Raw genomic sequence first — 72,089 nt, forward strand, 5'->3', positions numbered from 1 at the left:
TAATTATGTATATATCTCGGTATTGCTCAAATTTAGAGATATGAAAGTTGTTATTTCGACTTCACATTTCAAATGTTAAACCAGTGTATCATGGTTTAACGTTTTCTGATACTTAACCTAAAATGTAAGAAAGGGGGTTCACTAAAATGCTCACGAAATTCGCGATTTTGGATTTTGGATTAATTCTTTATTAAAGACTCAGGATGAAGACAAAATATTGCGCACAGTTGCACGTTGGACCATGTGCTAATCCTAAGATAATAATAATAATAATAATAATAATAATAATAATAATAATAATAATAATAATAATAATAATAATAATAATAATAATAATAATAATATAGTAGAAGCAATTAACTTTGAAAGTACTGGTTAGTGGAACATTAAAAAATGTGTCATATACTATGGAGTATTTACTAACAAGACATGGGATGCAAATACAGGGGATATAGAAAAAGAGTGGAAACACCTGGTATAAAAGATTGAGCCATTTCAAACACGATTTGAGCCTGAACATGATGGTGTCGCTGTGGTCACCGGCACATCGCTTGAGGTAAACAGCATGGCCAATCGAACAGAAGAGCCAATTACAGTTCAACGACCAGTCCGTGCAGGTTATCGTGAATCATATCTGAACTGATTGAGTTTCAAAGAGGGGAAATTATTTGTGTACGTATTGTGGGAATTTCCGTAACGAAAGTAGCGGAAATTTTTAGTGTATCAAGAGGTACAGTCTCGAAGATCATGTTTGCCTACGAATGTTTCAGAAAAACTGTTTCAGCGAAGCACCAGCGTGGGTGCAAGTGTGCGTTGCGCGACAGAGACACGCACATTGGGTAGGATTGTGACGAAGCAGATCACCATGGCGCGAAAAGTCAATGCTGAGCTGAATACTGTGCTTACAAAGCCTGTTAGTGTTAAAACAGTCAGAAGAGAACTCCACAAGTAAGGAATTTATGGCAGATTTTGCATTTCCAAACCACTCGTTACTATTGACTATGCTGCTATACGGAGACAGTGGTGCAACGCCCATAAAAACTGGACAATGAAGAGGTGGAAGACTGGCATCTGGTCGGATGAGTCTTCCTTTACATTGTTTCCAAGTGCTGGTCAGCTTCTACTCTTTCCAATATTCAGCGTACAATACAGAATTCTGTTACCAATAGTGATGATTTCGGCAGTTTTGGTGGTCCAGTGATGATTTGGGCAGCCATATGCTGGTATTCTGCCAGACTCATTATCACCTTGCATGAACATGTCACTGCCAAGGACCAAGTCACCATTTTGAGTAACCAGCTGCATTCCACGATGCAAATCTTATTTCCAGATGGTAATGCCATGTTCCAAGATGACAGAGTCCCTGCTCATACAGCTCACATCGTCCAGAACTGGTTCGATGAGCACAAATATGAAGTGTCGCAACTTCCATGGCCCCCAGAATCGCCACACCTCAATATCATCGGGTCCTTGTGGTCAGTTTTGGATACCCGCTACCCACCACCGTCCTCTCTATAACAACGTTCCGCTACTTTGGCGGAAGAATGGTATAACGTCTCTTTGACAACCATACGCGACCTGTATTTCTCCATTCCCCATCGACTACAGGGCGTTCTGCACACGGTCCTACTTGCTCTTAGTGAAGGTAATGTGCATGAAGGGAATCCATATTTTTGTTCATCCCCTGTAACTTTTATTCTTGAATTTGAAATTTAGTAAAAATGATAACAAGGTATAATGTGAAGAAAAATATACGGAACTGTAGGAAAATATATGGAAATAATATTCAATTGAATAATTGTTGCTTCAAACTTATTGTAACTTAAAAGAATGTCTTAGTGAATTTTTGCTCCATGTTCGATTAAATGAATGTACTACATTCATAGATGTACAATATGAACACAATTTAATAAATAGATAGAAATTGATATGGATAAGCAATGACGTAAATATTAAGAATAATTTTTAGCTCTCGCCGTATGAATATGGCAGCTTATAGATTCCTACCAGATGTTTTGTAGGTTTGTCCATCTCTCTCTTTCTCTCTGTGTGAATGTGATGTTTTATTTCTCCGTAAATATGATCGGATCTGAACTAAATTTCGTGAGCAAGTCAATAGAATATAGCTATATTTGGTACTTCCTCTGACCCTTCTATGGGTGCTGATATTTGTGTATGTGATACTCTATACTCAGATCTAAATCAAATTTGGTGATTAGGTAATCTATCGTCTAATTAATAAAGAGCGCTATATTCTGCGAACCCTCTCTGACCTCCGAGGAGTGATGGGGGTTACATGTAAAAGTAATGTGTCGGATCCATAGTTCAGAGGGTCTGAAAAGAATAGTGATACTTCTGATGTTATTTAAATACCATTTTAGCCCCCACCGTCATGGGGGTTCAGAGGGAGGAATAATCGAAAACAGACGATATTAGTGTCGAAGGAACAGATTCCAGAATGACTGAGATGAATAGTGACAGATTCAATGCCGTTTTAAGTTCAAGTTCAGCCGTTATCGACATAGAGTGGCATACAGAAATAATCAAATTAATGTTTAAATGGGAATAATAAGGACCAACACAGTTTGTGTTTCACGCTTTGCAAATCGAGAGCTTTTGAGTTCGGTTCACAGACTGTCCCTCAGCTTCTACTCTTTCCAACTACGGTATTTTTAAAGTCCGTACGTGTTTCACCCACTCCACTTAATACATTTACAGTATATTGACGATTATCGGAATAGGAGATAGCGAGAACTGGTGTTTTGCAATCTAGCGTTCTAATAATAGGTACCATTTTCAATCTCAGCAATCGTTATTCAACCGGTTAACGTTGATCGCTAAACTGCAAAAACAGTAATACACAGCTGTAGCCCAATCCCCTTTCTTACTTTCTAGGCTAAATATCAAAAAACGTTAAAACACGATACACTGGTTTAACATTTGAAATGAGAAGTCGAAATAACAACTTTCATATCTCTAACTTTGAGCAAATCCTGAGATATATACATATTTATAATAATTGCAATCCCCATTCCTTTCCTTCCATTCTAGGTCAAACATTAAAAATACTCACATCCGTATATTATTTAGTACAAACGAAAATTTTACCTGCACATTTTTGCACAAATGATGTATAAACGATCGCGACAATTTGTGGTTCAATCGAACATGGTGGGGCTACCACTTAGACAGCTCCCATGTGTGTTCGTTCTGTCGACGCCCCTGATAGCGTAGAAACAAAACTTTCGACTTTGCATTACTGTACAAAGGATGAACAAAATTTGAGATAATTTTCTTTTGAATCGGACGTGGGGAGGGGTTACCAATTAGGCAGCATATACTTTATTATCGTTTTGGCGGCACCCCTAATTGTGTGCAAAAGAAAATTACGCTTGCACATTTCTGTACAAAGACGTACAAACAAGTGCGACAGTTTGTCATTGAATTCGACATGGTGGGAGGTCTACCATTTAGGCAGCCCCCAGTTTGTTTTCGTTCTGGCGGCGCCCCTAACTGTGAAAAACGAAACTTTTGCCTGCACATTTCTGTACAAACGATGTACAAACGATTGAGACCATTTCCGATTGAATCTGAAAAGGTGGGGGCTACCATTTAGACAGCCCCCACTTTGTTTTCGTTCTGGCGGCGCCCCTAATTGTTTACAAACAAAAATTTCGCCTGCACATTTTTATACAAACGATGTACAAACGACTGAGACCATTTCCGATTGAATCTGAAAAGGTAAGGGGCTACCATTTAGACAGCCCCCCACTTTGTTTTCATTCTGGCGGCGCCCCTAATTGTGTGCAAACGAAAATTTTGCCTGTACATTTTTATACAAACGATGTACAAACGACTGAGACCATTTCCGATTGAATCTGAAAAGCTGGGGGCTGTCTAAATGATAGCTCCCCACTTTGATTTCGTTCTGGCGGCGCCCCTAATTGTGTACAAACAAAAATTTTGCCTGCACATTTCTGTACAAACGATGTACAAACGATTGAGACCATTTCTGATTGAATCTGAAAAGGTGGGGCTACCATTTAGACAGTCCCCCGACTTTGTTTTCGTTCTGGCGGCGCCCCTAATTGTGTACAAACGAAAATTACGCCTGCACATTTCTGTACAAACGATGTACAATCGATTGAGACCATTTCCGATTGAATCTGAAAAGGTAGGGGGGCTACCATTTAGACAGCCACCCACTTTGTTTTCGTTCTGGCGGCGCCCCTAATTGTCTACAAACGAAAATGTCGCCTGCACATTTCTGTACAAACGTCGTACAAACGATTGAGACCATTTCCGTTTGAATCTGAAAAGGTGGGGGGCTAACTTTTAGACAGCCCCCACTTTGTTTTCGTTCTGGCGGCGCCCCTAATTGTGTACAAACGAAAATTTCGCCTGCACATTTCTGTACAAACGATGTACAAACGATTGAGACCATTTCTGATTGAATCTGCATAGGTGAGGGGGCTACCATTTAGACAGCCCCCCACTTTGTTTTCGTTCTGGCGGCGCCCCTAATTGTGTACAAACGAAAATTTCGCCTGCACATTTCTGTACAAACGATGTACAAACGATTCAGACCATTTCCGATTCAATCTGAAAAGGTGGGGGGCTGTCTAAATAGTAGCCCCCACTTTGGTTTCGTTCTGGCGGCGGCCCTAATTGTGTGCAAACGAAAATTTTGCCTGTACATTTTTATACAAACAATGTACAAACGACTGAGACCATTTCCGATTGAATCTGAAAAGCTGGGGGCTGTCTAAATGGTAGCTCTCCACTTTGTTTTCGTTCTGGCGGCGCCCATAATTGTGTACAAACGAAAATTTCGCCTGCACATTTCTGTACAAACGATGTACAAACGATTGAGACCATTTCTGATTGAATCTCAAAGGTGGGGGGGCTACCATTTAGACAGCCCCCCCACTTTGTTTTCGTTCTGGCGGCGCCCCTAATTGTGTACAAACGAAAATTTCGCCTGCACATTTCTGTACAAACGATGTACAAACGATTGAGACCATTTCCGATTGAATCTGCAAAGGTGGGGGGCTACCATTTAGACAGCCCCCCACTTTGTTTTCGTTCTGGCGGCGCCCCTAATTGTGTACAAACGAAAATTTCGCCTGCACATTTCTGTACAAACGATGTACAAATGATTGAGACCATTTCCGATTGAATCTGAAAAGGTGGGGGGGCTACCATTTAGACAGCCCCCCCACTTCGTTTTCGTTCTGACGGCGCCCCTAATTGTGTACAAACGAAAATTTCGCCTGCACATTTCTGTACAAACGATGTACAAACGATTGAGACCATTTCCGATTTCCGTTCTACAGGCTGTCTAAATGGACGTGATTTTATTCACTCTTCTGTATACTACAGTCCTGTAGAATATATACAAACAGTTACTATTGGTAAAGAACCCGTAAAAGATACAGTGCGCCCTTTACATAAGGCGCCCTACGAAACATCACATTATAGATAAGTGTTTTTAGTTGTTCTGTATACCAGGTTTGTATAATAAATTAAAATAATAGCTGTTAATAAAGAACCTGTGAAGGGTACAAGGCGCCCTTTACATAACGTGCTCTGCGCATTATCACATTATAGGAATATTTTTTTAAAAAATTGTTCTTCTGGATACCAGTTTTGTGTTATATAAATTCATTCAGTTGTTATTGATGGAGATCAGGTAAAGAGTATAAATACTTACAAAAATAACTGTAAAGTTATGTAGCTATAAAGCAAAACAATGTGATACATCAGGAATAGTTCGGATAGTCAAACGTACGATGCATTCATGAAATACTACATTGACACTAGTCTCTAATTTCCGATTTTTACGGCATCGAAGCTTGCACAGTCTTAATATGCATCCATATATCCGAGCATATTGATTGTTCCTGTGTGCTTTAAAACAGTGTTCGGATAATCAATACCTATTGTATTTCTAAGATATAGCTATATTAATTTCTGTCAAATGTGGTACTCCTGTCACCACGGCATGGCGCGTCCTCAGGTTGTGGATCGAGGAGAAGGCCTTTATATATAGAGGTTAGCTACAAATATACTGAATAAGCAGTCACGGACAGATGACAAGGGGTGACCTTCCAGCTTGGGGATTTCGTATGGGGCGAACAACCATATCCTGCAAAAAAAAAAAAAAAAAAAGTTTGTTCAGATATATTTGCAGAATCCTTGGATTAGAACTGAGAACTTGGCACGAACTCAGCAAAGTGAAATCGACATGAGATTTGGAACATAGAATATTAGAAGTCTCTATAGGGTAGCCGCATTAAAATTTGTAAGGAATGAGTTTAGAAATAGAGGATCGACCTAGTGGGATACCATGAAGTTAGATGAGAAAGAAATGGGGGAGTCAAGTCGAGAGATTTTACGTTCTTTTAAGGGAAACGAATTAAAAATTACCAACTAGGAATAGGGCTATCCGCCCACAAACGAATAATATTAGCAATTACATGGATTGAATTTGTTAATGATAGATTTTCTTTTACTTCTCTTAAGGGTCGGTGGTGTAATATTTTGTTTTAAATGCACATGCCCCAACATAAAATAACGATGACAATAAAAAGGACAGTTTTTACGAAAGAATGCACGAAAATTCTGTTAGGCCGTTTCAATGCGAACGTAGGACGAGAGGGTATTTTCAAACCGATTATAGAAAATAAATGTTTGCATAGGAAAGGTTGTGACAACGGCGTTAGACTCGTGAACTTTGCAACACCCAGAAACCTTATCGTGAAGATTACAAAATTCTCACATCGCGACATTCATAAATATACTTGGACTTCATCAGATGGAAAAAAAATAATCAAACTGATCACGTTTTAGTTGACAGAAGAAAACAGTCTAGCACAATTAATGTTCGGTCGTTCAGAGGAGCTGATTGTGATACTAATTACCACCTGGTAGCAGCGATAATAAGGGAGAGAGTTGAATAAAAGAAATATTCAATATCTGAAAACGGAGCGGTTTAATTTAAAGACATTTGAGGAGAGTCAGGTGAGATGGGAGCCAGATTAAAATGTCAAATAGATTCTCGATTTTAGAAAGTTCGGAGTACACTAGTGTTCAGGATACTTGGTTGAAATTAGAGATAGCATTAAAATTTCAGCAAAAGAAAAATTGGGGCACGCAGAGATTCGTAGGAACAAGCCAAGGTTCAACCAGAAATGCACTAAAGTAGCAGAGAAGAGAAAATAGAAGAAACAGCGTTGGCTAAAAATTCCGAACGAAATAACTACATAAAATTTCATTGTCATCTGGCGGAAAACTTCCAAAATTTTTAGAACAAAGGAACGCTATTTTTGAAAGCTAAAATTAATTAACTTGAAGATGATAATAAAAAGACAAAAACAAAAACATTCGGGACATGTGTAAGGGGAGCAACGAATTTAAGAAAGCATATCAACCTCGAGCTTATATATTAAAGAAAGCCAACGGCAGTTCTCACTGAAGGATAGCATCTTAAATAGATGGAAAGATTTCTGTAACGATTTGCTTAACATATAGCCAAAAACTAATGTTCGTGGAGAAAGTGAAATGTACACAGCATAATCATATATTCCAGAACCTAACCACACAGAAATAGAAATCTCTATTAGAAAATTAAAGAAACACACCTCTCCGGGTGTAGACGAAATTCTGGCTGACTTAATTTTAGCTGGAGGGGTAAAATTGTACAGCAAGATACACAAACTCATTCTCTTTATCTGGAACAAGGAGGAATCACCACAAAAGTGAAAAGAATCAACCATTGTTCCGGTTCAGAAGAAAAGCAACAAAACTGATTGTAATAATTATTGAGGCATTTATCTTGCGTCAACACCCAATAAATCCTCTTAAACATTCGAAAGAAAGATTGCCTCCATACTCAGATGAAATTATTGGAGATTATCAGAGCGGATTCAGGTAAAATCGATCAACTATCTACCAGATATTTACCATTCGACTAATACTTGAAAAGAAATAGAGATAAAATATCCTGGCACATCAGTTATTGACTTTAGACTCGGATAGGAGGGAAACATTGAACAACATGCTTACAGAATTTAGAATTCCGAAAAAGTTAGATTAATTAAGATATTTTTAAATGAATCCCAAAGTAAAGTTCGAATAGTGAAATTCTCGTTCAGGAGCTTTCACATTGAGAATGGCCTAAAACAAGGAGATGCGTTGTCGCCATTATTATTTAACTTTGTTTTAGAGAAAACTATAAAAAAAAATCAAAGACAGCAATCAGGTCCTAGAGCTGAATTGTATTTACCAGGTTATGGCGTATGCTGATGATGTAAATTTAATAGGGGATATTAGAACAATAGAAAGGAATGCAGAAATCTTAATTAACGCTTGCAGGGACATGGGCTTAGAAGTAAATGCAGAGAAAACTAAATACATGGAAGTTTGTCGAGATCGTAATACTGCATTTTATGAATGCGTTAAAATACCAGATAATGTTTACTTTCGACAAAGTGGATACTTTCAAATATCTAGAATCATTATTAACATACCAAAACCATATAATCACTAAGAAATTTGGTATCAACTGAAAGCAGGGATTTCGTATTATTATTTAGTTAAAAAAAAAATTGATGTTGCGAATTGTGTTGAGGAATTTGCAGCTTAAAATATAAAACGATAATCATGCATGTTGTGCTGTAAGGTTGTGAAACATGGCCACTGACTCTGAGGAAAATCGCAGACTGAAAGTATCTGAAAACAAGATTCGGACTCCAAGAGGAACGGGAATGAGGAATGGCGGAAACTTCATAACGAGGAAGTGCATAATTTATACGTTTAGCAAACATTGGTAGGGTCATCAAGTCTAGTAGGCTCAAATGGGCAGGTCATGTAGCTAGAATGGAAGAAATTAGAAACTTTCTAACTGGAAATTCAAATAGGAAAACGACCATTAGGAAGACCGAGGCGCAGATGGGAGGACAACATTAAAATGGTTCTCGCAGAGCTTGGAATATAAAATAGAAAGTGAGTCCAGTTGGCTAAGGACAGAAATCAATGGAGAGCTTTTGTAAACGTGGCACTGAACCTTCAGTGTCCACAGGTAATAGAGCTACATTAAATTGTTGATATATTTATCTTCTTTTTATTTGACAGAAATGCTGTTACAGGAACTAAAAATTTTTCTCTAGTAAAGAGGATTTCGATTCGTGGTTTTCAAAATTAGCTATTTACTTTAATACTAAAACAAATTTGCTGGTGATTTTGATATAAAATGCACCCATACTTTCTTTCAAAGTCCATATATACTATCAAAGTTCATATATATTCCCGTTTGTATGGGCGGCCTTTTAGTAGAATTGTCCACCGCACTCATTAGTATCCCAGCACGGGCCTGCCACCAGCCCTTAGTGTTTGTCACAAATAAGTTTCTTTTGTACGTCAAACGAAAACTATAGTTACTTAAGACGCGAAAAATGGGATGTAGGGCCTTGTACTTCACAAAAGAAAAGGACTATTAATAAAAGAAAAGCACGTCAGGCGACGTAACAATAGTAGTTGTATCGGTTTCTGAAGTGCAAGGGCCACGTGTTCACTTGTTTGCCCAAGTTACAAATTCTTGCTGGACCAGCATGAGTCACTCAACATAATTGCACCAAATAGTAATTCTTATCCGAAAAGAATAAAGGATTGTGCAAAAGCGAATGGAAAGAACTCTGATGAAATTCTGCAAAACCATGAAAACAGAACATGTTAAGCAACGTACAGATCGTAACAGAAAACACAGTGCAACTTACCTAGTTATTTTCCTACGACGACTCACTTGTGACAATACTCACTTCGTGAGTCACTCAATAATAAATCTTATTCGTTGAATTGGCTGTAAAAAAACATCTAATGTGTAAATTCTTTTCTTTTTGGATGGGAAGGTGGTACACGGCTCCTGAATGCCCGCCGTCTTGTGGTCTTAAACTGTATATTACAATCTTATGCATTCCAAAGAGTTACAAAGAGGCTTACCATAAGTGAACATTACTGCCATCTATAGAGCACAATTTGAAGATCAAACGAAGCGGTATGCATTACTCTCTATTGGGTTCTGCCTAATTCAGCAATTGAAATTGTGTTGTTTACCATGTTCCTGCTTTACACCCTTCATTTCATAGGGAGCGAATTCTTAGGGTATATTTGTGTGCTGCATTATACTCAATCTACGATTTAGGTATAAGTATGTAACAATGCAGAAAAAGTAAGTTCAACAACTATAAAGGTGTTATTCAATGTTGAGGATATTAATTCATACATACTTAATATATTTCGAAGACAGACATGCTTTTTTACTACATTTTCACCTTCACTTCTGTATTAGTTATTTCGAGAAAACGGAAGAAAGGTTTTAAGAAACTTGATAGGAAGGAAGGAAAAGATTTCTACTCCTTGCATATAGATATATAAAGACCACTACCCACAAAATGTCTGCCGTGTCATTACTAGTATAATCCATATACTCTGCTGTGCAATGCAGCCTCTAATAGCAGAACTTCACAACATACCTTAGATATTGCTATTCTAATTACTGAAGTTGTCACAATATTTACATCTAGTTATATGATTGAGATATCACACAAGAATAAATTACATAAATGACAAGATAGACTTACAGAGACTAAAGTAGCATAATTATATACATGTCATCACTTGAAAATGATTAGTCCCTTATCACTCGGCTAGGTGGCAACGTCTGCTATCACGTGAGGAGCACAATGCTCCTGCAAAATGTCAAAGTGCTATACGAGATGAATTTTGTGCATATACATCTACTTCGACAATTTAGAAAGGTAAGTGGTATGAGTGTGCGTTAGATAAATATATTTTACTAGTTTGGGAATTCCAAGAACATTTGCTAAAATCATGTGTATTTAATCTGAAATGTAAATAATTTTGCTTGGGCTGGTAGCACCATTCTGCGCACATAATGGAAGTTTGAAGGATCCACTGACCAGGCAGCTTCTACCCTACAACCTACCAAGTTGAAGTGAAAAGAGGAAACAATTTAAGAACTCAGAACACGTCTCAAGATGCAGTAATTCTAACCGTATTTTTGTTCTTTTAAATGGGAAGTACACGTATCCTATAGTAGGAATATTTCAAAACTTTTCTAAGTTTCGACTCTCTCTTTGAATTGGCAATACTGACCAGCTCTATGAGTCACTGACCTTTGATACTAGTTACAAATCCAAAGTTTCTCTGCATTACATATACAGTAAAACCTGTAATCTTGGCCACCTCTCTAAGTTGGCCACCTGTTTATCTTGGCCTGGTTTGTCTTTAACCTGTATTTTCCCATAAGACATAGGTTGGTTATTACTCTGTGAGTTGGCCACTTGTCTATCTTGGAAGTTGGCCGCATTGAAGCTACGTTTATCCTATGATGATAATGATAAATTAACCTGAATATCTTGGACGCGCAAATGCCGTTTTGTTATTTTTCTTAACTTTTCGTATTCCCATTTGTTCTGTATTTGTGTCCGAGGACAAAGAATCATGGATTCCCACGATTTGTTCTTGGATGTCAATGGCCAGAACGCTACCCTGATAAAGGGGTGTTGTAGAAAGATGTGAATAAGAAAAATCACGTACAGGAATTCAGGAAATGACTGTACGTATTTGTTTAGCCTGTCTCTTTTGGTAAAACTTTTAGCTATATCGGCTCCTTTCATCAGTGGGGAGCTTTAGTAATTCAAGGTGAAAGCTAACCATCTTAATTGTCAATTATCGGCACCTGACGGCTTGTCGAAAGGTAGCGGAGGTTTTAAGATATGAATTCCCTTAAGAGGCCCACTCACGGTCCATGGTTTGCGCAAACAAGGCTGTTTGTGCAAACAGTTTGACCGTGTGTGGCGATGTATGAACTGTTTGCGCAAACGTTTGTGCAAACATTTTCCACATCGAACTCGTTCGAAAATTGTTTACACGAACATGATGTTTGCGCAAACACGTGGACCGTGTATAGGCATGTTTGTGCAAACACAAGCTTTATTTCCGAGTAGGAAGCCTAGTGTACAGACGCTTATTTCTTGCGCTATGGCGTCAATGAATAGGAATCAAGAATTCTGTCGAGAATTTATTGACCTTTATCGAAATTTGCCTGAACTGTGGAAGGTAAAGAGTGAAGATTATAAAAACAGGAATTTGAAAAATGCGGCATATGAGAAGTTATTGCAGATTTCAGATGAGAAACGACATGGCCTTGTGTTGGCTTCACTCGGCGTCCAATTGGCATTGAGCGGTGTTGACAGTTCGCGACAAGCAGTTATGCACGCTGTCTTCTCGCGCTACTGAGAATCTTGACAATATCACAGGCGCTACTTAGAAATATTGTACTAGCACATTAACTGCTCACTTTACCAAGTAGAGAAAAGAATTACGAACAAATACGTGAAAACTACATCTTTCTATGTCAACTGGTTGTCATGATAGACGCTTTGAAAGGTTTCCATATAAAACAGTTAGTAAAACGAGCGTTGAGTCCCGCGTCTAATTTCCAGTGGATTTTGTTTCGATTTGCAAATAGAACTCACAACTTTTATTACAGGATAATCAGGGGTGTAGCCAGCAAGTTGTTCTAGGAGAACATTACTTTCAGGGGGAGGCAAGCTTTTCACATATTAAAAGCAGAACAAATTACCTCTTTCACAACATGAAAGCATTTTAACTTACCATACATACATACATACTATGCGCATATTATATTTTCACAATGCTTCCTTATCAAAAGACGGATCGTGACAGTACTGAAGTTAAAAACCGGAGTGCAAAAGATGAATCAATAAGCTATTCATAAGAAAATAAATGCTGTTTATAGCAGTCTGTTTATCTGACTTTGTGTTTATGTAGGTTAAAATACTAAAGAGGAAAAAAAAACGAAAAAATATTAACTCCGCTATTATTATGCAATAATATAGTAGTGAGTTCACAGTGCACCCAGTTAGGGAAATGAGAATATAAAGCATATGATTAATTTTAGTTGATTCAATTAGGTATAGAAACCGTATTGATGATGACTGATTTTTTTTAAAAAAAATCATATTTTATTATAAAGTCCTTCATTTGCATTAACTGTTAAATAAGTTTATTAAACATATACCAGACGAACCTCATTTTGGAGCTGGAAATAGTTCGGAAAGACAGAGCTCCCTTTTCCCCCGTGGCTACATACCTTTGCAATCTTTGCCATCATCGTAAGAATAAAGCATGGGACGTTTGTAATTTGTTTTGAAATTTACTTCAAGATAGACCCTTTCTTATTCGACAGAAGGAACGCAGTATGTTTTCTGTTTCTTTTTTTCTTTCACGTTCCACTGCCTTATGTGCGACTTTTAACACCCTCTTTTCTCCTCTATAAGGGAATCAAAAGCATCAGGCGTCTGAATGGTGTCATAAATTATCGTAACCCAAAACAAACTCGAGCATATCGAGTTGCTTAGGAATCAGATGGATTACTTTCGTGGCACCTACACGAAGAACAAGGGTGCTACTTGTTATGAAAACGGAGAAGGAAAGAAAGGGATGAAGACTAGTGTAGAATTCATCAGTGTCTCGTTGCTTTCTTTCGTGGTAGTTCGTTTATTCTCCAAAATTATAGTTGACAATGTCTTTAAGCATACCGAGTACAGCAGAAGTTTTATTTTCTGTCTTCCTTTTTTTCTTTTTCTTTCAAGTGCTACGAAGTCAAGCTCGAAGAATTATTTTTTGTGCTTACAGTTTTTGGAACCCATAAAAATAAATTTACAAGAGTCAGATTCAGACAAAGACGAAATATTAACTGACATAGATGATAGTGAAAGTAGTGTTGAAGACAAGTGTTTAGCATTTTCACTGGAAAAGTTAACATGTAAGTAATTTAGTTGCTATATATACTTCTAGGATGCACAGTCAAAATTCTTGAGTTTGCTGCAATAGTACATCTACATTGTGAATAATGTTGCCAATGTATGTGTCATAATCAACCACTCTTTCATCCACACCCTCTTCTTTCTTTTTGGTTTCGCGGATATTTCCGCTTCCAAAGCACAAGCAATTACTATCGCTAAACAAGCTGCTTCAGTGGACATGCTTACGCGATTAAACTCAAAATTGAACTGAAGTTTGTGCAAACAGTTGTATCGTGTGTGGCCGAGTGTTTGCGCAAACACGATGTTTGCACAAACATGATGTTTGCGCAAACCGTGGACCGTGAATGGGCCCTATTAAGATTTTCTCGAAACATCTTTTGCTCCGAGTGAAACATTAGTAGCTCATTAACAAGCGGTAGGGAATACTATGCAAGAACTATAAAATTAGAATGTGCATATGTATCAAAAAGAATAAAAGATATATGTCTAGAATAAGCCACCATAAGATACGTATTTTTCTATTACCGTATATTGTTATGATTACTCTCAGCGGTGTATTTAAGGGGGCTTCCGCGCTTAAGCTCCCCGAAATATTATTTACTATTTTAAAGTAAATCAAATATCTTACAGAATTTTCACATTTCCAGGAATAAAGGTAGCAAAGCCATCCGAAACAAAATGTATATATATATTAAAGGAGCTGTCGTGTCATTTTTTATTAAAATTTTACGATCAAGTAATACTAGAAATCCTATTCTAAAATACACTAATCACACCTATTTTCTGTAAGTTGGCCACTTTTCAATGGAACCCATGGTGGCCAACATAGACAGGTTTCACTGTATTACTCTCTGAAGTTGGTTACAAAATTTAATGTTAGTTCTTCATTTTGAATTATTTTACTTTTAATCATATTTATGATTATTTAATTAATTAGGCAATGTACTTGAATCTCCTATTTAATTCTACGTGAAATAAAATAATTACCTATAGTATTCAAGCAAAAATTTAATAAAAATCAATATGCAAATATATATGATACTTACAAGTATCAATGAGCTCATATCGAAACCTACCGTAAAATTTCACTCAGAGGAAGAAAGTCTCACAGAAAAACCACCCACAAAAAAGCAACTGCGTCTTTGAAGTAGAATTAACCAAAATGGCAAATTGAAATGTCGCGTATCCATGTCGACAATTGCACTATACGTTCAGTACCACCCCTTGTTAACTTCCTGTTAAAAATAAAAGGTCAATAACAACAATGTGGATAAATACTATACCTAAGGGGAAGTCGTACCGTAAGGTGAACCTTGACGGCAACCATCGTGAAATCCGCCATCTTGAATACAGGTCAAGTTTTGTAAATAGGAATAGGGCAATATGATACATGATTTTGGGCTAGAATTTAAGCAGAAAAACAATGGTAGCAATAGTTTTAAGATACGTGCATTTGGTAAAAAGTTATAGGCAAATTTATTGTATATGTTTCCATGTGCACAACTCCCGAATGAAGCAGCTGTCCAACAATTTGTAAAATACAAAAATATAGGAAACACCCTCTATATTTTCCGAATTTGTCCCAAATGTTGTAGAGCAAAGCTACACACTTGTAGGAGATTAGTCGGCAAATTTGGTCCAAATTGGTTGAATAGGGACGGAGATACAAGCCAAACAAAACGAAAATTACATTGGAAAAGTACAAAATAGTTTAAACACCATGTAGATATTTTCTAATGATTTATTTGAAATTATGGTGGTCACAACAAAATACTTTTGAAAGACTACTCTGAAAATTTGATTCAAATCGGTTGAATAGGAGCGGAGATAGACCAGATAATACGAAAATTTAGCCAAAATCGCTGATAACAAAATCTTTATATTAAATGCTGTATGTGCAATTTTCCTCTGATCTGTCTCAAATTTTAGTAAGCAGAGCTAATATCTCTAGGAGGTTACTCGGTGAGTTTGGTCTAAATTGCTCTCGTTAACAAGTACTTCGTACCTCTTAATTATCAACTGATTAGGAACAGAGGCATGCGTCTAACAAAGCTCAAATCAACTAGTTCCTACACACGTGAATAAATGGCAGCCTGCTTCGTGTCGAATTCATACCGTACACATGGTTTCCATAGGAACAGTACCAAATTTCACAGAGGTAAATCCCCACGTTATGCGGGTTTGCATATCCAGGCTCCTAACTATGAAAACATTTACGATCACTCCAACCCCAATCATTTCACAGATTAAACCTGTTGTGTATAAGTTATTAGGACATAAAATTGAATATAATTTATACGGAAAAGACTTTTATGTATTGCAAGAGTTGTAACGTCCAAATATTCACCACAAACTTATAGTCGTATCGATATAAACAAAAAAAGGTGTGGAGCAGGAAACCACTTTACATAAAAGTCAAAAGAGATTCAGTGACAAATATATGAATGAAAGAAAACTAATAAAACATTATTAGTCCACTTTGAGCATGATCGAAGATAACTTATGTTGACAGGATCTCAAATTCTCGGAGACGTCATGCCCTGAAATCATCACTGTTTGAAAGTTTTCCTTAACAAAGAGAATATTACATTTATTTCTCGTTCTACGTTTTAAAAGGAAAAATCATAATTTTAAAGAGAATTAGAGTAGAGGGGGGCAAGAGTACGTGGGGACTAAGGATACGATTCCCTAAAATCAGGTCAATATATTCGCGTATGGCAATAATGCGTCACGTGGAGTTTGATGTTAATGGCGTCTAGAACCTAAACAAATTTGAGAGTGCTGCGACAGACTACAAGCTATCTAGGTAATTATTTATGTTTTTCTAATAGTTTGATATAATATTGGGACATAAGTAGTTAATGAATAACTTACAGAATTTTTTAACGATTTAAAAGTACTATAAAGCGTTAGTTTCTAACATATCCATTGTTTGACAGAATGGAGTAAATTGACTTTCTTCCAACAGTTGGCTGTACAACATCACGGGAAAGTCAATTGTGTAGTGAGGGGGCAAGGATACGCAGATACCGACGGGGCAAGGGTACGCGTGAGTACTCTTGCCCCTTCTGTTCTATGAAAAAAGAATCTAATTTGATTTAGATCTAACAATCAAAAAATAATGTTGATTCCGTTGTAATAGAGAGTGACGGCAAACTTTATGAATATTGGTTCCCATATGTAGCCTCTAACGTTAAGAATTCTGAAGAATCCTGATATTTTCTTACGTACGAGATATAAATTGTTATTCTAAATACCTCTCCTTACATAAAATATCTAAGGTGGTGTTTGAGTTTTCGAAACAGATAAACGTGCGAGATCGTTAAATCTGCAGTCATTGAATAGCATTACGCTTGCTTATTTTATTCAGGTTTCAGAAATGCTACGCTTTGTCCTCTTTAATCTTAAATGTCAGTAGTTTTCAGTAATAAATTTCAATGGGCCTTTTGCAGAGTCATTCTGACGCGTGATTAGTGCCATACTAAAAAGTTCGACTACTATATGTTTCCTGTAGTAGTCGGTCCTTTAGTAATCATACTTTAAATGACTCTGCGTAAGGCGGTATCAGTCCAATGATTGGTATGGGATCCCTAACCTAACATTTGACAATATGTAGCTTCATCAAAGATAGGTCGAGAAGTTTTCAAGTTACCCTCGTAGGTGACAAGCATTCTGTAACTGATGGAATAATCCGAATTTGGACATATATTTTTATAAAGGATCTAAATAATATCTGATTTTTTTGTATCCTATGCATTCCCATTACTGATATAAGGAGAATTAAGGATTTTTCTTTTCCTTTTTAAGTGAGAATCTGCAACGTCTTTAGGCACGATAAAGCCAGTAGGCCTATTTACCGAAGATATGGAGTACGAATTAGTGGAATATATCACATTACTGGATATATTCTTCTGTCACTTAACTTTAAACGATCTAAGAAGAATAACACACAATTTTGCTGAACGTAACTAGTTGCCCCATATCCTTTAGCCATGCGAATCGAATGGCAGGAAGAGATTGGACAGAGTCTTTCCGTCGTAGACATTTAACTATTGATTTGCGACAGCCTTCAAAGACTGGTCTGGGGAGAGCTCGTGGGTTTAGCAAGCCACAAGTTGAATGCTTTTTTAATTATCTAAAAGATCTTGTAAGAGAAAACTGATTTTCTCTAAGGGATATCTACAACATGTACGAAACTGGCATAAATACGGTTTCTCATAGAGTTCCAAAAGTCGACTAAAAATCAGTTGTGAATAAAACTGTATCTAGTGATTTTGGAGTTAACATAACAGCTGTTTCCTGGTGAGCGCATTTGGTTCCTTTATTCCCCAGATATTTCCCAGAAAACGAATGAAACAAGAATTATTCGATGGCTCGCCGCCGGGTTCTGTGGGAATGATATCTGATTCTGGTTCATCAACTCACAACTTTTCGTAGAATGGTTATATTCTTTACACCAACATGGTTAAATTCGGTTACGAAAAAGGTATTGTTACTTGTTGACAATCAGACCTCTCACATTTCAATCGAGACAATTGATTTCTGCAGGCAAAATGGGATAGTGATGTTGAGTTTACCACCCCATACCAGCCATAATTTGAAACCATTACATCGCTCCTGTTTTTGACCCGCTGAAATCCTGGTATTCAACAGTGTGTGATAAATGGATGAGGAATCATCCATTCCGCCAAATTCCAAGTTGCGAGTTTGTTTACTGAGGCTTACTACAAAGCTGCAACCATTGGTATCCGGCTTTCAAGAATCTGGAGTTGTCCCACTGAATCCAGATGTGTTCACTGAAGAAGATTTTCTTTCCTCTATTGTGAATGTGGTAGACTTAAATGTAGAAGCCAGCGCTCAAGATGGAAGCATTCCTGAAGCAACAAATCAAGCATCAAACCTGAATAGAGCCCAAAATCGTTCATCGGAAGATTCACTAGAAGTAAAAAGGGGCCCATGCAGCGCATCCAGATCAAGTACTCCTTTGCCAGTTGCTCGTCCTCCTTCATCTGCTACCAAACCTTCAAACAGTAACGCAAGATCCTCACTAGAAATAAGCAAGAGCTCGTGCGGACTGTCCAGTTCAAACACTCTTCTGCCGGTTGCTCGTTCTCATTCATCTGTTACCAAACCTTCCACCAGTAACGCTGGATTCTCACTAGAAGCAAGCAAGAGCTCATGCAGACTGTCCACTTCAAGCACTCTTCTGCCGGTAGCTCGTTCTCATTCATCTGTTACCAAACCTTCCACCAGTAACGCTGGATTCTCACTAGAAGCAAGCAAGAGCTCATGCAGACTGTCCACTTCAAACACCCTTCTGCCGGTTGCTCGTTCTCATTCATCTGTTACCAAATCTTCAACCAGTAACGCTAGATCCTCACTAAAAGCAAGTGAAAGCTCATGCAGACTGTCCACTTCAAACACTCTTCTGCCGGTTGCTCGTTCTCATTCATCTGTTACCAAATCTTCAACCAGTAACGCTGGATTCTCAGTAGAAGCAAGCAGGAGCTCATGCAGATTGTCCACATCAAACACTCCTCTGCCGGCTGCTCGTTCATCTGTAACCAAACCTCCAACCAGTAAAACTGGATCTTCACTGGAGATAAGCAGGGGCCCTTGTAGACCGTCCACATCATGCACTCCTTTGGTGGTTGTCAGTCCTCCTCCGACTGCCACCAAGACCGCAACCAAAAATCTTGATCTTCTCGAGGTCAATCACAGATTCTGACATTCTCTCCTTTCAAGCAGAACTTACTTCTGAAACGGCGCCCTCCAAAGAGCAAAAGCAAACATCAACTTGCACCAAGAAAGCTACAACCGAAGGTAACTCCTCAGGTCAGTGAGGAAGTAGTGTACGAGTAGGGATGCACGCGAGACGAGACGAGACGAGAAATGGAAAAGTCTCGTCTCGTCTCGCAGCCTCAAATGTTGGTCTCGTCTCGTCTCGCAAATGTGAAGTCTCGTCTCGCGTCTCGCATAAAATTTTGAGTCTCATCTCGCGTCTCGCGCGAGACTTTCTCGCATGGTCTCGCAGTCTCGCATATATTCTGGGTCAAAATTTTGCAATGTGTATTCTATGGCTGTTACTGAATGATGATGTGATATTCTGTCAGAAGGCAGGTATTTGACCTAAAAGTCCCTTGGCAAGGTGAATCCATGGTTTTTTGCCATTGCTTTCCATGGGATGAATGTTCATAACATCCTAAGGAGACGGAACCTAGAGTTCAACATGGTATCCGAACTTGTGTCCCCTCCGCTCCAAATTAAAAGAAAAGTTGTGCTGGAATTTTATTGCTGGACTATTAATTTTCGTCAAATTAATAGCATAATTTACAGAAAAACCAGCATAAATTGTTGCTGGATCCAACAATGTTTTCCAGCTTAGAGGTCCTCAGCAATATTTGGCTCTTCTAAAATATCGTCGCCACTATCAACATTTACACGTTTTCTTCGTTTCCTTGAAGGGTGATTTTCCATTATAAAGATGTTTTTATACCACCAAAAGCGCTTGTAGACAACAAAAGAACTCTTCCAACACAATACGACCCAATTATTTCGGTTCGTTCGCGCTTATAGCAATGTTGCATTATCGCATTTTATCGACTTTCGCTTTCAACTTATATAGTGTTGCCAGATCTAGAAAATAAAATTACTGACAGATATAGGGCCATTCCTACCATCTCCCACGAAACCTATAGGGCCATCCTACCAAACCAGTGTTTGAATTAAACTTCCGAACTAGAGGGGGATGTTTTTGGTAAATATATAGAAAGAAAATACTTATTCCATGTAAAAATATCATGTTATTTCTGCGAGCCGGGCCGGGGATAAACTTTGATGAGAGGGGATTTCCCCGCCATCCCGAACATTAATCGCTAGTAGTAATGTGAAAAAGACAGAAACAACAGAAATATCACATTTCGCAGCAATAGGGAATCTTATTCGCTTTTCAGACCAAAAACAGAAGTCCGTGTATTCGTGCTCGCCCGCGTGTATGTGTTTGTGTCACAAAATAAAGTCCTAAATCGATGCTGTAATAAATTTCCAATTTACAAAGCTTTTCTTTTTCAGAAACTAAAGAAGGCTTTAATTCTGAAAATCAACCTTGAATAATAATAAATCTCATAAAATGTCTATTGCCCCAATCAGTTTTTTTGTTCCTAGAGGCACTAACGCTCAATTTAGAAAACTCAATAAATGTAAAATCACTAAATATACAATTAAATGTAATTCATAAATGTTGCGAGACCGCGAGAAGTCTCGCGAGACTTCTCGTGCGAGACTTAACCGAGTCTCGTCTAGCGTCTCGTCTCGCGTCTCGCATAAAATTTTCACTCTCGTCTCATGTCCGGTCTTGCGTCTCGCGTGCATCCCTATGTATGAGTGTTCATTATGCAATATCATCTACAGTGATCCACCAATAGAAGACTGGATCAAGTGCGCAAGATGCCATGAATGGTGGCATGAACAATGTACTCATATGAAGGAGTAGGCACCTTCATCTGTGATAATTGTTAATACTTTTTTGGGTGCGTACTCTTGCCTCTTTGATTTCGTACTCTTGCCCCACATATGAGGGAAAAGTACGAATTTGAATGTTTTCGTTTTATGCATTATAGTTTCTCAGAGGACAGAGGTATATAAAAGTTGAGTTCACATTTCGTAAAGGAGAGTTCAAGTTTTGTATTCCAAGTAAAAGTTTTCCGTTGTATCTATTTTTTACCGAAATATATAAGTTTAATTGAAATTTGCGTACTCTTGCCCCCCTTTCCTCTATAACACGATAAGCATAAAGATTTATAGAACTAATAAAGTAAATATTCTTGTGTAAATTATCGATTTCTAATCGGATTAAAACTCAAATATTCGTTTGCATCGCACTTTAAAGTAAATCATCTCTCTATATAATTCTTACTGGAAAGCATGTTTAACTCCAATTACTTAATCAATATTTTTAATAATATATTTTATTGTAATACTTTTACTATTCAATGTCGCATGCACTTAATTTCCCAAAACAAAACCTCGCAAATTTATAGTGGACTAGTAAATATTATCAAATAATATATCATTTAGTTTACGTAAATACTACATCGCCCGATTTGAAACTTCGTACTTTAAATAATAATAATAATAATAATAATAATAATAGCCATATCTTTATCAGAATTTCAGGCTTAGTCAATAAATGAATTCAACGGGTTCTCTATTCGAGGTTCTATTTAATCGAATCCGACAGAAATACGAACAGATAAAAGAAAAAAGTTGCTTTGGTGGGACTGGAACTAACTTTTAAGAGTTCTTCACAATTTACAGACAAATGCCTTAGACACCTTTTCTTTTCTTTCTAAGCGGTTAGCGTACGCGCCCTTGGCGTGGGTTGGATTCCTGATGGAAGCTCATGTGGTTCGTATTTAACGTTTATCAGTAGATCCACGTCTCATATACCCTCGCTGCTGAACGTGACGTTAAACCCAAAATCAAGTCAACTCAACTTTTCTTTTCTTTAAGTTAGCTGATTCACCGAACATATCTGAGTAACTTGCGTCTATTTTCTACTCGGTTATACACGTTTTACAATCATTTACATTAATCTCGCATGACAAAAACATCTAGGACAATTAAAATTTCTAACCTCACCACCGGGAATCGAACCCGGGACTCCGTACGCTCAAGACACACATGCTAGCCACTAGACCAGCGGAAAGAGCGAAATGTGTTGTGTAGTGTCTGAAGTTTATGCCTATTTCGCCCTGATATAATATGTCTATTAATGTTTTTATTTTTACCGTATTCGTTACTTTGAGGAATGATATATATGTTATTCATATGGGATCTATTACGTATTCATCCATAAATATTATATAAATTATCAGAATTATTCATGGTCTTCCATGGAAATTCACTGATGCATGCACAGTAAACAGAAACTGTAATTGGAAGGTGAGTTCAACAGAGATTATATGTTTCGCCGACATTATTTAATAGCTATGTAGAAGAGATAGCGGAAAGGAGTCTACATAATGAAGATGGAATTTCCGTACGAGACAGAATGATGATGTCTATACGGTTTGGGGTTTATATGGTTGTTATTGAAGAATCTAAAAAGAAAATTAATAAAATATAGAAAATTTGAGAAAGGCTTGTGACGAATATGGAATGAACATAAATGCTAGAAAGACAAAATCCATGGTGATTGAAACGAAGCGATCAGTGTCAAATATAGAAGTAGGAGCGCGAAAAAAGAACAGGTGATTAGTTTTCGATATCTGAGTAGTATTATTAGTGATGATATGACATGCAAACGTGAAGTAAAAGGAAGGATAGAAATGGCGAAAGAAGCCTTTAGGATGAAAAAAATACTATTTTGTGGGACCTTGAATAGAGTTGAAAAAACACTCATAAAATGCTTCGTGTACTGTATTTTACTGTACTTATAGGACAGAAACATGGACATTACGCAAAAATGATGAGAAACAATTAAAGGCTTTTGAAATATGTGCGTCGAGAAGAATGGGGAGAAATAGCCGGGTCGAGAGGAAAACGAATGAGACGGTGTTAGAAATGGAAGGAGAAAAATATTATTAAGAAGAGGAAGAGAAATTGGTTGGGATATTGGTTAAGAAGAAACTGTATCATGAGGGATGTTCTAGAAAGTATGGTGGCAGGAAAGAGAGGGAGGGGACGGATTAGATTATATAGAAACAGAATTAAGCTATTGGAGATATCGAAACAGAAAAATCGTATGTGAAGATGGAGAGGTTAATAGAAGATCGAGGAGCATGGCAGCTTCTCAGCTGTGGTAAGTGACCCGCTGGTAATGGCGGAATACTACTGATATAATGATGCTGATGATACACGGTGGAAACAGAAAGATCCACTTTACTGTCATTGCTAATACGAATCACAATGCAAATTTCTACAGGCTGCCAAAATGCCTCGCTCTAAAGGCTGTAGAAAACTATCTTTTACTATGCGAGGGGAAATCATAGGTCGAGCAACAATGGGACAAACTGCCATTCAGATAGCTAGAAGTATGGGCTGTGACGAGAAAACAGTGAGGAAATTGATTTCGCGGTATGAAGAAGGTGGTGAATATTTCACATCTCGGCCAAGAAGTGGGAGACCAATAATAATAATAATAATAATAATAATAATAATAATAATAATAATAATAATAATAATAATAATAATAATAATAATAATAATAATAATAATAATATCTTAGAAATTTATATTTATTTCCAGCAAGACTTTTGCATACCGTCCTAGTGCAGTATTATGTTTTTAAACGGTAATTATAAAATTGTCAAGCTAAATTTTAAAAATCATTATAAGTGGTGCTATATTAATTTATTTCACAATTCATTTCTGCCAGTAGCTTTCGCCCTCTTACTCTCTCTTCATGCTTACTCAGGAGGAAGCTTCGCGTCTCCAGGTTGGGAACCACTGCTTTCTATTAAGAAATTCTGACAGCCTCTTATAAATTTGCACTCTGACTAATATCAGTAAACTGCATTCTTCTGTTTCTACTGGGCATGCACCAGTCAATTTCCATGGAACATCATGAATAATTCTGATAATTTATATAATATTTATGGACGAATATGTAATGCAACATATATCAATAACATATATCATTCATCAAAGTAACGAATATGGTAAACATTAAAAATCAATAGACATATACAGCAGGCTGAAATAGGTATAAACTTCAGACACTACAGAATACAGTTCAGTCGCTCTTGCCGCTGGTTTAGTGGCTAGACGTGTGCCTTGGGTGTATGGGGTCCCGGATTCGATTCCCGGTGGAAGAAGTTATGAATTTTAACTGTCCTATCTAGGTAGATGTTTTCGTGTTCGTGTTCTTGTCGTTCAAGGTTAATGGAAATGATTGTAAAACATGTATAACCGAATAGAAAATAGACACAAGTTACTCAGATACGTTCGGTGAATCAGTTAACTTAATGAAAAGGAAAAAGTGTTTAAGTCACTTGTCTGTAAATTGTAAAGAACTGTTAAAGGTTACTTCCAATCCCACAAAACTAACATTTTTCTTTTACCAGTTCTCGAAGTTTGTCTTTGTATTTCTATCGGATTCAATTAAATAGAACCCCGAATAGAGAACCCGTTGAATTAATTTATTGACTAAGCCTGAAATTCTGATAAAGATATCGCTATATTATTATTATTATTATTATTATTATTATTATTATTATTATTATTATTATTATTATTATTATTATTATTATTATTATTATTATTATTATTTAAAGTACGAAGTTTCAAAGCAGGCGATGTAGTATTTACGTAAACTAAATGATAATTTATTTGATAATATTCACTAGTCCACTATACATTTGAGAGGTTTTGCTTTGGGAAATGAAGCGTATACAACATTGAATAGTAAAAGTATTACAATAAAAATATATTATTAAAAATATTGATTAAGTAATTGGAGTTAAACATGCTTTCCAGTAAGAATTGTATAGAGAGATGATTTACTTTAAAGTGCGATGCAAACGAATATTCGAGTTTTAATCCGATTAGAAATCGATAATTTACACAAGAATATTTACTTTATTAGTTCTATAAATCTTCATGCTTATCGTATTATAATTCACTTTAAAATTATGATTTTTCCATTTCAAAACGTAGAACGAGAAATAAATGTAATATTCTATTTGTTAAGGAAACCTTTCAAACAGTGATGATTGAAACCTTTGGGGGGATTTAAGACCCTGTTGACATAAATTTCCTCCTTCGTGGCCATAAGTTATCTACGATCATGCTCAAAGTGGACTAATAATGTTTTATCAGTTTTCTCTCATTCATATATTGATCATGCGCCGAGGAGAATCTTCTAAAATCGTGAATGCTTATAATTAGTTTTTCATTACAAATCAAAGGATATTAATGAAATATTGAATATACTTAAAATTTTGTTCTCAGCTGTGGATTTTAGATTTGCAATTCATATAATCAGTGGCGTATTTAGGGGGTGGCTTCCGGGCTTAAGCCCCCCCCCCGAAATCTTACTTAATATAGTAAAATAAATGAACTATCTTGCAGAATTTTCACATTTCCAGGCGAAGCCCCCCCCCCCGAAAGTTAGCAAAGCCCCTCCCGAAACAAAATCGTAAATACGCCACTGCATGTAATGTTCGCTTTTAATCGAATTTGAGAAAAAAGTAGTTGCCAAAGATTTATTTAAAGAAACGTTCTCAATCCTCTGATGAAACTGGGAACTCACTTTTAAGAAAAAAACAAACAAAACGAATGCTTTCTACAGGGTTTGAACACATAAACTTCTGATTGATAGGCTAGTGAACAAAACCGCTCGATCAGTTCGTATGTCGTCACTGAGCCTCTTTTGACTTTTATGAAAAGTGGTTTCCTGCTCTACACTTTTTTTTTTTTTTTTTTTTTTTTTTGTTTATGTCGATACGACTATAAGTTTATAGTGAATATTTGGACGTTACAACTTTTGCAATACATAAAAGTCTTTTTCGTATAAATTATATTCAATTTTATGTCCTAATAACTTATATACAACAGGTTTAATCTGTGAAATGATTGGGGTTGGAGTGACCGTAAATGTTTTCATAGTTAGGAGCCTGGATATGCAAACCCGCTTAACGTGGGGATTTACTTCTGTGAAATTTGGTACAAACATTTCAAGCATATGGCTTGTTTCTGACACTCCACGCTGCACTGTGCTAAATAAGTAATTGTAGGTAAAGCTTTCCGTGAAAATGTGTCCCGTTGTAAACCCAGTAAATATTCTCCAGTTTGTATTGTGTCATTTTCATGAGCAAGGGATTTCAGCGTCAGCAACAATAACCTGTGAAGAAAAGCATATTGGACAGCATGTCATTGAATTACTCGACAAGCATCGTACAGGTACTAGTGTTTCGTCGGAGATAGTTCTGGACATAGAAAACGAAGACAGTGAAAGTAATACAACTGATCTCTCCCTTGTGAAAGTCCTGTTCCTAGTGATACGGTTCCGTATTCGATGTTCGAATCCGAGTCTAGGGACTACCAAATTGCCCTGCAAATCCAGTAGTTCAAGATATGTCTCAAGTCCAGAGAGAAAAGGAAAGGACATTAGCTATGAGTACAAGAAGGGGGCTATAATATTTTGGTTGAATAACAGTGGTAAAAAGCGACGTTCGTTACCGGGGGTTCGTCAGAAGACGTCAGTGCGGCAACTATATTCGTGGAGAAAACAGCTGGAAACTACCTCCGCAAACCCTATCGAATATAAAAAACTTATGTATGAGAAATTATATTCTCGTTTTGTAGATGCTCGACAAAACAAGCGCAGTGTCAATGATGCGAACTTACAAAGGTGGGATTTGGATATTGCCGAGGAACTTGTAATTGGCAGGTTTAAGTTCAGCGCATCCCGAGCGTGGCTAAACAGCTTCAAGAAACATTTCCGAATTAAAAGCAGGAAAATCACAAAATTCATATCTCGCGCTTACACACATGATGAAGAAGAAATAAACAGAGCCGCACACCAGCTCGTGAAGGCAGCCTGGCAACAATTTCTGAGCTATACTCCTGCTTCGATTTACAACACGGATCAAAGTGGTTTTGTCTACGAAATGCGATCGAAACGGACCTTGTCTTTTATGGGAGAAAAACTCACACAATCGGGCTCTCAATCGACTAATGCATTGACGCATTCATACACAATAATGCCCACTATTACTATGAATGGTTTCCTTCCATCAAAATTATTTGTTGTGCTTCAAGTGCCAAGGGGAACCTTTGGTCCCAGAGTTTCCAAACAAATGTTTCAGGCTGACAATCTATTGTCACTGTCACTAAATCTGGGAAAATGGGGAAATCAGAGTTGAAATGTTGGTTTAAAGAAGCGTTTCTCCCTTTCTGTACAGAACAGTCTGTTCTGCTTCTAGACTCTTGGACAGCTTACAGTGTTACCGTTTGTCTTGAAGACATTTCTCCAAATAGCACTATTACTCTTCTCCAGATACCTTCCTGTGCCACAGGGAAAATCTAGTCATTCGACAAGTTTTTTGTTTTTTTTCGATAGTGGAAGGCTTTTTACCGTCTATTGACAGAAATTTTGATCTCGAGAGACGATATTCATTTTGAAGTTTACCACAGAGACAATATACTGAAACTGCAGTCTTGCATCCATTTCCAGTTTTCTTCTCCGCGCTTCAGGGACATGATCTTATATTCATGGTATGCAACTGGGCACACATAAGAGCGGCCTCCTGCGTTCATAGTGCCAGTGCAATATTGCCTCCAGACCACTACACGATAATATGAAGGGCAGTGTGAGAACAAAGTGCTTATGAGTTGTGCCTGATGTCAATGGAATTTGTGTTTCTCTCATTCCATCGATGAGCCTCATTTCTGCTTTTCTTTCGTCCCTCATTGAAATGGGTGACATTCATAAGTCCTAAACGGCACAAGTCCTAAACGGCATAAGTCCTAAAAATATAGACAGTAGGCCTAAATTTTAGGTCTTGTGCCGTTTAGGACTTGTGCCGAGAAATTATTTTTGGGACTTGTGACGTTTAGGACTTGTGCCGCGAAATGATTTCTAGGTCTTGTGTCGTTTAGGTCTTATGCCGTATAGGACTTGTGTCGTTTAGGTCTTGTGCCTTTTTCATTCACTTGCTTTAGTTCTGAAATTCGCCACCACCACACGAAATTGCGACGATGCAGCAACTAGTAGGCGATAATGTTACGAACGTAGCTAATTCCAACGGTAACAGCTATATTTGTACTACCAAAATTATCATTATCGTTATGTTCTGCAGTTATACATGAATTACATTATATAACCTATTTCATTGTAAGTATTAATTATATAATCGGTTAAGAAATTAGTTTCTTTCAAATGGAGATAGGAGAATCCCAAGACAAATTCCTAAAAAGAAAAGAAAGAGTTAAATAAAAATGTTTAAAAAGCATAGTTTACCAGACTTCTAAAACCAAGCAAACATTCAGAATTCCGATATATACTGAGTGGAGTGTATTTTATTAAGAGAAGGACAAAAATCCACCAAAGTTTACTTAATTAGGACAAAAACTCACTAGACATTACATGAGTGAACATTAAATACCAACTGTATATTAAGAACGCAGTAAATTTAAAATTGAACAATGTGGAGCTTATTATCAAAACGTCCCTTGTCCACCAAACAAAAATTTTGGCAAATCGAAAAAAAACTAATGATTATTTTAAAAGGTTATTAAATATCGTATGAGTTGGTCTAGAAATTCTTTAAACCGTTATTGCCTTATTTTATAAGCAAGATCCATTATTCAAGACACAAGCAATGAATAATAAGGATATTTCATTTGGACAAGGGACACTTTGAAACTAAAAAATGGACAAGAGACATTTTGAAAACAAATCTATCGGACAAGAGACAATTTGATTCAAAATAATGAAAATCTGGAATTATTTTCTTCTTCTTGATTACCACTCATATTTATGAAAATATACTTTGAAACTCCACAGACGTCTGGCAAATCACTTTTTTAAGTTCCTTCAAACTTCAAGCACCTATTTTACTAAGAAATAAGTCGAAGAATATGGCTGATGTGACCTCAACAATGTAATCACCATAAAATATAAGGTTGTCGCACAAATCTTTTTGTTAATTATCTCGGTTGAGCCAATGGTACCAACCAACTAGTTTGTGGACTTAAATATCCACTAAATGTTCTAGAAAGCAATAAATAATGCACTTTTGTGACAAGTAATTGATGACGAAAATTCTTGGACAAGAGACAGTTTGAAATAAAACAGTAAGATTCGTGTTCAAATCGGAATGTACATAGGACGTTTTGCTTCGAAACTTTAATGTTGTAAGGTGTTCCCCATTTTGCAGTGGACAAGAGACGTTCTGAATGCAAGTTCACATTTCTAATCCATTTTTTTCTGCCTTCTGGGACGTTTTGAAAGGAAATAAAAGTGCGCAGATGTAGACAACAATTTGATGATTCCGTGTGTATTGATATCTCGATTTTCAAGAAACGTGGACAAGAGACGTTTTGATAATAAGCTCCACATTTATTATGCAATACAGCTACTATATTTCACAATGTGTTTTGATAGAGTTCATATGTATAAGCAAAAACAAAAGCTCTAAATTACTAAAGTAATATGCAATACAATACGTTTCCAGAAACCACTACATAGTCATTTAAAGGTGTAACCTGCAAATTTTTCTAGGGGATCAAGCTTTTTATATATTAAAAGCAAACCGAAGGTTTTTTTTTTTTTTCAGATTACGAAATCTTCAATAATTCCCGTTCTGCCTAATCTTTGGAGATGGTGAATTCTGTACAGGGAGGGATTTCTTCTAGGAATTTTTTCTTCATAATTGTAAGAGATTCTATAAGAAAAATAACTATTTCTCAAGGTTGCACCATAAATTTTAAAGGTTATTCTACTTGTTCTCGGAAAAATGGGTATATGCAGTTTTGTTATTAGCAGTATTATTCATATCTATTTTAATAAAAATGAATGCGATTTAAAAAAATACCTGCAGAGAAATGGAAAATTAATTGACTCAGTTGCAAGAAAGTCGTTTGACATTGTAACTGAAACAAACATAAAACAAACTTAATTCGGTCTAATATAAAGTAATTTCAAAACAATTTTTTTCTCAGTTTTCCAGTAATTCATGTCCAACATGCTAAGGTTAGCACTAAATAAAAGGTATCATGTATCACATCTCCAACACAAGTTTGGCATACAGTAAACAAATAATCCAAGACGGTGCAAAAGACGGCCCTTATCCCCGATCCTCTTACCTTTCGAATTGGTTGGAACTCTATAAAAACATACAAGTATTTGAATGTGTGATATTAATATTTTGTATTGGTGCTATTTACAAGCTTGTACATTGACAATATAAATATTTGAATAGAAGTACAGGTATGTTATTGCATATAGTATAGAATTATGTATAGAAGACAAATCAGCTGATAAGGTGATGCTGGCAAAGGAGTTGTGATGTACAGGTCTAAGACTCTTTCTTAAGATCCTCTTTATGCGTTCTCTTGAATGGTTTACTTAATATGTGGACAAACATCTCTTGAGAATGCGAACTGTGACAGATTTTACAAACTAAGAGCCTTAGCATGTTGGAAATGAACTTCTGGAAAACTGAATAAAATTTTGATGTGAAATGACTTGATATTAAGCCGATTTAGGTTTGTTTTATATTCGTTTCAGTCACAATGCCAGACGGCTTTCCTGCAACTGAATCAATCGATTTTCCATTTCCCTGCAGGTGTTAAAAAATTACATTCATTTTTACTAAAGTAGGTGTGAATAACACCGCTAATGACAGAACTGTATCCTAGTCATTTTTCCGAAAAGTACAAATAGAATAACATCTAAAATTTATGATGAAACTTGAAGATATGATTATTATTCTTACAGGCTTTCTTAGAATTACTAAACAGATTATTACGAATGTAGGACAAAATCCAAGAGGTCAAGACCTTGAAAATTCTGACAAAATGAACTAAAATCAAGGGACAGAATCAAAGGCGCAGCCTAATAAAAGGATGATTATTCTTTTCTTCAACACCTTTGACAGAGAGAGGGGCGAAGGAGACTACAATCAATGGACGATAACAAAACAGAAAAATCGTACTTGAAGAGAAAGAGGTTAGCGGAAGACCGTGGAGTATAGAAGCTTCTCAGCTGCAGCAAGTGACCTGTCAATAGTGGCAGAATACTTATGATGATGATGGTGCCATGCACCTAAAATGTTATCTGTAATTCTTCACTTTATTGAAGTAACCATTTCAAAATACTGAAAACTCAATAAAACACGTAAGACTGTTGTACAGAAGTGTTCAAATTATTAGACCCACCCTCGAAAAATGCGACATTGATGTTGCAGTCCTAAATTCATAGTTCTTGAACATGTAATTTAATGGTTTAAACCACCAATATAGGATCTTTCATTTGTTTATTGTACACTTGAAGTGGTGATATCACTGTTGAACAGCAGATGGCATTAGTAGAGGGGGGAGAGTTCTGAAAGTGGTATTTCAGTTGTAGGCAGCTATTGTGGTTTCTAACAACAAGTTACAATTTGAAGTATTGTGCTTGCAGTCGTAAGCAGTTACGACATTCAAACCGTTCAACAGTTCGAATGGGCCAGTTCAAAGTGATCTTGACGTGTATTGTGTATTAATCTTTTAATCTATGAAATCCTGTAATCGCGGCATAATTTAAAAAGCCAGAGACCTTTCTTCCCGTAAAGTGGAAGTTGTTAAAACACTTTTGGCGGAAGGAAGATATAGGGCTACACAACAACAGATAGCTATTAGAATTGGAATAGGGCTAAAATCTGTGAGTAAAATCTCCTTCGCGATCAGCAAGAAGGAAATGTATCAGCAAAATAGGCTTTGGAAGTGTGGGCGAAATCCAAAGCTATCGATAAGAGGTATCAAAAAATTAAAAAGATTGGCTCTGGGAAAGAGAAACGTAGCTTCTAGAGATTTAAAGCATAAAAATGTCTGAGTATGGTGTAGATATTTCGCCTGAAAATGTTCGAAGGATCCTTTGTGTTGAGAGAATAAAAGCACTCAGACCAAGTAAGAAAGCAAAAATTACTCCAATCATTGCAAAGAATTGCCTCGAGTGGGCACGAGGCTAGAGCATTGGACTGCTGATGATTGAAGAATAAGAGTTTCAGTGATGAAGCATGTGTCTTCGTGTCTGATGAATGTTCACAATATGTGCGACGTCGACCTCTGGAGGAATTCAAGTGAAGCATCCTACTTCAGTCATTGTCAGGGGTGTGATGTTTGTCTTCCAGCCTGGGAAACTGTATAGGGAACTTGCTCCAGTACCGGACTCTTTCCAGTGCCGGACAACTAGTTTTAGCATTCCGGCGTAATAGAGCAATAGCTGTTTTACATGCGTCTGTAGCATTTACCAACAGGAGTAAGTGTTTGGCGCCACTTGTCTGTCGTGCGCGCCAGTCTCGTGTAAATCGCTGAAAATTGATCCTCGCTATTATCTTGCACTGCACATATAACTTTCACAGAAGATTTTCACCCTCCTTAGGTAAGTGAACTAAATTTATATTACTCTCATAATATTTCTTAATAATTAAAGAAGCGTACAGTGTGGAAGCAATAATTAAAATTTCCATGGTCTTTAGTTACTAATATTTTTTCTAATAGATCGTATGGTCCCAATAGCGGACACTCCGAATGTTCCCAGTACCGGATAGAAGAAATTACACAATTAGTCTTAGTTGAAAATATATTTAGGGTGGACTTGATTTCTAGGAACTTGGTACACTCTGCATCAAAAAATTGCGACAGATAACGCCGTGCAACTAGGCCACAAGATATACACTTTCTTATCAGATAATCATGTCTGGTAAAGAGACCTCCTCTCTCTCCTCCTTTCTTCTCTCCCATACTAAAATTAGCTAACAACATGAACGCAATTCTAATTTCAAAGTACACATGTATTAGTATCGATAAAATGAAATGACGAAACAGCATTCATAAGTTAATTTAGAGAGAAACTGAAACACACACAATGAAAAATTGAAACCAATGGATGTATAATACACACAGGTTCAGAAGTGAGGCAGAGAGAGAGAGAGAGAGAGAGAGAGAGAAAGAGAGAGAGAGAGAAGGCGAGAGAAAAAGAGAGAGAGAAAAGGGAAAACAGATAAAAAAATGTGGAATTCAAACGTAATAAGAAACGAACATAACATTATAAAGTTCCGTTACCAGAAATCCAACAGTAATATAGAAATAATGTTTGTTTATATATATTTTCTCAGGACTACTCGAATATATAGAGAATGCTTGAAACATTCATTAAGTCACTTTCATAAAGGATAGCATACTCAATTTCCAGTAGAACTGTAGACCTCACAGACACATCTAAGATAATCTCAAAAGTTTAACACACACGCTTTGTTTACGCGTGGTTCGGTTGTAATTTCGGTAGTGTTCATTGGACGTACTCATGCAAACTACATTCTAATAAGCCCAGTAAGTAGCGCAAGTCATATCTTCCATTCCAGACTAATCCAAAGTGAACAAAAAAGAGGAAAGAAACGAAACAGAAAGAAAGAAAGAAAGATAAAATTAAACGAGTGCTATTTTACTGGCAAATTTTTATCAGAAATATCCTATATTAAAAGTCCAAACCGTATCATAATGAAAAGTTACAAATGTTCAAATGGAAAATTAGATGTTCCTTATAGATGTAGCAGACCTTACATGTTTCAAATTTCAACGTGAATAAATCACATTGAATTATAGGATGGAAACAAATTTGTATCGCATTAGTATAAACAACATTTTGTTTCCAAATAATCAAAGAGGTTGCCATTTTCTAGTCTTTTCCGAAGATTTATCTGTTCCGAACATCCAGCATCACATTCGTCTCTTGCGAATATAATGTTGTAATTTGCACCGACAGAATGAACGCGCTAGAGCTCAAACGGACCATAGTGTCAGTCGGATGATGTTGGTTAGCTTATGGACCACCACTTGGTCGAGGATTCAAACCTGTAGTGACCCGGTAATACGAGTGAGACTCGGTAATCCAGATGATAAAAAATATATTTTGCTTATTTCGTTGCGTTTAAACGGTATTTCTTTCAGAGATGACCAGGATTGAAGATGTTATGCCCAGAGCACGAAAAACTCGACGCTGAAGTTTAGTGATGAGCGCAAGAGTCTTGGTCTTGCAGTTTTTGCAAGAGTCTTGCATGCACGACCAAGACCAGGAATACCGATGCAAGACCAAGCCCAAGACCAAGGGGTGCAAGACCAAGACCAAGACCAAAACCATACCTGCAAGACCAGGACCAAGACCAAGACTTGCGCAAGAGTCTTGCACAGGTAGTGGTACTACTTGATTTTTTTATAAAATGTAAAAAAGGAGAAAAATCATTACGTCTTTTACTTGAATTTTTTGGCGTCTGTAAAAATGACACTAGTGTGAATGTGTTCCCAGTAGTTTTATACAATCCGTGTGAATCGATCTGCCACTGTAGCATATACCTGGTAGCTACAGTATATCGGTTTCTGAATTAGTTGTTCGCGTTTTCTGTAGATATTGCTCGTTTTCAAGCCACACAGGTGTCATCTTGCGCCATGTAAGCTATTTTGGTGGACAAACATTGTGTGCGTCGGTTTTTTCAGGTATTTTTTCCGTTTCCTCCTACTTTCTTCATTCCACCATTTCAGTCATTTTTCAACACTTTCTCCCTTAGCCTTGGTGCATATCTGTGGGACGTTAAACTAGATACTTCATTTCATTTCAAAGCATACTAGTTGTATTCTTCTTCGAAAACTGAAGAGAAATGTAGTATTGAACATCGGTAATTGCGTACACCATAGGTGCTGACTACATGGGTATGGCCTTGGCTCCGAGACTCAAGCATCCGTTCGAAATTTTTAATGTGTGCTCATAAAATTAATATCGAAATAAGATTTTCATGACATTGACAAAAACTTAGTGCTTCTGACCTCAAGTTTGAGTTCATGGGCTGATGCTTATACGTTGAATAATTGTTTATCAATTAGGGATGGCCACATTTTCCGGAAAAGCGGAAAACATATTTTCCGGAAACCGGAAAATTGAAAACGGAAAACGGAAATTTTTCCGGAAAAACGGAAGACGGAAAATTTTCCGGAAAAACGGAAAATTTTCCGGAAAACGGAAGACAGAAAATTTTCCGGAAAACGGAAATGGAAATTTTTCCGGAAAAACGGAAACGGAAATCTTTCCGGAAAATCGGAAGACGGAAAATTTTCCGGAAAAACGAAAACGGAAAATTTTCCGGAAAATCGGAAGGCGGAAAATTTTCCGGAAAAACGGAAAACGGAAAATGTGATTTCCGGAAAACGGAAAACTCTTTTTCCGGACATCCCTATTATCAATATAACTTTTAGCCTTCTTAGGTATGTGGCACATTGAGAATTGAGCGATATAACATTATACTACAACAGTAAATCTATATTATAAAATTGAAAGTGACTATGTTTGTGACTCCTAATCTCTTGAACCACCCGCTAGAGATTGATCAAATTTTCAATGTGGATCAGGTTTGGGCCTGGAATGTTATTTGTTAGTTCAATTTGAAGGAACAACGTATGGGAGGAGGAGGGGGAGGTACACAAAAATCAAAATAAATAAAAAATAAAAGTGACTAAGTTTGTGACGTAATAATTCTTGAACCACGAGGCCGATCTTAATCAAATTTTTCACATGTATGAGGTTCGGAAATGGAAAGTTTCTTATAGTTTCACGTTGATGGTAGAACCTAGTGGAGGGGGAAGTATATATAAAAATAAATAAAACTTAATAACTGTTGAAACACCCTACCGATCTCGATCAAATTTTCAACATAGATGAAGCTCAGGTCTGGCACGATTTTTATCATTTAACTTTGACGGTGCAACATAGGGGTTGGGGACAAGGGCGCCCATGTTGTGGTTTACAGGGGGCAAGTATAAGCGACGTTTCAAATATAGTTTCAAATTTTGCTGTAACTAATGTAAAAATTCTATTGGGTTTTCAATATTCCCAAGTACAATTTCCTCTTAGGGGGGCGGGCGCCCCACCTTGCCTCCCCTGATGGGTGCCCTTGGTTGGGGAGGAGGGAGATATATGTAAAAAATAAAAGTATAAATAATTGTCTTTGTGACTTCATCACTCTTAAACCAGCCAATCGATCTTAATGAAAGTTTCAACATAGATGAGGTTCGGACTTGGGTTGTTTTGTATCATATCACTTTGTCGGTAGAACTAAGGGAAGTTGGAGGGGAGGGGAAGTGTACAAAAATAAATAAAACTTAATAACTTTTGAACCACCCAACCGATCTCGATCACATTTTCAACATAGATGAGGTTCGGACCTGAGATGGTTTCTGTCATATCAGTTTGACGGTGGAGGTTAGCGGACGGGGAGAGGAGAGATATTTAAAAATGATCGAAAATGACCGATATTAGAGTGGAGTCTATAGTTTTGGGGGTCGCTGAGATAAACAGTGACACTTCCGATGCTGTTTAAATCCAAATTCAGCCCCGTAGCTTGGCGATGGGAAGGGAGATATCTAAAGTGAACAGTGATACTTCCGAAACTGTTTAAATGCGTTCAGCACCGCAACTTGGGAAGGGGGAAGAAGGAGATATATAAAAATTATCGAAAATGATCATTTTTATCAATGTCAAATTCATGGTTTTCGAGGTCATTGAGATGAACAGTGGTACTTCCGATGCCGTTCCTTGCAACATGAGAGAGAAGGAGATATATAAATTTATTGAAAATGACCAATATTAGTGCCGAATCCATAGTTTTCGGTGTCTCTAAGATGAACAGTGACGTTTCTGACGCCGTTTAAACCCAAATTCAGCCCCGCAACTTGGGGAGGAGGAGGGGAGAGAAGTATAAAAATAATCGAAAATGACCGATATCAGAAAGCGCTGTAGTAATAAAAGTGACTGATTAACGAAACATGTTATTTTTTAAAAAAAAATAACCCAACGAAGTCGGTAATTCATGCTAGTAATCCATATTCACAAGTGAGACTGATTTTGTACAGTTATTTTAAATAACTTGTAGTTTGGTGTCGTTATTTTGTATTTCAAATATAGGTCAAAAGTATTTATACAAATTGAGTTTATAGAAAAGACAGACAGTTAAGTCGTTTTTAGTTTTCACTCAAATTATTCTAAAATGTTGTTTCGATTAGAATAATTATTTTATTGTTTCTCTCTTTTTTGGTTGATATGCTAAACATATCATCATAATCATCATCAAAGCTACTCTGCCATTATTGGCAGGTTGCTTGCTGCAACTGAGAAACCTCGATGTACGGTGGTCCTCAGCTAGTCTTTTCGTCTTAACCGTTTAAGGACCGGACATGGATCCACTGGTGCGAATTCTTCAAAATTTTCAATTTCTGTCCTTTTTTAACCCATAATTAAATTTCTGTTTTGATTTGTCGAGTACCACTTGCCAACATCCTGTGACGTGATGTTCACTTTTGCGAACATTGGTATCTCGTGTGTGCAGAATTCGCGTCTTCTTAGTTTTATTTTCACAATACGTCCTATAAGTAATTAATTAATTACGTTAATTAATTTCATATAGACTATGTTTCTATGACTTTGTTACAAACACACACGTATATATATATACGAATTGCATTTCTTCCCTTCACATTACTTATAATAATACTTAGAAGTAGAATAACACATTGTTTTTACACTGAGCAAATTCAAATATTTCGAACATTTCTTCTCTTGTTATATTTGTATTAGATATGAAGGTAAATAGATATTGGATGGCTCGAGTTTTTACGTATGAATACAGTTGAATACCTACGAGCTTTTATTTTAGATTTGTATTTACTAATCTTTCTATTCACTTGCTCTTTATATATGTACATGAATTTAGTAGTATTTTTGTAAATTCTATATAGCTAGTATTTGTTTGGAAATTTAAGAACGTTTTTCCAACTCGAATACTACACATATGAATTTTGCTGAGCATAAGCTAACAGTCTTTTATCAGGTCTTTGAAAAAATGTTTATAACCCATGGTACTTTGGAAATCACTTCTGGTGTAATCTCTTTTGACAAAGAAAACACATTTTTCTTGTATTAGATTTACACACTATACAGCGTCCTTCTGATGCATCCACAATGTAATGCGTGTCAGAGTTTCGAGCTTCGAGAGGAACATAGATGATATCATGTTTCCGATGCGAAAGACACATGGTATCTTCCCTCAAAAACTGTAGATGTGTGAGTTCATTGTTTGCATTCAATTCGCAATGCAATTTTCAGGAAGAAACAATCGCTAAATTGAGTGTATTATTGAAAAGATTCCACCACCATTTCTTGAATCTGAGTTTAGGTCTGTATGATGCAAGAATTGATCCATAACATCAACACTTCCCATTTCTTCATTGTACTTTTGAATAACGAATGGTAGACTAATAATTGGAACTTTTTTTTTATGTGCACTAGAGTATCTCCTCACTGATCCTACTGGCAAGTGTATAAGACAGTTTGAACCAACAGTTACAACTGCACTGTCATTCGACCTTATAAAGCACACATTATCATCACTTTTGACGTCAAACTTTCCTCTTTCCTTCCTAGCAAGTTCTTTCTGTGGAGTCACGGGATACTGTTGAACACAATTATCTCTTACTGTCCCAGTTGCTCGAACACATTTTCCTCCTAATTCTAAAAGAACATCATAAGACGTAAAGAAATTATCAAAAAAGACTTCGTGCTGGTCATTATTTTCTATGATGTGAGACTACGAATAAATCTCGTTCCTAATGGAATATTCCCACTAACGTTATCAGCACTATTGTCTTTTCCACCATAGGGGTCCATTGCATAGGGATAAACGTCAGAAGAACATAAAAAACATATTTTGTAACCAAAACAGATTGGTTTTCCTCTAATAAACATGTTGCAGGTGTGATGCCCATAGTACGGAACCATGCTTTCATCAATGCTCAGATATTGGTGAAAGATACCAAACTACTGCAAGTTCTTCTGTAGCTCATCGTATATAGGTCTTATTTTCCCAAATTTATCACCTTTTGGTAAGTTAGAATTGTCAACAATATGGAAATATTTCTTTGTTTGTTCGAAACGGGCTCTGGGCATTGCGGATGACACAATCGGTATACACAAGTTGTCTGCTATACTCCAGTAGGACTTCTCAGAAGGAAGAACAGGATACCCGCTGAGAAGTAATAAACAAAAAATCGTAGTAGCTGTTCATATGATGTATTTATATGTGGAGCTCCCTTCTGCTGTGCGTACAAATTAGACATTTGAACAAGGTGATCAATGTATGATGGGGGCAAAATCTTGAAGAAAGTATCTATCGGAGAACTACCGTCAAGATGAGGATGAGAAACCACAAGTTTTTCTGGTGAACTGGAAATGGGATTGAGGCAAGTTTTCGCAACATTTTTCCACTTAGGCACACTGTTTCCCTTTTCTTTTAGATGATGAAGTTGATTATATATTTTCAAGCTCATTTTGCGTCATCGATGAGATTATTCACTGCCACTATCAACTCACCACATATGTCCTTAGGCATAAGAGGAACTAATTCGCCTTCATTTATGCGCTCCTCGTCTGTTATATCACCTGCTTCATCTGAAGGGAGAATGCAAACATCCGTTTCCTCATTAGAAACACACAGTGTCCAATGTGTCTACTATTTCATCCAGCGTAAGAAATTTCTTTGCCATTTCGCTATTTTAGAGAACAAATATTCACACGAACACGCTACGTACCAATGTTCCCAAATGGGAACATTAAAATATATTAGTTGCGCAATAACAGACAATGGTCACAAACGCACGTTCACTCACACTACAGAAAAGTACACACATTGAGCTCTCAACTGTTCACAATCAGTCTTGCCAACTTTTATATTACGTCGTAAGCACGCAGTATTGCAACCTTATGTGAAAAACATGAAAACTTCAATTGTAAAAAAATCGAAAGAAACTATTTAAAATACATTGTTGTGAAATTAAGGCAAATAAAACAATTAACAATCCATTCATTTATAATACTACTTAATGTAAGGGAGAAATATAGAAAATATACAACGCTAAAACGCTGAAAAGTTACTGTTCCCAAAAGGGAACAATGGTACCTAAACGGTGTAGCAATTTTCTGTTTTAATACTTTCCTTCAACTACTCCTTTGCTCCCTCTTTCTCTTTCCTTTCACCATACTCTCTAGCACGTCATCCACAGCCAATATCCTCCAGTTCCAGTTCCTCTTTCTCCTCTTATCAATATCTAAAATCCTTTTTTCTCCTACTGCTAATATTTCTAACCCCTTCTTATTCAATTTCCGTTCAACACAAGCTAATTCTCTCCTTTTTCTCCATCCCAGGTTTCGAAAGTCTGCATTTTTTCCATCGCTTTTGCGTAATGTCCATGTTTCTGCCCCATTGGAATCAGTAAAACAAAATCTCAATATTTAATTGGAAGTTCGTTTAATACGAAGAATAGCTAATCATGGTTGAAAAGAAAAATTTGACGCTTTTAGAGTGTAAAACTAATTTTGCAGTTCATGGTATTTCAATAATCTGTATCGTTTTGATTTTCTTTCATTCGTCTCAGGGGTAGCCTCCCCAGGTTGGAAACCAGTAGGGTGTTGGATCTGTCAAAAATATAAAAAGATTACGAAACGTCGTGATTTATGTTATAAGTAGCGAAGCGTGGGCACCCAATAAAAAATAAAGGTCATCACTTATGTTATATACTAATATCATACTTACACAAAGATAAACTTACATTTAGAAACATACATTGTATTTTCGTTACTATTGGCGCATCCCTTATATCAAGAGTAAAATTTACCTATGAATCGCATAAGATTTCTTGAAAGCAAGACTTGCAAGACCCTTGCAGCAAGACCAAGACAAAGACCAACACCAAAGGTTCCAGTGCAAGACCAAGACCAAGACTGGGTGTGCAAGACCAAGACCATGACCAAGACCACCCCGGTCTTGGTCTTGGTCTTGCATTTGCTCATCACTACTGAAGTTGCCATTTAATTACATTCTCCATACCAGGTCTATCGGTCTCTTGCTCCGTTTTAACTTTGGAACACGCACACGCACAAGTAGTGCATGTGTACGTGAGAGAGAGGGGGAGAAGTGAAAGATGTAAGGACAGGATAGGGAACGTCAAGAAAGAAAGAAAGAGAGAGAGAGACGAATATAAATATGAAACATGCTTATCATTACAGGGTATGATGAAGAACGCACACACTGTTTATTCGCATTCTCGCCAGTGATGCTTTGTAAGTTCTCCAACAGAAGATAAATATCGGTTTGCAGACATTCTTTTATGCGAAAAAGTTATAGTACCTGGTGGGAAATCGAACCGAGATATTTTACCACTAGACCACCGATTGCTTTACCCCAAACTTTGTCCAACAAATGCTGCAATATTTCTTTCTGAGAACTATAACAAGAAAAGTGTTTACTGCAGGTGAATGAAGTGTTTCGAAAGTTCTGATAAATCCCTTGCCCTTTCCCAACCAACTTTCGTAAATTGTCTCTATCATCATAAAGGTGTTTGCTTCCACATTCTTAAGCATTGCACGTCTAATACGAGAAATCGATTCTTCACCATCACTCTGTAAAAAATGCAACTTTGGCGTGAACTGGATTCGAACCTATGCTGGACAGCTTTATCAGTCGTAACTCCATTACGTTACCGCTACACTATCAGTTTTATTGTTACTAACTTCAAATACAGAACACGTACTCAACTATTCTTCATACAACAGAAAATTATTTAAAGAACTTGAAAGTGAGTACCAGGGACGGCGCCAGAAGCGCTTGATGAGTCGGGCGGAAAGCGGCGGACTTATTTGCTGGGTGGGCGGACAATGAAAATGAGAACTGGACAATGTAGACATGTTTTTGACAATAATTATGTTTCATTTTTATAATCTTTAGTTAGCTAAGGCTCAGACCGAAATAGGGGAGGAACAAGGATGTGGAAAACAGCTGTCTTGGCCTTACAGAAGGTACAATTCCGGCATTCGCCTGGTGGAACTGAAGAAATGCAGGACTTAGGATGGGCTGCCGGAGTACGTGGTTATATGCTCGACCTACCGAATTCCGTGTGGCAGACACGCTATCTCTATTTCCAGTTTTTTTAAAGAATAGTAACGTTGTGTACTTTGTAGTCGATGAAGTTCAAGACAGCTTTATCTCCTCTCCGTCCAAGAATGCACATGAATGCATAGAAATAAAAGAAGGTTCAAACAACACAGACTAACAGATAATACTCCACCTTTCGTTAATAAAATAAAATACACAAGTAGGTAAAGTAAAACAAGATTTTTTGACGTAATTTCTATATGCAGCAGCAAAGACCTATGTTACTAAAAGAATAGGGAAATTCGACAGCATGATTGTATGATCATAGCTTACATAGATATCTTTGAAACTGAAACTCAAGTTAGCAAAAAACAATTATAAATTGGATAAAGAAGTAAATAGCAATTAACAAAACTTCGTCATGATCCACAGAAAGAATAATGTATTTTAAACTATGAAGGGCTGATCACATGGTACGAACAGGCTTACAATAAACTTTTATACCTGTACTTTAATGAAGAGCAATGCGTCGATCTTTATGTCCAGCATCGAATGCGTTTACCACATCCTCTACAGAAATATTCATTACAAGTTTTCTTTCTACTGAAAGGAAACAAAGATCGCTTAGGCGACCGTTTGCCATTCGATTTCTTAGATATGTTTCTAAGACACGAGAAAGAACGCTCACATGGTGAACTAGATACAGGAATGGTGACAACAATTACGGCTAATTTGCGAATTTCATGAAAGCCATTTTCAAACGATCCATTATTTCAGGAAACTGAGAAACGGAGGTAATTTTGCATTGCTTTTCCTCCTCATAACGTTTCAAAATTTTCAGAAGTTTCAGTTCCGCCTCTACACTATCGACATCACATCCATAATGATGTGCAAGTGGTTCAATATTCTCAAATGAGAGGAAGTGTTCATTTTTAGGGTGAAGACAGATTATCCCACATAGAATACCTGTGTTTTCTGTAAAACGCCTATTCATTTCTGTAAGTATTCTGTCAAGTACAGGAAGAAATATTCTAAGTCTGTAGTCTTCTTTTGATTGGATATCTTCCTCAACCGATATTTGCTCAGTCATAATATACTGACGTAAATAATGGAGCAGTGATCGTGTTCTGGACAGTGGACCCGTTAGAAATACACAGTTAATTTCAGCAAGACTCATTCCAAATTTTTTCGAACTCCTCGATTGAGTTTCGAATTTCGGTAAAATAACCCACTACACCCTTCGTAACTAAAACAGCATTGGCCAGTGTACTCTCCTTATTTTGTAGATAATCTGGCAATCTCTGACAATCTTTTCAACTTTCCAAGAAAAAGTGTGAACAAGTTGAGTTGGCACACAAACTGAAAATTAACTTCACTCAATAGACGTCTTGCTTCAGAAGAGCGACTGCAATTTTCACTACTAATCTCAGCAAGTGTTAGAGTAACTGCCCTAAACGTTCTCTTTATAGCCACACAAGCTGCAACCTAAGATAAATGGGTAAAAAATATTTCGTTAGTGGTTCAGAAGACACTTAATGTCATAAATAATACTATATATTGAATATCATACAAAGATAGTACATTAGAAGCAGTCATTTTCTGTGTAGTATCACCGACGACAGCTCAGCAATATACAAAGGACGCGATGACCGATTAGTGGAAGCTCATTATGATGATGCAGTGTCCTGTCCGAAGGTCGATCTTTGACCCGAAAGTTCCTGGGCAAGGTGAACAAATGATGGCATGCTATAACCTTCCATGGAACGATGATAACGTCCTAAGAACGGGACATAGAGTTGGATCCAAATAACTTATATTTCTACTGGGAATCGAATCTGGAACTCACCGGGGACACTGGAAGGTCAATAGGAGTAACATTATTTCGCATCTGTTTATTTTCATGCTATCTGTTTGGACAAAATGTGGACCAGTAATAATCTTTGATTACTACAGCGAGAAGCGCGCGTTAATCCGAATATTTGCTTGAGCTGTTCGGGTTATTAAATTGTTTGGCGTAAAAAGGGAGTTCTCAAAAGTCACAAATCCAGTTACAAACGAATATTTGTCAAGGTTTAGTTCTAATCCAAAACATGTACAGTACCGTATATGTAGTTAAACATTCAAAAGTCATTTGAAACAGTCTTGTATTCAAGAAAAGTGGCCTGATCTAGTCCAATAATTCACAACAACTGTTTTTGTTTGAGCAACCAGTCTAAAAATATCAACCCCGCCGGCAAATTGTCATTCGGACAAGCGCAGGGTTCGGATTACGGTGGGTTTGGATTAACGCGTGCAGCCTGTATTGCTAATGGAGAAACAAAATACGAAAATGTGTAATTAAATGAGCTCGAATAAAAGCAAGTCACCTTCACTCATGTCCAATAGAACAGGTTACCAATCATGTTTACACCATACGAGGGGAAACGATATTAGCAATTCTAGTCATGCTAAGTTTATTGGTCCACAGCAGTTTGCGAATTATCTGGGAATGATGGGGAAATCCCCCTTTGAAACTAGATACACCATGTAAGTTTTATTATTATTTTTTTTTCGTTTTATTTTCTCCTGGAGTAAAAACTGGAATTAGAAAGGACGGTTTACATGGATTGTGATGTCAAATAATGGACTTCAAGGGTAAACGAACCATGTAAAAAAACTTTTTATAAGACTACAAATATTACCACTGCCGTGTCTTTATATATTATAGTTATGAATTTTCACGCGCCTGTATCTTAATACATTCTTTGTCAATAAAGGAAACCTTCACTGTCATAATATTAGATATAGGGAAAATCTCCACGTCCAAAATCACCATACAGCATTGTTTCAAAACGATCCCATATACTTAGGTCCAACATTATATAATAACCTTCCTAAAGATATTCGTAACATTGAATCAATGAATGTATTTAAATCAGTTACAATGAAGTATCTATTGGACAATTGTTTTTATTCAGTAGATGAATACCTATCTGCTAAATGAAGCTTGTAGATTGTATAGTGTAATTTTGTCTCGTATAATAACATAGCGTTATTATCTTTTAGTATGTAATAACAATTTCTTTGTATCTATTTATTGACTTGTCCGATTCATACGCTCGTCTTCCTTCGAGCTTCATGTATGACTTATGGATGAAAATGAAATGAAATTAACACATATTCCTCCTATCAGTATATTTGAGGAGGGGTGGGGGGAGAAGTCTTAGTTTTCTTTCCTGAAACGAAATGTAAACTAACAACAATACTAGTAATGCATAAAACCATAAAAATCACGTATATTCCAATAACTGAAATTCAAGTAGAGATATTAAATAACAAAAGTTATTTTTTATTTCATGTTTCTGCGGCAATTACGAGTGATTATTTTTACAATTTTTCCAATCCTACGAAATCGGTTCAAATGCCTTCGTAGTTCACGAGGTGCTGGAATTTAAAGCCCGCGTAATTTAAAGGTTAATCATGACGTTTGGCATCATTATATTACTATAAGTATCTGTCTTAAAATCATTGTTCATTGCAGAGTTAAACAGAGTCCTAGGACCTTTTACGTTACAATCCATTTGAAGTACAGGATGTCACCTTCTGTTGGGGTGGGCGGATGAGTGGGCGAGGCCATCCATCGGGTGGGCGGTCGTCCACCCTTAATGGCGTTCCTCGTGAGTACTCAGCTTAACAAACATAAGAAACAGAAAATAAGAACAATAATAAAAATAAAATACAGAATAAGAACAATAACTTTAAAAAAAAGGAGAAAGAGAACGAAAAGTTTATTGCAAAACAACTTCTAAAAACCGGCTGAAATAGTGCCACGCGTTCTGGAAGATAAAGCTTGCGACGTGTGCGTCTCAAAAAATCAAAATAAGTGCACGCATCCAACAAGGGCACATAGCACTGGAAATAGGCGAGAGTACTGGCTGCAAGAAAGAGCACGGTCCGATGTTTAGTGGGGGGAGGGGAAACGAAAATCAGGGAATAACATATGCTCCACCGTAAACTGGAAGGGCGGAGGACGAGTGATACGTCCCACCAATTCCTGAAAAGCGTGCCAGATAGGAGGGGCTCCAGCACATTGGGTATAGCGATGAGCTAGAGTGTCCTCTTGATTGCATTTATCACACAACGCATCAGGAACGCGTTGAATCTCGAACAATCGCGCGCGTGTAGGGGAAGCTTCTGTACAACCTGAAACCAAATGACTTGCATGTACGAAGGTAGTACGAAGGTAGTTCGTGAGATTGACCCACACTTGCTGCCAACCAACGTGTGGAAAAAGCTGTACGATACGCAGCTTCGTCTGAGAATAAGTTAACATGGTAAGAGCACAATATAATGAACGTGCATTGTGTGTCCGCGGGTTGAGAATCATCCCGGAATACGTCCAATAGCGGATGAAAGTCCGGACATACACCGGACACTGGGTTGGGAAGTGAATGAGGGGGGATTCATTGGATGTTCATAATCCGGCCAGAAACAACTAAATCAGTGATTAGTGAAAGAACCAGCTGAAGAGAGCGCGGAGTAGGAGTCTGACATGAACAAAGCTTGGCATTTTAAGCGAATGTTGACCAAGCCTAACCTGCCCATAGAACGTGGCAGATAAAGTGCAGTACGCGGAAGACGGAAATAAAATCCGCGCCAGATATGCCAAAGGAACAGAGATTCAAATCGTTTGGCGTATATCTCCGGTAAGGGAAAAACTCGTGCCCGATACCACAGCTTGGGTGCAACATAAATATTGATAAAGTGTATACGGTGTAGTAAATGAAGTCGACGAAAACGCTGGGAATAAAACAAACGGCGTACTTGTGTTAATAGGGGTGCCCAAATCTAATCATAGTGGGGACTAGGTTGGGACGTAAAGGGTATGCCTAATATAGTTAAGGATGAGACACGCAGTAAATTTGGGGAACCAGGAATGTTCACAGGTAGCTGAAAATCATTAAATTGTAACACATGAGTTTTCCTGTCATTATATTGAACGGGAATAGCGCTGCAGAACAGGAAAAATGCCCTGAAGGACGCTGAATCCACTCCAGTAATGGTTAAATCATCAGCGAAACCGAAAATATTTTGGCTGCGAAAAAGTGAGGGTTCCGAGGGGGATAAGGTAGCCAAACGGTAAAGAAGCGGGTCTAAAACTAAAGCAAACAATATAGTGCTGAAACAACACCCTTGACTTAAACCACGCTGTAACGAAATGAGTGAGGATAAATGGCCATTAATTTGAAGACGGAAATTCGCCGTAGCATACTGCTTCAATATTATCTGGCAGAAAGCTGAAGGAAAGCCCCAGGCTTCAAGCGTTAAGCGGAGAAAGTTATGATCTACGCTATCATAAGCTTTGGCCAAATCATCTGCGAGGGCTCCTGCAGGAACCTGACGAAAGTGAAAATATGCAAAAAGATTCCGGAGAGAACGAAGAGTGTATTGAATTTTATGAGTCTTGTGTAGCGCCGCCTGGAACGGACTAATTAATCGTTGAATAATAGGACGAACTCTAGCTGTTAGAACCTTCGTAAACAATTTCAGGTCTACTGGTAATAAGGAAATAGGCCGGTAATCGGAAACCTCACGTGCAGTACGCGATTTCGGGATAAGCACCGCTATAGCTGTATTGTGATAAAAAGTGTACCCGAGAGCCACGAGTTAAAGAGCGAAACAAGAGTCACTCTGAGAAAAGGCCAATAACGCCTATAAAAGGAAAAATTCAAACCGTCGACCCCTGGGGAACTGAGGCCTTTGGCACGCCTGAGAACAAAAGAGATCTCTTCCTCTGTGATGGGACGCATCAAGTCATGACCATCACTCTCTGACAGCTTGTGAGGGATGGCTGACAAAAATTCAGGTGCTGAAGTGTAATCCATAGTCTGCGCGCTCGCAAACTCGGTATAGTGCCGAGTAAATTCTTGTAAAATGTTGAGCGAATCAGTCGTGATATTGCCATCCGCCAAGACAAGGGACTCGATGAAAGTGGCACGCCTTTGACGCAACAAGAGATCGACATGATACAGAGAAGATGTTTCCTCCGGAAAACAATGATGTAAGTCCTCTGAAAAGTATGCTTGAAGCGAGGCGTGAGAATCTATCTGTCGCATCCGGCGTTTAAGATCATTGATACTGGCCTGATTGACAAGGGACGGTGGTGCCGCCCAAAGATGTCAGAGCGTACGGTAGAAAAAATCACATAACTGACGATCATGTTGACGTGCAAGTTTACCACGCCATTAAGAAAAGCTACGTATTTTGGGTTTGCAATATCGACTCCACCATGCTTCTACCGTTGGATAATATTGTTGCATTTTACACCAGTACTCAAAACGCGAAGTAAACGCTTCTACCACTTCCTCTCGTGACATCACATTATTGTTGATCTTCCAAAAGGAAGGGACACGTGCGGCAGGAAGAGAAAACGGTAACTTAAAGGCTACTTCGACCGCTGCATGATTAGACAGCGGAACATGTATAGTTAAAACGTGGAGCACTGCTTTACATAAAAGGTCCGTTACGTACGCCCTGTCGAGTCTACTGTGAGTGGTAGAACAGTTAAATGTCATTGCGTGCTTAGAATTAGAGGTAATCAGCGCATCATGTAACTTGAGAGCGCGCACCAGCTCAACTAAAGCATGACACGGAGAGGAAGGGGTGAGAGAGTCACGAGGATCAATCACCGCATTAAAGTCACCCACTACAATAGAGTGGTGAACGCCAGGAGGAATCAAAGACGGAATAGTTGTGGCAAAAAACTCTTCCCTTTCTCGTATCTTGAGATACCCAGAAACAGCATATAAACAGATTAAGCACATATCTTGAATGTAGCAGCGAATTGCCCTACCATCAGGTGACAACATTATTCTATCGTAGGTTAAGCCTTTCCTCACTAAAATAGCAACACCAGTAGAAGATGTAAAATTAATAATGGCATTATAATCAGTAAGAAATTCAAATGAATGGAAAGTCAGTTCTGTTAAACAACATACATTTGGGTGACGCCCCTCGATAAATTCCTTGAGTAGCGCTATATCTTGCGTTGAACTCATCCGATTATAATTTAGCGTGAGAAGGGTGAAAGAGTTTATCGTTGGCATACTCACATTCAACAAGAAAAAAATATACAAAAAAGTACTTACGTAAAGAACCCGGAGGTAAGCCGTTGTAGAAAGAAACCAAATATATAAAAAGCTTGCCCACTAATAAACTACAAGCAAGTAAATTAAACACAATACAAAAGCAAGACATAACAGGAGACCACTAGCCTCACTCAAAACTTTCGTTGTAAGTTGAAAGAGACACACTTTTTCACTCACTGCAACTCGGAATCAGAAATAGCCCTTTCTCGCGAACGCGTGTCACGTGCTATTGGCTGTTTCGTTCCTTGAGAGGCACACAGAGAAACATTCAGTTCTTTTTTCTTCGTAACCGACCTTGACACTCTTCTTCGTTTTTGCTGGGAGGCAGGGTCTGGTTCCACAGAAACAACACTTGTTGGTAAAGGAGGGGAAATAAAGGTATCAGCGCCAGATGAGAAAGGCTCACTCGTAATCGAAGAAGCTTCTTGATTCGAAGAAATAGCGACTGCATGCGGATCTTCCAGTGGCGTATCGGGAGGGAGCGGTGAGGGCACTGTCATTTTTGAAGATTTCCGCTCTGGCTTCGATTTTGTTAGTAACTCTGGAGCAACTGAACGTCGGGGTAACTCGGGAAACTCAGAAGTATCGGCTAGACTATTAATCCTCGCGGGGCCAGGGCCGGAGACCAAGGGGGCTTCAGCCACACGTTCCAAAGATCCAGATTACTGCTGGGTACGCGGCACCTTTCCTAATTCAGTCATATGCACAGAGCCCAGGGTGGGTTTCACACCCACAGAACTGGACTTATTCTTTAAACGACAGCTAGAAATGGTATGAAATTCACTCTGGCAAAAAAAAAAAAAAAAGTAATCGGTTGTCCGTCATACGAAACACTCACTTTGTAACCTTGCACTATTAAACGGGATGGGATATGTTTGTTTAGTTCCATATGGATAATACGGACACCGCTCAATACGGACTATCAATGCCAGTAGGGAATGGAGCAGCCCAAAATTGCTGTTCTACACGCCGTACTGTACCATATGCACAGAAATGTTCTTCTAATACTTGTAGAGGCGCTTCCAGTAGACATAATAAACACGCTCAATTTTCACTGGGTCCTCGGCTGGCAAGATCCTCACACTACTCGAATTTCCATCAGCGTGGTGAAATATCACAGACTCCGGAACTGTCGACGCAAACTGGTCATACTCGTTGACACTCTTGAACTTAATGTAAATGCTATAAGACTCTTCATGAAGCTGAAGAGCACAAATTTGATCGAAGAGACGAGGAAAAGTCTCATTTAACCATTGGTAGACCTGGCTCGAATTTGGGCGTGAACTACGATATCGCTTATCAAACATAAATTTATATTGCAAATCTTTTTTATATGACATTGTACTATAGCGGGAACAAGCACTAATTACACTGGAATCACTAGAATAAGCACTAACAGGCAAATATAGGCCACAGAAAACGTCCTAACACACAACACAAAGGTGTGGGAAAGGAAACTTAGTACGTCACTCCCAAGGAGACTGCAATGTGCGTTGCTCGAAGGCTCGAGCGAAACTATCATGCCACCTGGAACTGGAAGTCAAATATTACTTACTTTAGCCTTGATCATTGGAACAATCAAGCTTTTTCCTGTAAGGTTATTTGCACTTAAGTGCACAACGAAATTCATTTATTCGACTACTAGAGAGAAATTAATGCCCACTAATAAAGGAAACCACATTCAATCCAGGAAAAATTCATAAATAAAAACATGTTATGCAGTAATTTCGCCGTGCAAATTCAAAGGTACGCGAATAATAATAATAATAATAATAATAATAATAATAATAATAATAATAATAATAATAATAACTTATATTACAACTAAAGTGACGGTGACTTATAATCTCTTGAACTACCCGACTGATCTCGATCAAATATTCAACATTGAGAATGTTCGAACCTGGGAGTATTTTTATCTATTCGTTTTGATGGTATTACTTAGGTGAGGGGAAGGATGGAAAAATATAAAAAATAAAGAAAAATCAATAATTCTTGAATCGAACGAGCAATCTGGATGAAATTTTCAATGTAGATTACGTTTGTGCATGGAATGATTTTAATCATTTCAGTTTGATGATGGAATGTATGGAAGGGGGAGGACGGGAAGATATACAAAAATCAATGTAAATAAAAATAAAAGTGACTAAGTTAATTAGTTAATAAGTCTTGAACCACCGGACAGATCTGCATCAAATTTTCAACATGAATTAAGGTGGAGCCTGAAGTGGTTTTCATCATATCACTTTGACGGTAAAACTTAAGGAAGTGGAGGGGAGGGGAAAGATATAAGTTATAAGAATAAATTAAACTTAATAACTCTTGAACCACGCGACCTATCTCGATCAAATTTTTAACATAGATGAGTTCAGGTCTGATATGGTTTTCATTATTTCACTTTGACGTTAGAACTTAGAGAAGAGGAATGGGAAAGGGAGATACATAAACATAAATAAAATTTAATAAGTCTTGAACCTCCGTACCAATCTCGATAAAATTTTCAACCTAGATGAAATTTTCAACCCAAGATGGTTTTCCTCATATCATTTTGATCGTGTAACTAAAGGAAGGGGGAAGGATAGCAACATTGAAAAGAGGACGAAAAATGTCCGATATTAGTATCGAATCTATAATTTTTGGAGTTGCTGAGATGAACAGTGAACATCTGCTGCCGTTTAAATCCAAATTCAGCCCGCAACACGGAGGACGAGAAGAGATATAAAAATTATCGAAATAACCAATATCATTGTCGAATTCATAGTTTTCCGGGTGGCTGAGATGAACAATGACACTAAAGATCCCGTACCCTACAAAATGGGAAGAGGGTGGGATATATAAAACTAATCGAGAATGACCGATATCAAAGAGCGCTTTAGTAATAGTAAAAAGTGACTGAATAACGGAGCACATTATTATTTTTTCTCGATTTAGCCCAGGAAAATGGCCAATTGATCCTAATAATAATAATAATAATAATAATAATTATTATTATTATTATTATTATTATTATTATTATTATTATTATTATTATTATTATTATTATTATTATTATTATTATTGTTGTTGTTGTTGTTGTTGTTGTTATTATTATTAACTAACTAACTCTATGGCCTATGGAACCCGGAGGTTCAATGCCGCGTTCACAAAAGCTCTCCACTGACTTCCATTCTTATCTAACTGCATCCAGTTTCTACTTTTTATTCCAATCTCTGCGAGATCCATTTTAATATTGTCCTCCCATCTGCGCCTAGGTCTTCCTAATGGTCGTTTTCCGATTGATCTTCCAGTCAAGACTTTGAAAGCGTTTCTACTTTCTTCCATTCTAGCTACATGACCCGCCCACCTAAGCCTCCTAGACTTCACGACCCTAACAATGTTGGGTAAACCATATAAATTATGTAGTTCCTCGTTATGAAGTTTCCGCCATTCCCCATTCCCGTTCCTCTTGGGTCCGAATATTCGTCTCAGGATCTTGTTCTCAAATACTTTCAGTCTATGTTCTTCCCTCAGAGTAAGTGACCATGTTTCCCAGCCATACAAAACAACAGGCATGATTATCGTTTTGTATATTTTAAGCTTCAAATTCCTCGACAGAATTCGCGACGACAAGAGATTTTGAACCGAATATTAACACGAATTCCCTGCTTTTAGTCGACATTTAATTTCTTCGTGAATATGATTTTCCTCTGTTAATATTGATCCTAGATATTTAAAACTATCCACTTTATCAAAACTATTATTTAATATTTTAACGCATCCATAATTTATCGTATTACGGTCCCGACGCACTTCCATGTATTTAGTTTTCTCTGCATTTACTTCTAAACCCATGTCCCTGCAAGCGTTTAATAAGATCTCTGCATTTCTTTCTATTGTTCTCCTATTATCACCTATTAAATTTACATCATCAGCATATGCCATAACCTGGTGAATACCGTTCAACTGAATACCGTAATTCTTCTTCTTCTTCTTCTTCTTCTTATTATTATTATTATTATTATTATATTTATTATTATTATTATTATTATTATTATTATTATTATTATTATTATTATTATTATTATTATTATTATTATTATTCTGTACTTTTGAACTTGCAGGGCGAAATTAGTTCATAATATGTATTTATATTTCTGTAATTTTTCCTGAATTACATGTTGTTTCCATTTTTAAGTGGACACTAATTTCTCTCTAGTTCGTCGAATAAATGAATTTCGTTGTGCACTTAAGTGCAAATAACCTTACAGGAAGAAGCTTGATCGTTCCAATGATCAAGGCTAAAGTAAGTAATATTTGATTTTCAAGTCCAGGTGGCATGATAGTGTATCGGTAACGTAATGGAGTTACGATGAATAAAGCTGTCCAGCACAGGTTCGAATCCGGTTCACGCCAAAGTTGCGTTTCTTACAAAGTGATAGTGAAGAATCGATTTCTCATATTCGACATGCAATGTTTAAAAATGTGCAAGCAAACACCTTTTTCATGATAGAGACGATCTACGAATGTTGGTTGGGAAAGAGCACGGGATTTACCAGGATATTCGAAACACTTCATTCATCTGCAGTAAACACTTTTCGTGTTATCGCTCTCAGAAAAAAATATTACAGCATTTGTTGAACATAGTTTGGAGAAAGCAATCGGTGGTGCAGTGGTAAACTACCAGACTTCCAAGCGAAAAATATCGGTTCGACTCCCCGTCAAGTAGTATAACTTTTTCGTATAAAATAATGCCCGCAAACCGATATTTATCTTCTGTTGGAGAACTTACAAAGCATCACTGGCGAGAATGCGAATAAACAGTGTGTGCGTTCTTCATCATACACTGTAATGATAAGTATGTTTCATATTTATATTCGTCTCTCTCTCTCTCTTTCTTTCTTGACGTTTCCCTACCCTGTCCTTGCATCTTTCACTTCTCCCCCCTCTCTCTCACATACACACGCACTTCATGTGCGTGTGCGTGTTCCAAAGTTAAAACGGAGCAAGAGACCGATAGACCTGGAATGAAGAATGTAATTAACTGGCAATTTCAGCGTCGAGTTTTTCGTTCTCTGGGCATAACATCTTCAGTCCTGGTCACCTCTGAAAGAAATACCGTTTAAACGCAACGAAATAAGCAAAATATATTTTTTATCATCTGGATTACCGAGTCTTACTCGAATTACCGGGTCACTACAGGTTTGAATCCTCGACCAAGTGGTGGTCCATAAGATAACCAACATCATCCGACTGACACTATGATCCGTTTGAGCTCTAGCGTGTTCATTCTGTCTGTGCAAATTACAACATTATATTCGCAAGAGATGAAAGTGATGCTGGATGTTCGGAACAGATAAATCTTCGGAAAAGACTAGAAAATGGCAACCTCTTTGGTTATTTCGAAACAAAATTTTATTTATACTAATGCGACACAAATTTGTTTCCATCCTTTAATTCAATGTGATTTATTCACGTTGAAATTTAAAACATGTAAGGTCTGCTACATCTATAAGGAACATCTAATTTTCCATTTGAACATTTGTAACTTTTCATTATGATACGGTTTGGACTTTTAATATAGGATATTTCTGATAAAAATTTGCCAGTAAAATAGCACTCATTTAATTTTATCTTTCTTTCTTTCTTTCTTTTTTGTTTCGTTTCTTTCCTCTTTTTTGTTCACTTTGTATTAGTCTGGAATGGAAGATATGACTTGCGCTACCTACTGGGTTTATTAGAATGTAGTTTGCATGAGTACGTCCAATGAACACTACCGAAATTACAACCGAACCACGCGTAAACAAAGCGTGGGTGTTAAACTTTTGAGATTATCTTAGATGTGTCTGTGAGGTCTACAGTTCTACTGGAAATTGAGTATGCTATCCTTTATGAAAGTGACTTAATGAATGTTTCAAGCATTCTCTATATATTCGAACAGTCCTGAAAAAAATATATATAAACAAACGTTATTTCTATATCACTGTTGGATTTCTGGTAACGGAACTTTATAATGTTAGGTTCTTTTCTTACTAAGTTTAAAATTCCACATTCTTATCTGTTCTCCCTTTTCTTTTTCTTTTTCTTTCGCCTTCTCTCTCTCTCTGTCTGCCTCATTTCTGAACCTGTGTGTATTATACATCCATTGGTTTCAATTTTTCATTGTGTGTGTTTCAGTTTCTCCCTAAATTAACTTATGAATGTTGTTTCGTCTCGGTTTTGTTATTTCATGTTATCGATACTAATACATGTGTAGTTTGAAATTAGAATTGTGTTCATGTTGTAAGCTAATTTTAGTATGGGAGAGAAGAAAGGAGGAGAGAGAGGGAGTCTCTTTATCAGACACGATTATGTGATAAGAAGGTATATATTTTGTGGCCTAGATGCACGGTGTTAGCTGTCGATTTTTTTTTTTTTTGATGCGGAGTGTACCAAGTTCCTAGAAATCAAGTCCACCCTAAATATATTTTCAACTAAGACTAATTGTGTAATTTCTTCTATCCGGTACTTGATCTATCTTGATACTACTACTATCTATTTCTATCTTGATAACACACTCTTCATCGTTATACATTATTGAGCCCCATGTCACCGGGCCAAAACTGTGAGAAAAATTCTTTGAGAACAACGAAATTAGTGTTCCCTCGTAGCCGAGCAATAATCCTGATGTGAACTTGATTGAAACCCCTGGAACTTCATGAGGGAAAAGCTAAAGAAGAAGCATATGACAACCAAATATTGAATGATCGAGATCAACAATTTGTGGTATCATGATGCTGAATTGAATTCAAAATGTGCTAAACTCGTATATAGCATGCCACAAAGGATGAAAGACTTAACAAAGAATAACGGATTTCATACGAAATAGTAATCTTTGTGTGAGAGATCATTTTCTTGTATTCCATTTCATTTTGTTTCCAATTTAGACACACACACTGTATAGTATTTATGTTTAAATGTCAGGTACGCATTTGTTTAATTGATATTGAAAAGCATGTGCCATGACCACAAGAAATTAGAACAGAATTACAGAACAGTAATTTTGCTAAGTTAAAAGGCGTTTTCTGATGTAATATTGTAAGAACTGTAAACTATTCAGAAACTGAATGTTGAGTCTAATAATTTGAACACATCTGTAGTAAGTATAGACTATATTTCATATTTTGATCTTTGCTAAAGAAAAAAAATCTCGATCAGTATTTCAGAATTAAAATAAATAAATATTTATACAACGCTTAAAATAAGACTCCAATATGCTACGTCATGAAGATGAACATTTAAAAATAATCAAATAACATCACAGTTAGTTTTCACAATTAAAATCAATTGTCTAACAATAACATGCTAAACGTATTTCGAATGTATTAAATGTATAATAAATAGGAATATCCAGAACTTTTCATGTGGGTGTGTGTGAAAGTAATTAAAGCCAATCTACCCTTTTATTATAACATTTTTAGGAATAAGTTTTATTAGTTTTTCCGTATTTTAGAAGAAAGAAAATGTGACAATTGAAGGGGAAAAAATCATATAGGGCGAGCACTGGTAAATCAAATATATTCTCATATAATGCTGTCCATAGAATTTTGTTCGCCTTGTCAAAATTTTTCTTGGATTTTTTTATCGCTTGGGTTTCATCCCCGCTCTCGTTACTGCCGCCATTATTGCACCTACATGACTTCCGATGTGCATAAAAACATGCAAGGAGTCAAGCATTTCGGTGCTACATTTCCCTTAAAGAATCCTTCCAGTATAAAATTCCCTCTCTCCGAAGATTAGGCACAACGCAAATTCCCGTTCTGTTTAAAGATAAGATCATTAAAACTATTTTCTACAAAGTGCTGGAGGGCTTTTAGGCAGAACGGGAATGAATCATGAACTCCAAACTAAAATATCGAATATGGAGACGTGTTTGTATAAAGTTGGAGAGTACTTTATGTCATAAGCCCGTAGTCAAACTCCCTCTATAAAAATTGTTGTGGAAGCACCTCAGGATTCTGAAACACACATTTTTGGATAGGGCACATACTAGTTCCTAAGTGAAGTCTTGACCCGACTACGGTAGGTCCCATAGTTTTAGAGCTATGAACCTTTAAAATTCATTCTTTCATGTTTTTGGCTGCCTATAACACGTAAACGATGGGGTTTTCGCCCTATGTTTATTTGAACTTTTTTTTCTCTCAGAAATCACTCCTCCGCTTTTGTACAACGAATTTAGCGTCATACTATATATATATGTTTGTATATTGTAGGACAAGTAGGACAAATTATTTAAAATGTGATACTATGTCTCATAAAATATATATTCAATATGGCGGCCAAGAATTTTCAAAATGGCCGTCGTACTTTTACTTAACCTAGCCAAGTTTGATATCAAACAATATGTTGAAAGCAATGGAAAATTCAATTAATATATTTTAATATGAAGCAAAAAGCATGTGAAATAAGATATTGTGGTTGACAAAACCAAATGTTGGCCATTTATTCTTTCTCGGAAATGGAAATGAATAAATGCAAAATAAAACTTCACCAGCGTCTATAATACTTTGTAAAAATTTTAAATGATACAAATATATAATACTAATTATATATGATATGAAACAACACCGGTTTTAATATGACAATAACATGAAAAAATAAAATGCAAAGCAAGAATAGTTTCATTTGGTTAATGACCATGAAAAATTATATATCGGTATCTGCATCAACACCATCATAATCAACTATATTACTTGAGTACATATTTTTACAGTCTGTGGTATAGCTACATGCTCCATTAATACAAGGTAACATTTTAGCAAAACATTTGCATTTTACGGTAGCACATTTGTTATACTTGCATGTCACGAGTTCATCACAAATTGATGGCACGAGAACTTTCGCTGTAAGGACCGGTTTCAATTCACCGTCTTGCAGTTTCCATCCACTGGTGGTCACGGATGGCAATTGTTGCAGGGCAACATCAGATGTCAGCCAGACAAATGTTTGGTAGTGAACTCGCTGGATATGGTAACGTAGAGCATCAGCAGTTGGTGGAAGAACCTCGAGATCTTTACTTCCTTTCCTACAAACATGGCTTCTCTTTATTCATGTTCAAAAGCGGTGATAGTGGAAGGTATAGGCGACAAACCAACTCCTTCGCTTTTTTCAGTGTGTCTTCAGTCAGTTCATCTTTTCCCAAACCGTCAAGAAGAAATGGCCAGTTCTTGAAAACATGCCAAACAGTCTTTTTCCCAATGGCATAGAAATGATTAACAATATCACAGCCTGTAACGCTATAAAAGACTGCGATATTATGTATCAGTTCATTAGGCAATACAAAATCATGGACAACAATAAACCTAGGTTGACTTGTTGTTCCGGCTTTAAACTATAATTCCTTTGGGAGTTCATCAGCAAACTGCAGCAAGAGCAAAAGAATAAAGTAAACCCAACCTATACTATTATTTCGTACCCTCCCATTTATTTCGTTTTGCAATCAGGTGTTCAGATAATACCTGTGCCAAATTAGTTTTGTTTTATGGCATAGTTATGAACTGGTTCCAATTCTTTACCATTGGTACGTCATCATTAAGGGAAAGAACTTTCCTAACTGAAGAACCTTATGTACCTTATCTTTTCTTTCGAGTGGCCGACTTCATGGAGATATCATAATATCGATCAAATACATCTACTCAAGCAGGATTGGCACTTAAGTTCTGAAAAACTTCATCTGAGTATTTGTCTGTATATTCCCTAAATGAAGAGCATCCTGGTATACTTCCCAAGACTTGCACAAGTTGTTGTCCATCTATGATAGTTGTTGCATGTAAACTCATCACTAGATGGTGGAGATGACGTCACTACCCTAGCTGCCAAGATGTGAATGAGTTCGGACTTGCCACGTGTACGAAGATCATCCTTCGAATCAGCAATAGACAATGGTACAAGAGTGAGCTCGTGTTCGAGAATATATTGCAGATTTATTTCTCGACATGATTCTGTAGCAACCAGCAATCTATGAAAAGTGTCTACATTTTTTGACTAATTTGACTTTTTCTTCTTTAACCTGTCGAACTCTGTCACTAATATTCTCCAATGTCAACGTCTTGATATATTTCAAAGACTCATGAAACTTCTGAAGTGTAGTCATCAATCGGTCTTGAACAAAATCAGTTTCCCTTTACTGTATCGACAATAAAGACTGTAATATAAGGTAGGGATAGATCAAGTGTTGATATAAACATCACATTTTCTTGATTAACAGAGAAAACACCGAATGTCTCAAATTCATGTACAAACTTTCTAACGTCCCGTTCATTTCTTTCGCATCTAGATTTTGAAACGTTCTTGGATTTTGACGAACAATATTCATAATCCTTCACTCCAAATCCAAACGTATCATAGGTCCCCTGCATGATACGACTGCGTTCGTTTACTGTTATACACCACCTTTCTCTTGCGGAATCGTTCTGGGTTATTCCAATCAAACCACTTGCAACTTTACTTACACGGTTAATGTGTTCTAATGTATGGTTCCTTGATATCCTGTAGAAAACATTATGTGCTTTTTAACTGTAAAATTACCAGAATCAAATTGATCAAATACATATGGATGAGTATCAAGTAACAGTTTCATATCAGCTAAGTAGATTGTTCCTCAACGGATGTAATTGTGATAGTTGTAGGCAGCAAACCAATGAAGAATCTTCGTAACTGATTAGATGTGAAATTCCCAGTTTCCTTCTCTTTCTGCTCTAATAAATTGGAGTAATATTCCAGTCGCCAGAATTTTGAAGTTTCGGAATTTTCAGCTTCAAACTCTTTTAGCATTGATTGCACATACATGTCTTCTAACAAATTCATAAGTTGCTGCACAAAATAACCTATCTTTGCTTAACACCTTCTATATCTGTGGACTCCTGTGATTCATGTTCATAAGAACTCATGTCGTTCTTCAAATGAGAGTGAGCATTATTAACTGCTTTTTCTATTTCATCTAATGGTTTTTCTATTCCTTCATTGGTTGCCCACTTCATAACATGTGGCCATAAAATTCTTTGCAATGCTAAATGAGTTAATTTGTGGGCACGGATAGAACAATTGTATGATTTTACAGCTAAGATATTTGTTGCTGCCTTTGCTCCAAACACGCCTCTTTGGTACCTGATTTCAGTAAGAACTGAACCTGCCATGTGCTCTACAATAACACGCATGAAGGTCAGGGCTATGTTAAATCCCCTAAGTTTGATCACAAGGTTTCTGCAGGCATCAGTATTTACACACACTAATGATTTTGCTTTGCAGTAAAGATTTTCGTCAAATATTAAAATTGTTGGATGTCTAGAGTTGAGTTTGATATTTTCAGACATGTTAGATTACAGTCCACAGAGTATTTTCTTCATGAGCAGCAGCATTGATATGGCGTACATCCCACAGTTGTTAAACTATTTTTGGCCGACATAGCAGACAAAGCATTGAATCTTGTTCACAAAGGAATCCCCTGAGCGCTTCGATCACTCATTCTGCAAAATGCCCAGGCAATGTCTTGTGCAAGTGCCTTATCAGCTTCCGCACTTTCATTATTTATTAACTAATCTCACTTATTACTCCAGGTGAATATACAGGAATTGGTTGGATTTTCCCCCTATAAGGTGCTTCTATTACTTAATTAGGAAGCAATTTAAGAATTTGGAAAAAAAAATCATAACTACTTGAAGTTCTTCCTGTTGTTCATTTTCTGCATAAACCGAAGACTTAACTTGATATGCTACCATCTGCATTGCTGGAAAGTTTTAGTGTGGGCGTACTAGCATTCGAGGTAGAAGCAATTGGTATAAAGATGAATTTGATCTCATTCGATGAAGAATCCATCCAAGATTGTCACGTTAAAAGCCCATTGCTATCCAAGTTGGGTTAATCTATGTTCCAACTTAGTCCAAAAAGTTGCTGATATATATTTCTTTAAATTTTGAAGCCCAATCTTCACAGAAGTTACAAACCTATTTCTGTGTTTTAAACTATGATATGAATTAACATCTGTCATACGAAATCCTGCTTTGCGTATATGAGCTTACCACTACGCCAACATAATTGTTCAAAGATGGATTCATGCAAAAACCAGACAAAGAAAACCTTGCCTTAGTGATTACAAAGGATTTTACACGGTGTCCTCATTCAAAAGATAGGATTAAGTTCATTTTGGGTGGTAGAGCAGTACTTCATTGAGTTTACTGAACGAAGAAAAGTTCAAAGGTGGGAATGGATGATATTGTCAATCAATACTGCTTCTTGGTACTGTCGATATCCGACCGTGGAGTTTCCGTTGTATTTGATGGATATGATTCTCCAAGCCCGAAGAGTCATGAACACGGAAGATGTAAATGCTATAGTTATGTACTAAATGTATTTTCTGACTCCTCTAAAAACACCTGCATCAGCCAGGAAACATTTTTATTCAATGCCGCAAACACAAATTTATCGCAATCCTTTCTCAGACACTTACGTTATACAGCATGATATTGCCCAGTCCATTGGATATACCGACTGCCTAATTGTCCAAACGGCTCTGAAACATGCTCAATCGGGCAATTTTAATATTGTCATTGTTGTTGCTGATGACACAAATATAATTATTCTGCTAGTATACCACTTCAGACCTGAAATGTGTGATATCTTTGTTTAAAAAAAAGTGGAACCAAGAGCATTGAGGGAACACATGTGAGTGTCTGTGAAATATGTAGTAATATTACACCGACTAGTCGTCACATCTACTGACGATTCATGCCATCAGTGGGTGTGATACTGTATCTGTGCCTTTTAGTGTTGGAAAACCTGGTACATATAACAAATTACGAATTTTGCAGAAGGCAGTAGTTCACTCCTGAAATGTCCAGAAAACCTTGCAGATATCGCGGGAATCCGCATACCATTACTGTCGATTCTTTATGGTAGAGACTCTCACATATCTTTAAACAAACTTTAATACTTGAGTTATATGCGAGCTATCGCCGGGTTAAAGAATGTAATTATTCCGTAAAGACTGCCTCCTACGGAAAATTCTCCATATTTCCATATTTTACGAACATATCTGCAATAGTATGTTGTAAAACACTCACCTGCAAGGGTCTAGATCTAGCTACGTGGGCTGGATGCTTGACATTAACACATATATCCCAATTAAAACCTATCTGGCACCAGTGAAGTAGACTCTCCTGAAAGTAATCCGCTGCAAATGCAAATCTTCATCCAGGAACCCATGCAGCACAAATATCTGCTTATGGCGGAATCTAGGACTCAAGTGGGTATCATCATGGATCATGCTGCAATACTGATATTCTCGATTTGTGTGACAGTGATAATGAAGATCGTGACAACTAAATGTAAATGTGTTCATTACGTTTAGTATGTAATAAGATTTATTTAAAATAAACATCGGCCAATTTCAGTTGTAATTCAGACAGTCTACTTATTTATAAAGAGTCAGATGTTAGTTTGTTGTTACTTATTTTCGTTTTAACTGAATTAATTCGTATGGCAGTAGTTCTCACGCATAATGATACATTGAAAAGCATGCATTTCTTTCATACTATAAAATATTTGAAAGATGATATTTCACCGAATGTTTAGAACCGTTTTATATATTCAGTACCATATGCTTAGCTACATATTTGCTTGTATTACGCGAAGTAGCAATAACATTTTGGCGTAATGTGAGTTACATTTTTTACTACTTAAAGTTATTCTATACAATACCAAATTATGCACTTTTCATGGCAATTTCAGCAACTGTGGATCACCCTGTATATATCATCCCAACTTGGTTAGCAGTGGGCTTTTAAGGTGTCAGTCTTGGATGGATTCTGCATCAAATGAGACCAAAGTCAGCTTTATACTAATTACTTCTAGATTGATTCTAATTTTCAGCTGGCGCGCTCACACTAGTCGGGCTCCATCAAGAGTCTCTTCAATATCAATATTATCTGCTGCGAAGTGTACAAAATTGCTTGCTCGAAGATTAGAAGGAATGCTATATTTCCATTCAAAGCAAAGTTTTCACATTCTTTTTGTGCTAATGTGACAATACACAGGACCTAATCGTAGCTGATAGTATTTCCTGCTTTATGCATTAGATCAACAAGTGACTTCGATCTAGTAGCTTGATGAACTGCCATACCAAGGCCAATGTGTTTTGGAGTTAACATGATTTTTAGAAAGAGAATAAACTTTGTCCTTATACAGGTTGAGTACACTTATATTATCTTTGGTGTTTGCAGTATCTTCATCCCATGCATCATCTGTAAGGAGGACATGAACAAAGATGTATAGACTTTCAGGAATCACTTTCTTGGCAAGATCCTAACTAACATGGTCACAATTGAAATATTTAGTATTGCTTTTACTCTGTTCTGGTCTTTTTTGAACAATGATATAAAGTGAGTAGTTGGTCGTATATGCTAGTCTTACGTCCTCTTCAGCTGTAGTTTCTTCATGTGTGACGAATGTTTGTTTGAGATTCTGTATTGCAGATTTTCCATCTCTTGGTGAGAAGATGAGTTGTGGTTCATGCAGATCACGCTGAAAAACAAAGTCAATCTCACCGAGAAAAAGTTTCAGCAATATTTCTTTGAAACGCCGTTTTGACTTTTTGTTCATCCCTATACCTTCTTTGCCATCAGAGTCTCGTAGTATTTCCACGCATTTAACAAATCGTGTACTCGCCCTCTTGCGATTCCTGCACGAAGAGAATCTTGAAAAGCCAAGTTTACTGTAAATTGTTTAAGACATCACTATTTTGGTACTGTCTATTTTTCTTCATATAGCATGAAAGATGGTGTCTAGCGTCACCTGTGATCAAATAAAACATTCTTGTTAATCGACAATTAAGAGTTTCATCTCTTCTTAATATTTCTAGTATTTTATATGACAAGAGTTCGATCATAACAATTTTTGTTAGTTTCCCTGTGTCAGTTAGACAGAACACACAAAGGTATTGTTAATAATAGCTGGTTCCATCTTCAATTAAGAATATCGAACCTGAAAATAAATTAAAACAAAGAAATTTATATTTAAAAGGTAATTATATAATTGTAAAGTGACATGTGAAATTGCGTCAGTAGTGCAACATATGAGCGTTTCAAGTGAATGCACAACTTTAAGTTGAAAAACACACGTTCATAATCATGTTTCACATGATTTTTGGTTCATTTTAAACACATCAATTGAATTTTGCATTCCTTTCAACATATTGTTTGATATCAAACTTGGCTAGGTTAATAAGTAAAAATACGATGGCCATTTTGTAAATTCTTGACCATCATATTGAAAATATATTTACGTGTCCTAGTATCACATTTTAAATAATTTGTCCTAACTTATAAAACCTCATATCATACAAACATATACTAAGTATGCATATATTGAGCGCCTTTCATATATATTTACAGATAAAGTAGTGTATTTCTGACAACTACTATCCCTTTACAAAATGGCGGCTCTTGACGTAATTTTAGAAATTCAAGAATGCCAACAAGCCGTTTAATGTTCCCTAGGAACCCATAAATCAAAATATATCAGATGGCACTCTGTAACATGTTGTACCCCCTAACTCAATTTCTAAGCCCCTCTTCAGAAAACGCCGCCAGACGATTAGGAAGAAGACCGCGAAGCCGCCCAAAGTATGAGTGTAAGAAATACTGCCAGTAAAAATATAAAATTCCTATACTTCTTGTAGAATATACCTTTGTTCGTCAAAGTAAAATACGTAAAATATTATATTTGCTACCTGTATCTCTTTTCTATACGGTCCTGAAACCTCGTAAATTGAACTCTCGCCTTGCTTTATCAGTACGTGCTTTTTTCTTATGTACTGTCTATCACTTGGTGTGTGAAACATCTCCCAATTAGTATTGGCTAGTGCTCTGTCTTTGGTGCACAGAGCCCAGGGTTAGATTCCTGGTTAAAATCATTGAAAGTATTAAAGTGGTTAGATTCCACTTTCAACTGTAGCTCCACGTCTCATATAGATTCGGTGCTGAAAAATGTATTCTAAATTTCAATAAACAAAGTTTTGTGCTTGAAGTCAGTAGATATGGTATAATTCCGACAAGTGAACAAGTACAGATGGTCTGTTTTGTAATTAAAATGTACACACCAGTGTTACCAATCGGTTTACTTGAGATTAATGTATCACAGTTTTTATTATGCTGTTTGTAATAAACCACTTCACGCATATGTCCAAGTTAAAACGAGTACAGTTTCACTAGTTTAGGGTGCTGAGCTATCAAGAAGACGGTAGCTATCCTTAAATATGTAAGTTCAGTTTTATTTTTCTTTAAAAAAGAAAAGGAAAGGAAGAAAGAAAATCTAGCTAGCCATTCTCTTGCAACCGTATGTAGCACATTTTAATACTTTGACTTGAAATAAATATCACAATTGGTTTAAGATTTTTTTTTATTGAATTCCATCTGTGGATAATAATACAAGGCTTTTCAAAAAAAAAAAAAAAAAAAAAAACGGAGGGAACGCATGTTTTATTAAAGATCACCGCACATCTGATATGTTTAAGCTATAGACACTTTGTGCTTCCGGGTTAAACAGCCTTTCAAGTCAATCGACAAATGCCATTAAAAAGATGTTCAATAGAATAATGAGTTACCGCTATTATGCCTAGAGAGCTACATAGGTAACACTAGACTCACAAGTTTTAAAATTACACTATATGTGAAAGCAGTTAATGCAATTAATTCTCTGTTACTTGAGTGTTAGAACCAGAGATAAATTCAGAGAAAGTCCAGGGAGGATTTCTGCAGGGACGGCGCCAGAAGCGCTTGGTGGGGTGGGCGGAAAGAGGCGGACTTATTTGCTGGGTGGGCGGACAATGAAAATGAGAACTGGGCAATGTAGATGTGTTTTTGACAATAATTAAGTTTCATTTTTATAATCTTTAGTTAGCTAAGGCTCAGACCGAAATAGGGGAGGAACAAGGATGTGGAAAACAGCTGTCTTGGCCTTACAGAAGGTACAATTCCGGCATTCGCCTGGTGGAACTGAAGAAATGCAGGACTTAGGATGGGCTGCCGGAGTACGTGGTTATATGCTCGACCTACCGAATTCCGTGTAGCAGACACGCTATCTCTATTTCCAGTTTTTTAAAAGAATAGTAACGTTGTGTACTTTGTAGTCGATGAAGTTCAAGACAGCTTTATCTCCTCTCCGTCCAAGAATGCACATGAATGCATAGAAATAAAAGAAGGTTCATACAACACAGACTAACAGATAATACTCCACCTTTCGTTAATAAAATAAAATACACAAGTAGGTAAAGTAAAACAAGATTTTTTGACGTAATTTCTATATGCAGCAGCAAAGACTTATGTTACTAAAAGAATAGGGAAATTCGACAGCATGATTGTATGATCATAGCTTACATAGATATCTTTGAAACTGAAACTCAAGTTAGCAAAAAACAATTATAAATTGGATAAAGAAGTAAATAGCAATTAACAAAACTTCGTCATGATCCACAGAAAGAATAATGTATTTTAAACTATGAAGGGCTGATCACATGGTACGAACAGGCTTACAATAAACTTTTATACCTGTACTTTAATGAAGAGCAATGCGTCGATCTTTATGTCCAGCATCGAATGCGTTTACCACATCCTCTACAGAAATATTCATTACAAGTTTTCTTTCTACTGAAAGGAAACAAAGATCGCTTAGGCGACCGTTTGCCATTCGATTTCTTAGATATGTTTCTAAGACACGAGAAAGAACGCTCACATGGTGAACTAGATACAGGAATGGTGACAACAATTACGGCTAATTTGCGAATTTCATGAAAGCCATTTTCAAACGATCCATTATTTCAGGAAACTGAGAAACGGAGGTAATTTTGCATTGCTTTTCCTCCTCATAACGTTTCAAAATTTTCAGAAGTTTCAGTTCCGCCTCTACACTATCGACATCACATCCATAATGATGTGCAAGTGGTTCAATATTCTCAAATGAGAGGAAGTGTTCATTTTTAGGGTGAAGACAGATTATCCCACATAGAATACCTGTGTTTTCTGTAAAACGCCTATTCATTTCTGTAAGTATTCTGTCAAGTACAGGAAGAAATATTCTAAGTCTGTAGTCTTCTTTTGATTGGATATCTTCCTCAACCGATATTTGCTCAGTCATAATATACTGACGTAAATAATGGAGCAGTGATCGTGTTCTGGACATTGGACCCGTTAGAAATACACAGTTAATTTCAGCAAGACTCAAAGACTCATTCCAAATTTTTTCGAACTCCTCGATTGAGTTTCGAATTTCGGTAAAATAACCCACTACACCCTTCGTAACTAAAACAGCATTGGCCAGTGTACTCTCCTTATTTTGTAGATAATCTGGCAATCTCTGACAATCTTTTCAACTTTCCAAGAAAAAGTGTGAACAAGTTGAGTTGGCACACAAACTGAAAATTAACTTCACTCAATAGACGTCTTGCTTCAGAAGAGCGACTGCAATTTTCACTACTAATCTCAGCAAGTGTTAGAGTAACTGCCCTAAACGTTCTCTTTATAGCCACACAAGCTGCAACCTAAGATAAATGGGTAAAAAATATTTCGTTAGTGGTTCAGAAGACACTTAATGTCATAAATAATACTATATATTGAATATCATACAAAGATAGTACATTAGAAGCAGTCATTTTCTGTGTAGTATCACCGACGACAGCTCAGTAATATACAAAGGACGCGATGACCGATTAGTGGAAGCTCATTATGATGATGCAGTGTCCTGTCCGAAGGTCGATCTTTGACCCGAAAGTTCCTGGGCAAGGTGAACAAATGATGGCATGCTATAACCTTCCATGGAACGATGATAACGTCCTAAGAACGGGACCTAGAGTTGGATCCAAATAACTTATATTTCTACTGGGAATCGAATCTGGAACTCACCGAGGACACTGGAAGGTCAATAGGAGTAACATTATTTCGCATCTGTTTATTTTCATGCTATCTGTTTGGACAAAATGTGGACCAGTAATAATCTTCGATTACTACAGCGGGAAGCGCGCGTTAATCCGAATATTTACTTGAGCTGTTCGGGTTATTAAATTGTTTGGCGTAAAAAGGGAGTTCTCAAAAGTCACAAATCCAGTTACAAACGAATATTTGTCAAGGTTTAGTTCTAATCCAAAACATGTACAGTACCGTATATGTAGTTAAACATTCAAAAGTCATTTGAAACAGTCTTGTATTCAAGAAAAGTGGCCTGATCTAGTCCAATAATTCACAACAACTGTTTTTGTTTGAGCAACCAGTCTAAAAATATCAACCCCGCCGGCAAATTGTCATTCGGACAAGCGCAGGGTTCGGATTACGGTGGGTTTGGATTAACGCGTGCAGCCTGTATTGCTAATGGAGAAACAAAATACGAAAATGTGTAATTAAATGAGCTCGAATAAAAGCAAGTCACCTTCACTCATGTCCAATAGAACAGGTTACCAATCATGTTTACACCATACGAGGGGAAACGATATTAGCAATTCTAGTCATGCTAAGTTTATTGGTCCACAGCAGTTTGCGAATTATCTGGGAATGATGGGGAAATCCCCCTTTGAAACTAGATACACCATGTAAGTTTTATTATTATTTTTTTTCGTTTTATTTTCTCCTGGAGTAAAAACTGGAATTAGAAAGGACGGTTTACATGGATTGTGATGTCAAATAATGGACTTCAAGGGTAAACGAACCATGTAAAAAAACTTTTTATAAGACTACAAATATTACCACTGCCGTGTCTTTATATATTATAGTTATGAATTTTCACGCGCCTGTATCTTAATACATTCTTTGTCAATAAAGGAAACCTTCACTGTCATAATATTAGATATAGGGAAAATCTCCACGTCCAAAATCACCATACAGCATTGTTTCAAAACGATCCCATATACTTAGGTCCAACATTATATAATAACCTTCCTAAAGATATTCGTAACATTGAATCAATGAATGTATTTAAATCAGTTACAATGAAGTATCTATTGGACAATTGTTTTTATTCAGTAGATGAATACCTATCTGCTAAATGCAGCTTGTAGATTGTATAGTGTAATTTTGTCTCATATAATAACATAGCGTTACTATCTTTTAGTATGTAATAGCAATTTCTTTGTATCTATTTATTGACTTGTCCGATTCATACGCTCGTCTTCCTTCGAGCTTCATGTATGACTTATGGATGAAAATGAAATGAAATGAAATGAAATGAAATTAACACATATTCCTCCTATCAGTATATTTGAGGAGGGGTGGGGGAGAAATCTTAGTTTTCTCTCCTAAAACGAAATGTAAACTAACAACAATACTAGTAATGCATAAAACCATAAAAATCACGTATATTCCAATAACTGAAATTCAAGTAGAGATATTAAATAACAAAAGTTATTTTTTATTTCATGTTTCTGCGGCAATTACGAGTGATTAGTTTTACAATTTTTCCAATCCTACGAAATCGGTTCAAATGCCTTCGTAGTTCACGAGGTGCTGGAATTTAAAGCCCGCGTAATTTAAAGATTAATCATGACTTTTGGCATCATTATATTACTATAAGTATCTGTCTTAAAATCATTGTTCATTGCAGAGTTAAGCAGAGTCCTAGGACCTTTTACGTTACAATCCATTTGAAGTACAGGATGTCACCTTCTGTTGGGGTGGGCGGATGAGTGGGCGAGGCCATCCATCGGGTGGGCGGTCGCCCACCCCCGCCCACCCTTAATGCCGTCCCTGGATTTCTGTCCTCATAAATAAAAGTTCTAAATTTATTGTGTGCTAAAGCAATTATACTTACGCTTACACCACCCATAGCTTGTATTTTATCACTTTTGTTTCAACTCTACCAAAGGGCATGATTTCGATAATGGTCCTAAAAGTAAGAGGCACATTAATCAAATTTTACAAGTTAATCCCGAAAGGCAAGTTATCCAATACCTTAATCGTTTAAACAGTGCAAAGAAAACTTCTTCTTTCTCACTTTCTTTCCTCCCAAAGGGTTCACATTCTTTTTTCTTTTTAAAAAAAAAGTTTGTTATACGGTTATGCCCTTTAAGCTAGAGCAGACGGGTGATTAATGGAAGTGAATGATTGTAAAATTAAAATTTTTGGCTCTCCTCTGGGCATCCAACACTGGATCATGTGCACCAAAGCCACGCGTGTTAACTACTAGACAAGCGAAAGGACTCACGGTCTTCTAGTTTCTCTTCTGACCGATACTCGAGAAAATAATTTGTCAACCAATAAACATGGAGTCTATTATTAAATAACAAATGTAATCATCGTAAAGTTTGTTGAGTCTTAACCTTAACTTGTTTTAAACTTGCACTTACAAGATATGTATTCTCAAATTCTCAAAATTGTCAACGCTAAATTAATCTATTAGTCTACTGTTATAAAGAGTACAATGTTCTACTGTATTCTACTATAAAGACTACAATATTAGTCACTGACACTGTCATTCTTGCCTTTTATATTTTGCTGCTGTTTTATAGTCATATTGAATAAAAGTAATCAATTTTTATTCAATCTGCTTAATGCACAGTAGAAACCAGTAGGGTAGCTATAATTTTTTTTCAAGGGGGACCAACGAAGGACCCAAGAAAATTTTGAGGGGGCAATCTCCAATGAATGAAATTTTTTTCATCTATCTATCTATTTATATGTGTGTGTAACTCAAGGAAAAGGAGCGAAGTAAGTGGAACGTAAGATTGAGTGGAGTTGACGCAATGTTTCTCGTAGGTGTGGTCCAGGATTCGATTTTGCGATTATGCTTCCGTTAAGCAGTAGATTCGTGCTCGCATAGCATCAACAGTGAATACTCATTGGTATAGCACAACACTCTACATCAGTAACTTTAAAACAAACATTATAAGGAAAATAGCATTGGAAAGATTTGTCACTGCCTTAATTCTGGTCAGATGCGCGCGCTTTGGAAAGTTGACTCTTAACACTAAAAGTCATAAAACCTAAATAAAGAAAGATATCGACCTGCGATTTGTTTTAAAAATAACTTCTATCCTTTATCAATATATTTCTCGCTTTCCACCCCCATCTAATCTGAAAAATAAAAAAGTTTCTCACTAGTCAACTTTTTAGATATTGCGTTGCAATAGTATATGCACTTTCTCTTACATTTCATTTTTTATTTTAAAATTCAAGAAGCTTTTGTGAATGCCAACTTTTCCAACATTGGCACCAAATATGGTTTTTAATAGCTGTATAAGTTTCAACGTTGTATCTCTTATAGTTCTGAACTTATGACGTGATATGTTGAACGCGACGTTAGAATTTGTCATTAGCAAGATTTCACTATTTCAATTTATTTCAATACTTTAAAATTCTTCTTGATATGAGAAAAACACATTATTTGATAAAGAATACAATGTTCTACAAAAATCTATCCATATC

This window comes from Thermobia domestica, chromosome 2 (genome assembly GCF_964235325.1).
Source record: "Thermobia domestica chromosome 2, izTheDome1.hap1.1, whole genome shotgun sequence".
Lineage (NCBI taxonomy): Eukaryota > Metazoa > Arthropoda > Insecta > Zygentoma > Lepismatidae > Thermobia > Thermobia domestica.